The sequence below is a fragment of the Chenopodium album genome, chromosome 25 (assembly GCF_948465745.1).
Source record: "Chenopodium album chromosome 25, dcCheAlbu1.1, whole genome shotgun sequence".
Taxonomy (NCBI): Eukaryota; Viridiplantae; Streptophyta; class Magnoliopsida; order Caryophyllales; family Amaranthaceae; genus Chenopodium; species Chenopodium album.
This window is the reverse complement of record NC_137858.1, coordinates 33,603,910-33,675,407: the sequence shown is the minus strand read 5'-3', so window position 1 is coordinate 33,675,407 and position 71,498 is coordinate 33,603,910. Positions and strand designations below refer to the sequence as shown.

Here is a 71,498-nt window from a genome sequence, read left to right as displayed (position 1 = left end):
TATGAAGAGTAGTATAAATTAGGGTTGCTATGGGGAGTTGTAGAGTTTAGGGTTGCTTTGCCTTGTTCAATGCATTGTACAAATTATATGAGTTGGAATTTTTGCTGATGAAACATAAACGTGTAGTATGGTATTGTAAATATTTTGCTCTTTAATTTATGTCATTATTATGTGTGTTTATGTAATTGTCATACTCTCATATACTTTATTTTTGTCCAATGATTTTATTTTTCTTGTCCAATGGAATTGTACGGGTGGTTGATATGAATAGACATAAACAGTTTAATAATTAGTTGCTAGTGCTTAGCAAAATTAAGTCACTTTTAATGGTATTGGGTCCACAGTAATGGCTAAGCAAGCCAAAGTAGTGGGACCTTTAATGCAATTGTACAAATTTAAACCGTCAAATATTTTTATATATACAAAATTAAAAATAAAAAAAAATAAAAAAATAAAAAAAAAAATTATAAAAGGAACTATTATTTTTTGGGGTTAAGAATATCCTACCTTCCTTTTTTTTTTATTTTTTTGCATAAAGAATATCCTACCTTCCTCTTTTCACTTAAAAGAAAAAAAAATCGATAAACATGAGTACATCATCAATCATCATCCTACTCACTATGTGAACTTATATCCTTTATATTCAAACCTAAATTATACTCTTTTTGATTCATCAAACTAAACTATTTTTATTATAAGTTTTATAGAAATGTCTTTATCATAATCTATAGACCGACTTAAAAGCTCCTTCAAAGATGTATTGTCATGATTGTAGATAAATTAGTATACATTTATACTTTACTAGATGAAACCCGTGCGATGCACTGGTTGATCTATTTTTTTTTAAAAAATATATTTTTCACATTTATGTGATTACATTTGTTATTTTATTAGTTGTACGTAATATATCATTTTCTCCGTATTTGTTTTAAAATATTAGATAAAATTCCTAATCTCAAAAGATAATATTTCGTATATAATTAATGTAACTATTAAAATCTCATTGGTCAATTATGCTTATGTGGCACTTGAATTATTTATTGGATATAGCTATAATTTATAATCCTACGTGGCACGTTAACTTATCTTAGGTGGCATAATCCTATTGTAGTTTTTTAAAAATATTAATCCTATGTGGCGTTCAAATAATTTTTAAAAAATAAAAATCCGCTCTAAAAACTCGGGAAAAAACTCCCCTTTTTATATATATATATATATATATTAGATTGAACTAGATTCATATTTATTTACAATTGTGTCCATCCTTCTAAAAAATTTATTAAAATATTGCAGTCTAAAATAATAAATTTATTTACCTCATTTGCTGCACACACTTTAATTGATATTATTTGACTAGGGTTTGCTAAGATCCAACTATAGTTAATATCTTTTAAAAAAAACTTTATAATTTAATTAGTTTTAGGCAAGTTGCAGCCTGCAATATAAACTCAGGACATGTTTATTTATCCTCTATGCTATACAATAAGCCAAAATACATAGGATCTGTTCTGATTTACTGAATTGAACTGATTGGAGCTGAACTGAATTGAATTGAAACGAGCTGAAATGAATTGTTTATGGGAGAAGGAAATTAAGAGCTGAACTGAAATGAACTGATTGGAGATGAACTGAACTGAATTGAAATTAAGCTGAAGAAAACAGACCCATACTCAATAAATTAAAACAAATTCAGCATCTTCAGTATTAAGCTATATTTCCAATATATTTCTTACAAGTTAATAGTTGTGGAGGCATTTAAGCTATAAAGTTTGCAAAATTGTAAGATCGGATCGATGACCACAAATCCAAAATAGGTCCACATAGTTGTGCTTCTTGTAATAACAATCACACATTCACACTAGAAACTTCTTGCAATATGTTTAGAATCATTTTGGATATTTATAAAGAATCTAAGGTTTGACAATCTCTTGGAGTTTGATGCATGTAGAGAATTCTTTGCACATTATGACAATTTCTTGTATCATTTAGCCTCACCCTTTCATAAGAGATATTGAATTTTCACTCCCTTTAATCATGATTAACAAGGAAGAGCTTGATACCTATCGTAGCTCCCAAGCTACTCACTCATATGTCTCACTCAATTCCCTTATTGCCAAGTCTGTTTCTCAAGTAGCCTCGTCCTCAAACCCTAATCAGAATAACCCGGCTCATGCTTAGCCAAAACTGAAAGGGCCCATAGCAATTACCTCTGACTCGAGCTCCTCAAAATTCTCCATAGATGCTGGAGAAAAACCTGCTTCACCACCTAACTCACCAACTTCGGTGGAATCGTTTAATACTGCCCCATCCTCCATTTCTTCAACCTCGCTCAATCGTACCCTTAACTTGGGAAATTTGGAGTTAGAGAAGAGTGAGGACTCCTCTGATTTTGAGCAGCAATTCTACACTCATGAAGAGAGAAAAATGTTTTATAAAAAAAAGGAAAGGAAGAAGATTCTCAGAAGAGGGGCCTCGAAGGAGAAAAAGGAGTTTGGGGATAAGAAAGGAGCTGCAAGGAAAGAAGGGAGGTAGTAGTGGCTCGTTGAAGAAGAGTATTGAAGGGTTGAAATCTTTCTTGGATGGGAAGATGAAGGAGGAGGGTATTGATGGTCAAGGATAAGGCAAGAAATTCAAGTTTGGGATTAGCAAAGATGATGATTTATGGGAGAAAATGAGAGATGAAGAATCTGAAAGTACGCTGCCAAGAAGGATCCAGGTGCTGGGCATTACAGCGGAGAGGATACCATGGACTCAAAGGACAAAAATTTACCAGCAAGTGGACTCCACCAAAGTCAACCGATGGCGCGGCTGGCCCATAGCCTTCGAAGGGAAAATGAATGTGTTAAGCTGGAATTGCAGGGGAGTCAATGACTTAAACTCCCAATTTTCCCTATGATCAAGTATTTAGCGGCTAGGTTTAATGTTGACTTTATTTTTCTTAGTGAAACTAAGTGTAGTGTTAACTTACTAACCCCATTTTTTAGTAGATTGGGATTTAAGGGGTGTACTTGGCATAATGCCATAGCTAGCAAGGGTGGTCTGTACCTTTGTAGGTCGGATAGGCTTTCGGTTGTTGTGGTGGAAGTACTTCCTTTGTGATCCTTTGTAATATAAATTTAGTAAATGATGTTAGCTGCTATCTTGCGTGCGTGTATGGCAATCCTTATACGAGTGATAGAAATCAAGTATGGTCAACCCTCCAAAGTCTCATGAACTTCTATACAGGAAACTACATCCTTATAGGGGACTTCAATCAACTCGAATCTAATTCTCAGAAAAATGGAGGGAGAAGTTATATCAAGGGATCATCTTCCTTTGTAAATTGGAAAATCTCGAATAGGCTTTCCAGTATCTATAGTACAGGATTGTCGTATACTTGGTGTGATAATCGGTTAGAAGACCCCATTTATGAGCAATTATACAGAGCATATGCTAATGATGGTTGGAAATCAGTTTTCCCAGACGCTCGAATTTGGAACATGCCTATCATGTTTTCGGATCATGCTCCCATAATTTTAGAAGCCAACCCTCTAAAAGACAAGAAAAGAGCCCCATACAGAATGGATGCATGGTGTCTTAAGATGGAGGAGGTAAAGGATGTCATTGCATCTTGCTGGAGCCAAGTCATTATGGGATCACCTTTGTACTCTGCTCAAAAGAAAATAAACCTGTGTTTAAATGAGATCAAAGGTTGGTGCCTTAGAAGAAAAGACCATGGTGATCAATTAAACTGGCAGCATGTTAAGGAAGCGTTTGAGGAGGAACAAGCAAAGGTAACATCTCATAACGGGCCAAATCATCAAGAAATTTCTAAGAGAAGAGAGCTAGAAGATGTTGCAATCTTAAAGTGGTGTACCGGAAACAACGAGCGAAGTCAAGATGGGATGCTTTTGGTGACCAAACTACTAGTTTCTTTTACAAAAGTGTGAAGGAAAGGGCCTCCAAAACTTCTATACACACACTCCAAAATGGAGATGGAATTTGGATCTCAGATAAAGCCCAATTGCAGCCCAATTCCTTCAACACTTTGGTACCTTATTCCAAGTGGGCCGGTCTGTATCCCATATATCGGCCCAGCACTCTCAAATGAGAAGCGAATGGGCTAATTTGTTGCCAAACTCACCTTGGCCCACCAATCCGCTTTATGGACGCCACTTTCAGAAGAAGAGATTCGAATTGCAACTTTTGCTCCTCACCCTCTTAAATCTCCGGGCCCAGATGGCACTCCACCATGATTCTTCCATGAGAATTGGATGTGTATCAAGGAGGACGTTATTAGAGGAGTTCAACACTTCTTCCAATCGGGATTTATGCTAAAGGAAACTAATAGAACTTTTATCACTCTCATCCCAAAGGTGAAGCAACCAAAGCGGGTGGAAGAATTCAGGCCTATCAGTTTATGCAACTCCTATTACAAAATCATCTCGAAATGCATGGTTAATCGCCTCAAAACCATTCTTCCTGATCTGGTTGGGGAATTGCAAAATGCTTTCATTCCTGCAAGACTCATGTCGGATAATTGCTTTGTAGCACATGAAATTCTCAATAGAGTTAGATCTTTAAAGAAAGGAGGACGATTTGAGGGGATCATGAAGATAGATCTTAGCAAAGCATATGATAGAGTAAGTTGGCCATTGATTCAAGTTATCTTAGAAAAAATGGAATTTCCAACTAGGTGGATTCAATGGATCATGCAATGCGTCTCGACAGTTACTTATGCTATTCTGGTAAATGGTGAACCTACTCAATTCTTCTCTCCAACGGTGGGCCTAAGACAGGGAGATCCCCTCTCCCCTTATCTCTTCATTCTAGACATGGAGACCCTATCAAGAAGACTAACTCATCTCTAAGAAAAAGGGGAAATCCAAGGCATAAAGGTTGCAAGAAATGCTCCTGCCATTAACCATTTGTTTTTTTTGCAGATCTGCTTTGCTTCAAAGCTACCCCAAACTCTTGCAGATCGATCAAGGCTATTTTAGATGAATTCTGCATTGTTTCAGGAGAGATGGTCAATTCAGGCAAATCATCAGTTTTATTCAGTCCTAATACACCATCCCGCTTTGTCAAGATCATGCGTAAACCCCTCTAAGTCAAGCGCACCCATGAGTTGGGTAACTACCTGGGCTGTCCAATGGATATAGATGGCAGGTCATGCTCAAAATTCTCAAGTATTGTGGATAAAATCCAAGCAAAGATCTCATCTTGGAAATTCACAAATCTCTCTCAAGCTGGAAAGATCATCCTGATTAATGGAGTGTTGGTAACTCTTGCCTATCATATTCTTTCAGTTTATTGGTGCCTAAGTAAGGTTATAAAGAAAATTAATAGTTTGCTATTAAACTTCTGGCGGGCAAAAAATTCTGAGGAGAAAGGTATTCATTAGAGGAGGAAAGAGATCCTACATCTCCACAAGCTAGATGGTGGTCTCGGTTTGAAAGATGTAAGACTTGTTAATATTAGCCTCCTTATGAAACAAGGTTGGAGATATTACTCCAAACCCTCCATGTTAGCAAGTAAGATTTTCAAAGCTAAGTATGAAACAGGCCCAATCTCGTTCTGCCAATCTGGTAAAAAGTTACAAAAAGGTTCATGGGCAGCTAGGAGAGCGTTTAGAGTTGTGAGCCAGTTCAGAATGGAATTGGGAGAAGGATAGAAAATGGAAAAGACACTTTTATCTTCCAAGACAAATGGACAAGTAGTGATAGCATCAAAGTTTTGCAGGACTCCTCTCTTCACCAACATACAAAGGTATCTGATCTCCTAACCTCAAACAGAAGGTGGAATGCAAACCTGATATGGAAGAATTTCAAAGCAAGTTCTGCCAGAGACATCCTTGTTGTTCACATCCCTCGGAAAGAAACTATAGATGAGCTCAGTTGGACAGAAGAAAGGGCAGGAAGCTTCTCTTTCAAGTCAGGTTACTGGTACCTCATCAAAAAGGATTAAGCTGGACTTGCTCCCTCCATCTCTCAGAAGCTATGGAAAGAGATATGGAAATCAAAATTTATGCCAAGATTGAAGCTGTTTTTATGGAAGATAGCTCAAAATATCCTGCCCGCAAAGGACAACCTGATCAAAAGAGGCATAACTGTAGATGATAACTGTCTATTTTGCAGGAAGGAAAGGGAAGACACCAATCACCTGTTCAGGCTTTGTGAATGTCAGCAAGAATCTGGAAATGCTCAAATCTAGGCATCCAGGCTACTAACCCTTTTCATATTTCTTGTAGGGAATGGGTCTTAAACTTTATAAAATATCTAAGACAGGCTTCAAACTCCTCTCAAGATCTGCTAACATAATTTGTGGCAGTTCTCTAGAGCATCTGGCGTCATAGAAATCAAATCATATTTGAAGGCGTGAGTGTTAATCCATATACTATTATGGAAAGTGCATAGTCACACGCTATGCGGCAAAGAAGAGCAATGAGGCTAATGCAAATACAGCAGCAATGTATCAGCCAAGACATAACCAGAACGATTCTCCCATCAATTTGGTGTGTGGGAAAAGCCTCCTCAGGGGAGTCCATTTCCTTGTGTGTTGATGCAGCTTGGAAGATTGAACAACAGAGGAAGAGCAATCATTGGAAGGCAGCAATAGCATGGATAGCAGAAGATTAGGAAAGAGCGAAGATAAAAGCCTCATCTAGAGTGTTTGCGTCCTCGCCTATTCAAGCTGAAGCTATGGTTGTTCTTTATGCAATACAGAAAGTTCCCAACAATTACAGGAACCTAGTCATCAAAACAGACTCTTTGCAACTTGTTCAGAGCCTTAAGAAACCAGAGAAAGCAGCAAATGAAATAAAGAACATAGTTTCGGACATAAAAGAGCTAGCAGGAGCAAGGAGCTAAGAGAGTGGTGCTCAGCAAGGTGTTTTTGGTGGCGACCTTGCAAGTTCAGGTGGCCTGCTTGGTGCTATGGGAAATAACTACAGTTTTAGTGGGGAGGTAGCAGGTTCAGGTGGTTTCCTTGGTGCTATTGGGAACCATTATTGTTCTGGTGACGTCAATGGTTCTAGTAGCCCGAGGGCTGCTTGAAATGGGTTACATGCTGCTCATTTAGACAACTCTTTTGTTAATAGTGTCCCACTTACACAACTCTTGATGGGAGGTATGGAAAGGCATGGCGTTCAAGGGCATCAAATTAGACATGATTCCCCTGGGAATAAATCTGACGAACAAGCATATATGGAGCAAGGAATTGCGACAAACTCAGAAGGTCAGTACACAAGAAGCCCAATCGTGGTCCATCCTCAAATTCAGAAGTATCAGAACCTCGAGACAGAGGTAGAGGCATACCATGTTCCTTGGCCTGAGGTGAACCATATGAATCAAGTTGAGCATACTCCAATCCCCGCACATGTACATCAAAGTCAAGTTGTGAATACCAACAGCGACAATACATTTCCTGAGGTATTACATACTCTATTATGGGCTGTGTGTTTGCAACTGTCATACAAGTTACATGATATGTGCTCCTAATATTTGTAAAACTTGTGTATATGCCTTTCATGATACACATATATATATGCATATAATTTAGGCTGACTTGTTTGCTAGATATATAGGATAATCTAATGTCAAGCTCATTTGAACTTTATCACTTAACTTTCTCCTTTCTCCTCTCTGCTTTCTGTTTTTGTAATGCCTTTCATGATACACATTTGGTTGAGCCTTTTGTTTCCAGGGATGGAGTGACTACCGCTTGGCAAATAATGGAAGTGACAAACAGCTACAAATTGTTGCTAACGGACAAGTCTACATAAAAAACAGCACGGAAGTACTTGGTAATCATACCATATCGTTGCTCCTTGGTCATCGTCGAGTTACAATTATAGAAGATTTAATGTCGTCTGCTTCCTTGCCATGTCCCAATGATGAATTGACCTTTGTTTGTCAAGCTAAGAAGGCTTTCACAGCTTGGCCAAATCATTTGATACTCCCCAGACAGGTTATATTCTTCTTGAACAGCTAAGTATTTCAGAATAACTTTAAATCTGCTATAGACTTATATCTGCATTCTTTTGCTTAAACACTGTAGAATCTGCAAATATATAGTGTAAGTCAGCGCAAACTGTACACATTGATCTACAAATATATAGTAATCAAATTCTTACCTCATCCCTCATCTTCTTTAGGCACATTAAATCTGCTCAATGAAGTAATCCCATAGGGCACATCATTTAGGCACATAATCTTCTTTAGGGAACATTAAATCTGCTCAATGAAGTAATCTTTGTTGCACTCTGCTCATTTAGACAACAATGCAATTTTTCACAGCCATATGTAATTGCCTGCTTGCATTTGTCTCAGCATGCTTGTGCATTAAGTTTGTCTTTCATTCACATAGATTAAACATACAGCCCTGCAACCAAGGTAAGCAGCCCCGAGGCAGCCATAACTTTAGATTTAGTAATCCCTTTTAGATTCATGTGCAATATTTCTTCTGCCTTACATGCGTGTTCTTTTTGTGTGAAACCATATTATTAAGGCGGACAAGCAACTAGATAAAGAGTTGAATATGACCACATCATCCCCACGATCAACATCATCCCAAGCATCAACAACTCGTAGCTATGTTGTTACCGACAAGGATCGTGAGAAGGTAACGTCGAGTTGGATGCGTGTTATGAGAAAAAAAGCTATGGCAATGCAAAAGATTGGTGATACCATCTCCATAACTATCCCGGAAAGCATGTTTCTTAACGAAAATAGGTTGGATGTTTCACTTGACTTTGAAGACTTGCTTGATTGGTGTTTCCAAAGGGAGGTCGGAGAATCGCAAATGAAAGTCTTCATGAAGTAAGTTTCCATATAATATAGGTTCTAATTTTTATGTTGGTTTTTTTTGGCCTATTAACTAATATTCATATGACTTTTCATGGGACAAGGCACCTAAAAGAACATTGTCAAAAATAAGGTATCTCAGGAATGTATGGGTTCTGTGACTGTAATGTTCTTTCACCATTGACACCGACAACAGATGAGCAAGTTCGATCTGACTACTTAGCCCATGTTTTTGGAACCAATGAGGGGAAAAATGTTAATCAATTATTCTTTGCTCCTTATAATGACAAGTATGTGTAGTTTCTTTTTATTTTTTTTATAGATCTGAGTTATGTTAAATCCACATATTTCAATTGATCCCATTACTAAGTATTTATTTTACAATATGTCTAGTCTGCATTGGATGTTAGCGGTGATTAGTCAATGGAATGGGTTGGCGTATTGGTTAGATCCACTTGGAGCAGAAAACGAAATCAACTCATTTGCACAAAAAATCATCAATAAGTATGTACTACTAAAATATTCACTTGGTTAACTTCTTGTATTTTTCTTATTGTCTAATAAAAATTAATGCAACCGTGCCATCTTGAAATGATTTTGTAGGGGAATAGTTAAATTCAGCATGAAGCATCGAAAAGATATCAAGAAAATAAAAAAGAATCCAAAAATAGGGTGGAAGCAACCACGTGTAAGTCATTATTATTTTTAGCATATTTCATACTTAGTAGTGTAAAATTAGATTCAAAACATTGTTAGTGGTTATTTTTTTGTACCAGTGTCCTCTACAATCTTCATACACAAAGCACCGTGGTTACTTTGTATGTCGCTATATGCTGGACATTATACAGAACAGAGTATTATGGATTTCTGAGCAGGTATATTTAACATACATGTCATTTAACTTGGTATTATTTATGCATGCATATGTTAACCCCTCTGTCTGCCCCCTCTTCTTGCATTTCCTTTGGTAAGTGATGAAGCCTTGGGGATGCACTACTGGATTGGTTTCACCAAATATTGACATTAATTTTTTTTTCTTAGAAGCTTTAATTATAATTCATTTATAAGGATATAAATCCCATAAATCCAGCATTCACTATGGAATATGGAAACTTAACTTATTAGGTTGTTTTCTTGATATGAAAGTTGAAACTGGTCTAAATGGTTGTTATTCTCTTTATCCTTTCCCTGTGCTATTCTTCCTCAAACAAGGTGTTAGGAATCAGTACAAGGCATTGAATTCTAAGCAGAAAAGGGAATAAAATTGTCACCAAAAACTGATAAATTGTATTGAAGATTAGTGTAAACTGACAATATATTACAACTCCCATCTTTCGAATCTGATCTGAAATGCCATATATTCTGTTTCAACTTGCTCAAATGCCAGCCTTCGACCCAGCTCCAAGCCATATCTAGCAGCCCCTGCTTCTGCCATCAAGGGTGTCCAGCTGACAGCCTTGTGCTTCACTCTCAGACCCACGGATAACAACACCAAATTTAACGCCACCAGTCTGCATTATATGGGCATCAATATTGATTTTTACCTTACCATCAGATGGAGGATGCCACGAAGCTCTCAATAATATAGGTCATGTCCCCCTACCAGGAGCACACACCTTAGCATTATAAGTGCAATAGTCAAAGAAAAGCTTCACAAACCCGACCCCCACACGCACAGCATCAACACTATTTTCACCCTTGAAAATATGGCTATTCCTACTATGCCAAATTGCCCAAGTCAGAGAAGCAAACACACCCAATCGATCCTTGTTCACCTTGGATGCCATCCACCGTAGTCTCACATTAAAAGAACCTGAGTGAGCAGCAGCTAAGAGATCCCCAAAATCACTAGTTTCCTGCACTTTTTGTTACTTATGATCTGGCATTTAGCTACCAAATGTTAAAATCTATGCATACCAAAAAGATTAACTCAGCAAACCCTCCTATATCTTTGAAGAAAAAAGAGAATTAAGTGTGCCAAAAGATAACATTGTATTGATGATCCCTGTCTATATAAAAAAATAAAAAAAATAAATAAAAGCTTGATTAAAGGCTCTCATTCATGTTGAAACTACTAACGGTGTTGAAACTAATTTTGTAATCTAATTTGTTGTTATTTCATAACTTTTATGTAATTATCTTTCTTTACTCATTTAGTAATGGCATATGTTGTAGATATTTCCCAAAGATCCTTGCACATATTCTTCAGAAGATATTGACGAGATTAGAGACATATGGATTCAATATGTTCTTGATCATGAGGAGCCGGAAGAACCTTAGTGATTGGTGATTACAACTAGGGATGTCAATGGGGCGGGGCGGGGCGGATGTTGGCCTTCCCATCCCCATGCCCACCTAAAATTTTCATCCCCATCCCCATTTCCATCCCCGCGACGGGTCCAAAGTTCATCCCCATCCCCGCTCCGACGGGTACAACTCCAAAACCATCCCCGCCCCACCCTCCACTTGGATATCCATACCAACCTAATCCCCACCAAAGACCCGCCTAATCCCCACCTAAGACCCACCTAATCTCCGTCTCTCAAATACACATCCCCGTGACGGATCCAATTTTCATCCCCATCCCCGCCCCACCCCCCACTTGGATATCCATCCCCACCTAAGACCTGCCTAATCTCCACCCAAGATCCACCTAATATTCGTATCTCAAATACACAATCCTACATAATTGATACGAATTATAAAATAAAACGTTCTACACACATTTTTGTGTTATAATATAAGTGTCGTACAAACTATTATAATTAATATTGTATTTTACGTAATTAATTTATAAATAGTACAAAAGTATGTAATTTTACATTAAAAGATAGATAGATGTGGGTATGATGTGGGGATAGGGCGGGTGGGGCGGGGCGGGGATGGGGCGGGTATAACTTAAAATCCACCCCGCCCCATCACCCATGGCGGGTATGGTTTTTATCTCCATCCCCGCCCCACCACCCGCCAAACCGAGACCCATCCCCGCCCCACTAACATCCCTATATATAGACGTGGGTATGAGGTGGGGATGGGGCGGGTAGGGCGGGGCGGGGCGGGAATGGGGCGGGTAAAACTTATAATCCACCCCGCCCCACCACCCATGGCGGGTATGGTTTTTATCCCCATTCCCGCCCCACCACCCGCCAAACCGAGACCCATCCCCGCCCCACTGGGGCGGGGATGGGGCGGGTCTCCTACTTGACCCGCCCCACTGACATCCCTAATTACAGCATGATTACTCTTAGTCTTGATACTTGAAATATCTCTACATTTTGTATTGTTGTAAGGTTTTGATGATTGTGAACAAATGATGATTATCTAACTAATATGTGTATTGAGATGTGCATGAACAAGTCATGAAGTATGAAGATGAATGAGTACAGGTTTAAAATGTACGGATCGTGCTTGAGTTCCTTAAGGGAACACAAAGAGAAGAAGTCTAAACGTACAAACATATTGTTAGACTTTACATGCAGTTCTTAAGAAGAATGAGAAGATGTTCTTTGCAAGGAATAAGTAGCAGTTCCTGAGGGGGAACAAGAAATGATAAGTTCCTTGACAGGAACGGAAGCATCGGAGTAGAAGCTTCATCAGAGAAACATGAAGACAGAAAAATAGGAGTATATTTTTCTAGGAATCATGTAAGTATGTTGGACAAGAGAATTTGTTTGGAACATGCCTATGGAACTAAATTGGAACTTTAATCTTGAAGGAACTGACAGTCTGGAAGGAACTGGGTGTTGCTGGCCAGCCAGTTCCTTACGGGTTAGTCTAAAATTCGTGTATAGGAGAAACACGAGTTTGCACAGCTCTAAAAGTCAGTTTTCAACGTTAATAGTCATTGCATTATCTTTGCCTACTTTTTAGGTAGTTAGTTTTGACTAAGTATTATTTATTTTAAATAGATTTTATTTTATAAAAGATAAGTTTTCAAAATAAAATCTGATTTTCTTGTTAGTCAAAAAATATATTTTATTCTCCTTATCTTCTCCTATATTTTAGGGATTTATTATAGGTTGCTTCCTATTTAATCTCTAATTGGTTTAATATTTCAAATTAAATAGGTTAGTTGTTTTATGATAAAATAGTTTTTATAAATTATTTATTTTTAATGAATAAAATCCGAATCAGTTTTTAATTGATAAAAATCTGATTCGGTTAGGATTTAATTGTTTTATATTTTCTATTTTTATTTATTAAGTTTTTGGAAAAATAAAAATTACTTTTCACGTTTAATTTGAAACAACTTTTTATTGGAGAAAAATAAGGAGATCATGGAGAACATGTTTTTAACTCCAATCCATGTCTTCCATTACTTCTTATGTTCATGGAGTTAATGGAGATAATGCCTAGAATTTAGGAAGCACTACTATTATGGTTGAAGATCATGGGGAGAATGGGTTTGTCTTTGAAGCACTATAAAAAGAGAAGTTTTCATTCATTCCAAACTGTCTGGCTTAATTGAGTCATTCCATAATGGAGTTTATCCAAAGTGGTAGAGCAGTAGAAAAGAAATAAATTTTCTCTCCACGTTGGTAAGCTAGTTCCTCCAGGTTCCAAGTTCCTTACAAGTCTCAAAATGTTCAACATATTAGCTTTATACATTATATCTTTTATATGTATTTGAGAGTTGTTTAAGGGTTTGAGTGAACTCTTGTAATGGGGAATTTATAAGGGTTGAGTAAACTCTTGTATTGGGGTGAGAACTTGAGTGAGTTTGTTGTATGTAGAGAAAGCTTGGAGTGAAGCTTGAGAGAAAGAGAAAGAGTAAGGCTTTGAGTGAAATCTTGAGTGAGAAGAGAGGTCTTTGAGGGAAGATTTCGAGCAGCAACTATTAGAGGGAATAGTTGTTGGGGATATGAGTTCGTTGAGGAACTCGGTAGAGGCTCTAGTTCCTCATAGGTTGTAACAGAGTCATTGGCCTATTTTATTGGAATGTTTTGAGTCAAAATCCCTTGGGGTCGAGGTTTTTCACTTCCTATTTGACCTAGGAAGTTTTCCTCGTAAAATCTCTCTTGCACTATTTCTCTATTGCGTTAAGTTTCTTTTAATTTCGCGAAAAGTGACTAGCAAGCTCCATACTACAATTCACCCCCCCCTCTTGTAGTATTTCATCTAAATAACATTTTAACAAAAGGGTTTGAGTTGTTTAAGGGTTTGAGTGAACTCTTGTAATGGGGAATTTATAAGGGTTGAGTAAACTCTTGTATTGGGGTGAGAACTTGAGTGAGTTCGTTGTATGTAGAGAAAGCTTGGAGTGAAGCTTGAGAGAAAGAGAAAGAGTAAGGCTTTGAGTGAAGCCTTGAGTGAGAAAAGAGGTCTTTGAGGGAAGATTTCGAGCAGCAATTATTAGAGGGAATAGTTGTTGGGGATATGAGTTCGTTGAGGAACTCGGTAGAGGCTCTAGTTCCTCATAGGTTGTAACAGAGTCGTTGGCCTATTTTAGTGGAATGTTTTGAGTCAAAATCCCTTGGGGTCGAGGTTTTTCACTTCCTATTTGGCTTAGGAAGTTTTCCTCGTAAAATCTCTCTTGCACTATTTCTCTATTGTGTTAAGTTTCTTTTAATTCCGCGAAAAGTGACTAGCAAGCTCCATACTACAATTCACCCACCCCCCTCTTGTAGTATTTCATCTAAAAGACTATGCAACTAGCTAGCTAGCTAGCTATAATATTGACCTAATACATTTTAACAAAATTATAATAATCATAACTTTTAAAACGTCTACATGCACCAAACCAAATTAGTAAACAAATTAATTTCATATCATAACAAATTTAGTCGCATCAGGAAAATTAAGGTGAACTAAAAACAGAGCCTCAGAAAACGCATCCATTTATAGTATAGACACGCGCATTAAGCACATACCACACACCACATTCGGAGTACCACACACTATAATATGTCCTATTTTATCTTACAAATTGAAGCAACATGATTAATTATGCGGCTATATATGCTAATCGATCACCATATGAAAGGGATATAAATCCTTTTCATGGTAGGGATGCTTCTGAAAATGTAGTTTCAAATACCATACTATCAGTTTGACGTATGAATTACATATGCACATAAATAAAGATGTGTTCTTCGAAGATATAGTACATATATTTTTGGTTATATCGTATCAACATATCACTATCATCTTGTCCTTAATTTCATCCTATCCTCAATGAAAATTACAACTCGTAGCAATTTATATCATGATAATAATAATAGTACTAATTAAAGTTATCATCTTTGGACTTTTTGCCCTTCACTTTCATCAATATATAAATATTCTCCTATTTATGTATTTTAGTATATAGAATAACTAGAATAATACAAGTAGTTATTATTTATTTATTTATATATATATATATATAAATATATATAAATATATATATATATATATATATATATATATATATATATATATATATATATATATATATATATTTATATATATACTAAATTTATTACTTTCTGGTATTTTAATTTTAGTAAAGTTTGTTTGGAGACCACTATATGATAAAGTTTGTTTCACATCACATGTGCTGAAGTTCTTTACAAGACTTTAATATATACGAATATCCTGCTACTTGCTAGATAATATAGCATAAGTTTGGCTATGTTTTTGGAGATAACCTGGCTCAAATGACACCAATATATCGTCATTGGAGGAGGTTAACTTTTGAGTTATTTGGCGATCAATGAAACGATTCGGTACAAAAATCAACGTCTCTTTATTATAGTGGTATAAAAGTTATCAATTGTAACAAATAAGTACTCGTATATAATTAACTTAGATCTGTATAACAAATGCGTATAAAACTTAGCTTTGTGCGAAGCTCTACGTGTAATTAGTTGGTAGAAGGTAAAATTATGATACCATTTATTAGAAGTGTCAATCGGGTATACGGTTCGGTTTTGGGTTCTGTTTTTTAGTTTTCGGTTTATAACGGGTCGATTTATAATAGTTTGAAATAATAAGTGGGTCGGTTCCACATTGAAGAAACAATAAGGAGTATAAATATATAGAGGTTATAAAAAGAAAAACTTGAGTCATAATTTACTCAAGTCCCACATTGAAAAAAAGCAAGAAGTATCAACATACTCCCTCCGTTTTTAAACACTTGCTCCATTTCTCCATGTGCGGAGTTTTAGGAGAAATTGGAGAAAGTAATAAAATATGGAGATAATGGGGTTGGTGGAAGAATAAAAAATTATAAAAAGCTAAAAGTAGTGGAGAGAAATTAATATTGTTGGGTCCATTTGATGAGAAAAATTAATTAAATATTGAAAAGCTTTCCAAATGAGGAAATGGTGCAAGTATTTAAAAATAGCCGAAAAAGGAAAGTGGAGCAAGGATTTAAAAACGGAGAGAGTAGAAAGGTTATAAAAAGAAAAACTTAAGTTCCTTTAATTTTGTAAAAGTAATAATAAAATATGAATAAGGTCATGTTCTCTTCAACTTATTTTAGATACTTATTTCAGATTTGTGTTCAGATCATAATTATTAAGATTAGATCAGGATAATTCAGACCGGATCAGATTAATTCAAAATAGACTGGAAAAGTTTAGACCAGAATACATACTTTATTATTATTATTATTATTATTATTATTATTATTATTATTATTATTATTATTATTATTATTATTATTATTATTATTATTATTATTATTATTATTATTAACCTACAAATTCAATCAATATACAAGAAATTGGTAGGGAGCCGAGATACAATCTGGGCCCCCACCCCTCTAGGCATAGCGAATCCGATCCTACTGAAGATGTAAGAAGCTACACGAGCACCAATATCCTAAGTCTTAGCGAACGCCTGAACCCGCTTCAGCAACGCAATAGCATCCTTCTCTAATTACCCTAAGGAAGAAAAGGAGAAAGGAAGAAAACCATAGCCAATAGCCCTGCAACGTGCCCCATATTTGTCCCGCTTCCGCTGAGCCGCCGCCGACACAACACGACCAGGAACGAAGTCAGACAACCCCGATTGTGTCAAAGGTGAAAACATCGTCGTTCCCTCAAGTCAACCCAACGTTATCCTCCTTTCGAGCAGAATTCCTAGACCGAAAACAAATATCAACTAGGGTGCCACGAATAACGTTGTGCCGATTATTATTATTATTATTATTGTTATTATTATTATTAGTTGAGACGAACACTACAAGAGGGGGGGTGAATTGTATGTGAGTTCCTAGTGACTACTTTTGTGGAATATAAAACAAAATATAAAGGAACTTGCAATGCACACAGGATTTTACGAGGAAACCTTCCAGTGCCCAACTGGAAGTAAAACATCGATCCTTCTAAGGGATTTCCAACACCAAAACCCACTTCACTATAATAGGGCAAACACCAAGTTACAACCTATTATAAACAAACCTTTACTCACAAGTTCCAGATCGAACTTGCTACATAGTAGAACCCTATCCTACCCAATCTAAGTCCCACACTTAGATTCTCTTGTACTCCCAAAGTACTACAATACATAGCTTCACACTAGAAGCCCTCACCACTGTATGCAATGTTAAATTCACACTCTCACCCAAATAACCCATCGAATACAAATTATATGACACCTAGTATATGTTAGGTAAGCAATGCACGAAATCTGAAACCAACATGACAAGGTTATAAGCTTGGCAAACTTACACAAATTATACTCTGAGATTTCTTCACGCATAACTCACAAAACTTATGAAATGAGATCCCTACTATTTATACAAGATGAACTCGTATAGCAAGTAGGGTTTTACAAAACATAAATAAGTTTATTTAACTAAATCTCAAAACACGGTTTTATGTAAATCATTTGAAAGAAAGTCTTTACAGAAAAATAAGATAAAGAAAGATTTAACAAAAGGAATAATATCTTTTTGTTAAACATATTTTAAGAAATAAAAACAATTAGAAAATCTTTTCTTAAAATTTATTATTTATCTTTTCCTATTTTAATTAAATTTGCCAAGCAACTTGTCATGCTTCTAATAGGTTTCATGTGTATATCTACTTAACATATTTAACAATAAATTTAGAAGATAAAATCTTAACTAAATAAATATTGATGTGCCACGATTCTGTAAATGTGGACTACTTGGGCTTCACGCAGGCGAAGTTCTTTCTGTCTTCGATCGTAAACAAAGTTGACACCTCAGCTAGCTGTCTTCAAGTTCCTGTTAGGGAACTTAGCTCTTGTTAGAGAACTCTTCTTCTCTTTTGTTTGACTTTTCTCCAAAGGCATATTCATGTCTTCTTAGCTTGGGTTAGGCCCTGTTCTCTTCACCTTAAAAAAATAATATTAAGTAAAAATAATTTCAGTTCAGTAAAAATAAGTTCAATTCAGTAAAAATAATTTCAGGTCAGTAAAAATAAGTTCAGTTCAGTAAAATTCAGTTTTCTTAAAGAAGAATTATAATAGAAAATCAGTAAAAATAATTTCAGTTCAGTAAAAATAATTTCAGTTCAGTAAAATTAAGTTCAGTTCAGTAAAAATACTTGTGTTTTTGGCTGTGAGAATCGATTCCAAAATCTTCTGAAATCGATCGAAAAGCTCTAACCACTTGAGGTATCCCTCATTCTCAAAATCAAGCTTGTTAGATTACTTACATTTCACACGCACATTTTAACTTTCTCTAATGAAATCAAATAGAATCAAAGGATGTGTAAAATAAATAAATAAAATCAAAGGAGTCCATCAAATGTTATTGGGCTTAATTAACCTATTGGGCTGATTGCAACTATTTCGTTCCCTATAATACAAGCTTTTAGCTTTATAAAACCATTTTCTAGACAATAGCCTAGCTATGGGCTAGCCATTTTTTTTTTCATTTATTGCCTTATAGTTCCTTATAGATATTACAATCTAGCCTTTTACTCCAAAACTCCATAATTGTATAATGATTATATGATACCTTTTTTGTTTCATTTTATATTACTTGATTAAATAGGTTTTTTAATTTTTATTTTATTTAATGTGAATGAGTCATAAGTACAAATAAGTTACAAATATGGGTGGAAGATTTGAAATCATACATAGGACATCACCCACATCAGTATTAACCATTAGGCCAAGACATCATTGATAGATAGAGGGTGTACTTGAATTGGATCGATTCCCTAAAAATCTAACAATAAAATGAATTTTCACATTAATTATGGTTTATAGAAATATATATTATTTATATATATTACAAAAAAAAAAAAAAAAAAAAAAAAAAAAAAAAAAAAAAAAACAAGATGGCATGACATCAAAATTAGTAGCTAACCCAGTCTAGCAATAATTGAATATTGAGACTTATCATATATATAATGTGAATAAATAACCTGTCTTGTGTGCGGCCGGTAACTTAAAGTAACCCCTATAACATGGACTAAGGCCAGTTCTCTTCAGCTTAAGTTCAATTCAGTTTAGTTCAGCTCCAATCAGTTCAGTTCAGTTCAGTTCATTTCAACTTTAATAAGTTACTTCAGTTTATCTTTATGTCTAATAATATTGCTAATGATAATTTAAGCCAAATTTCATACTTTTTAGCATTTATTACAAAAACGATAATAATAATAATAATAATAATAATAACAATAATAATAACAATAATAATAATAATAATAATAATAATAATAATAATAATAATAGTAATATTATTATTATTATTATTATTATTATTATTTTTCATAAATATTTTAATATGCATTTTTGTATACACACTTATAAATATAATAATACATAATCAAAAATCAATTATCCGTAGTTAAAAATCACTAATTAATAGTCAAACAGTTCAATTCAGTTCAGTTTAGTTTAGTTCAGTTCAGCTCTAATAAGTTCAGTTCAGTAAATCAGAATAGGCTCTAAGTAACCCCAGTAATACCAATCGAGTAACCCTAAAATGCTGACCGAGTAAGGCCATGTTCTTTTGAGCTTCTGGGCAGAGCAGAGCAGATTAAATTTCAGCAGAGCAGATTAAATTTCAGCAGAGCAGAGCAAAGCAGATTTCAGAATAGCAGAGCAGAGTATAGCCGAGCAGAGCAGAACAGATTTCAACATTATTATTAATACTATTATCAATGTTATTATTATTAATGTTATTATTATTATTATTATTATTATTATTATTATTATTATTATTATTATTATTATTATGTGCATATAGATTTAGGTGAGTGAAAGCATAAATATATGTGTACCATATTCAACATATGTTAATAGTAGAAAGATAAAAGACAACGGTTTTCTTATATTTATTTCACAAAAATTTTAAAATATAATGATTTAATGAGTGATAATGATTTTACTAATAAATTTGTCTTAATCATATATTTTTAACCCTAAAATAACAATAATATACAAAGTACTACTTGAAAACAACCTCTTTTTTTTTTAATTCTTAAATTATATGGAAAGATTTAAAAATTAAATTTAACTCTATGAACTATCAATCAATACCCACATAAAATATTTTTTCATATTGTGATTCTAATATCAAATGTTTATAAAAGAAATTGTTATTAATTTTTATTATATATTATTAATACTATTTATTTTTTTGAAAGAATTGGTTTAATTATTAGAAATTATTAATTAATAATATTATTAAATATTAATTCTTAATAGTTTGAAATATTAAATATTATTATTGATAATTATTATTATTAATTATTATTATGATTAATAAACATTAATTATTATTAATATTAGTAATTATTAAAATTATTTTTAATGTTAATAATTATTATAATTATTCAAATTAATAAATTATTATCATCAATATAATATTAATTATTATTATTGAATATTAATTATTAGTGTTGTTATTATTAATTATTATTTCAAAATAGAGCATAGCAGAGCAGATCATATTTCTTTTGAGCAGAGCAGAGCAGATTTAATTTGAGCAGAGCAGAGCTTAGCAGAGCAGAGCAGCTCTAAAGAACGGGGCCTAACTCTATAACAATGACGAAATGACCCCTTTATCACTGACCAAGTAACCCCCATTACACTAGCAAAATATAGTCACACACATCAGACTTTGTGTAAAATAAAAGGAGGTTTTGGGTGATAAATTTCACTTTTCCAAAATCCCTCTCTCTCTCTCTCTCTCTCTCTCTCTCTCTCTCTCTCTCTCTCTCTCTCTCTCTCTCTCTCTCTCTCTCTCTCTCTCTCTCTCTCTCTCTCTCTCTCTCTCTCTCTCTCTCTCTCTCTCTCTCTCTCTCTCTCTCTCTCTCTCTCTCTCTCTAACCCTACCTTCTTGCTTTAAAAAAATGCCAACTTTTCTTTTTAATTTTTTTTTTTAAAAAATCAAATTTATTATTGGGCCTACATGACATCATCATTCATCAACACATTTTTTTAGTAATATATATATATTTTTTTTATTTTATTTTATCAACAATTCTAAAACCCACTAATATTACCCTCTAATTTTTTTTAGGAGATAAAATTATGAAAAAAATAGAGAATCAAGCTTGATAGATTACTTATATTATTATTGCGTGCGTCCTTTAACTTGTCTCTAATAAAATCAAATAGAATCAAAGGAGACCATTAAATGCTATTGGGCTAATTAACCTATTGGACGGGAAAATACAAGTTAATCTGCCAGATAAACGAATTTTTGTTAATCTGATGGCATTTTTGTAAATATATTGAAAAAGCAGGGTCATTTATTCATTACTTTTGGTGAGCTGTCCAATTACTGTTTGCTTTTTGCTTTTACTGTTTGGTGAGAAAATTACACATGTACCCCTCAACTAGTACATGAAAAACGCATATACTCCTCCATTGCTACTTGAAAAGACAATTATACCCCTAGATAAACAAATTTTGTTTATCTGGGGAATTGACTGGGTATCCCTCCTATTGGACTGCTGTGTAACGATTACATTTCCAAGCTTTTAGCTTGATAAAACCATTTTCTAAATAATGGCCTATGGGCTAGTCAGTTGGGTTTTATTTTTAATAATTTTTAAATGCCATATAGTCCCTTATAGATATTACAATCTAGCCTTATACTCCATAATTGTATAATGATTATATGATACTCTTTTCGTTTCATTTTACTTGATTATATAATTTTTTTATAAACAAATTAAATTAATGCAAATGAGGACCTGTTCATATTACTTAATTTCAGTTCAGTTCAACTCAGCTCCTAATTTCCTTCTATTATTCATTTCAGCTCAGTTCAGTTCAGCTCCATTCAGTTCAGTTCAGGTCCAATGAGTTCAGTTCAGTTTAGTTCAGTAAATATGAATAAACCCTGAGTCATAACAAGGGCCAATAAGTTACAAATGAGGGTGGATGATTTGATCGAACCTGAGACCTATCATACATAAGACATCACTCATATCAATCTTAACCAATAAGTCAAGACATCATTGATAGATGTACTTGAATTGGCTCAATTCCCACGAAGTCCTTGCCATTGGATGAAAGTGGAGCACTAAATCCAAGGTTGCTAAAGAAAGGTGTATATTGGATGACTATAGGGAGTATAATTAGCACAAAAACTTGCAAATCCAGCCTCTGTGTTTTGCCCATAAATTTGTAGCACGACGCAAATTGTACATTTTTGACAAAAACATAACTTACTATTCAATTTAATGTTCTTCGGATATTCTTTAATAGATGATAACTAGGTTAGGTCCCGTGCCATGCACGATTATTTTTATTATCCATATTTTTTTGACAAATTAATCTATTTATAGCATGAATAATATAAAAGTTGTTCAATATCTTGAACAAAATTGAAGTAACATGAATATTTGATCAAAATGATATTCTTAAAAAATATTCCAACAAAATAACATCTTAAAAAAAATTATATATTTCCTTATTATTCCATAATTAATTTTGTATCAACATAAAAATGATACATATTATTGCTCATTTATATAGTTGACAAAAAACAAATTATTTTTTTTTTAAAAAAAAAATTAACTTCCTTCAAAAACTATTAATTAATTATTAAAAAAATATACTAATGATACACCAGAAATTAACACGTATCATTGCTGGTATGTCTTTTAGTATAAATATAGTTCTTGATGGGAGTTACATAGATAATGGGTTTGCTCCTCTAATTTACATGTTTTTTTATAGTGAGAATATTGTCATACTCCACTTCTCATTCTATTTCTCTTATAAGAAGTGCATGAGTTTAAAGTAACATACCAACTGAGTCACACTTAGATAGGGAGTGTATTTTTTTAAATTAATCAATTAATACTTTTTCTTCTTCCTTCCTTTTTTTTTTTTTATTTATTTTTTATTTTTTTTAAGTCACAGCACTTTTTATTTAATGTTTACTGATTTAATATATCTAATTACCAACATGTAAAATTGGAAAAAAACTGATACTCCCTCCATTTTTAATAAGTATATTAACGATCAAAATCTTATCTTAACAAGTGTGCCCTTTATAAATATAAAGTAATAAAAAAAAAATAAAAATAAAATAGGAGTACATCGAATCATTGTACCAAATTTTCTTAGATATGTTAGACAAACATGTATAACGAAAAAATTACATTGTTAGTGAAACTACGTATAGGAGTATATTGTCCAAAATACTTAATCCTTGATTTTTCTCCCTGATGAATTCAAAATAATTAAGTACGGAGTAATAGTTTCTAGCTAGATTTACCAATGTATATTCTTAATCCATTAAAACCTCATATCTCATTTATATCACTCTCTACACTCTACTATGGATATTTCAAGTCAACTTTACTTTTTTTAAATATAATATTTTGAGTTGCTTTGATTTCTTTTTTTTTTTTTTTTGATTTCTTCTGTTTCTTCTTCTTCTTCTTTGCGTCCAACTAATTTGCTTCTTTGCTTTGGTAGAATCAAATGTGTTTCGTTCTTGCAAATACAATGTTACATGTACTATTCTTTTTTGACAGGCTACATGCCTACATGTACTATTCTACTTTTGGATACTTAAAAAAAAAAATTAAATAATTACATTAACAAAATAAAATAAAAACTATATCCATGATCTCAACCTACTTAAATATCCCGTCAAAAAAAAAAAAAAAACCCTACTTAAATAGAGTGGAGAGATCTAGATGAGAAAGGAGCTGAGGCACATTGATAAAATTTTGTTTATTTTGATCATCTGACACGGTATGAAGAGCCAGAATGACAAGAAATATACTACCTCCGGTTCTTATTACTCGCAACAAAGGAATATTTTATTTCTCATAAATAATAGCTCTTTGTTGCGAGTAATAAGAACCGGAGGTAGTATGTGAATCAATTTGAATTTATGCTAGTAGGCCCTTCAAATCATACATAAAATTTCTTCTTCCCACTGAAATACCACTTACAACAACTACATAAGAAAGTTCCCATCCACAAATTTATAGCACATTGGTGCCTTTGTTCATCACCTTGCATTGATTTGTGCACACAAATTTACTTGTATATTTTATATAATATGCTTTGCCTTAAATACTATAGCAGCAATATAAGTAAAGATTTAGTGTATATCTAATTACTCAATTTACTTGAATCCTATCTTAATCTTAATGAATAATCTTATCTTCATTCAACCATTTCCTCCCACCATGTATATACAGCACCATGATAAATATATAATGGCGCACTTTATGTTAATACTTGTATTGGTGCTGTTTACGCATGCGCACTTTTTGTATATGGCATGATCAGATCATCATGAATTCTTTCACTGCATCAGTGCAACTCTAGACTATATATATATATGATGCATTAGCTGCATGAGATGAGTGCAAACATATATATTACCTTAAGAAATTAAACGTTGTTTGTAAGAAAATGATCACGAATATATCTCTTTCCTTTCTGTTTTTCTACTTTGTGTTCTTCTTCTCCCTACATTACAAAGAAAGTGATGCTACTACGGCGCCTCAGAATGGCAACGTTTATATTGTGTACATGGGGGCTTACAAGAATAGCCATGATATGCTTCTTAGCTCTTTGTTAAGAAGGTATGCTACATTAATCATGTATATGTTGTTTTAATCTACTCCATTTGGTTCGTAATAATTGCAATACTTTGACTTTTTTTTACTACTATTTATAATTTTATATGCTTATTTTGACTATAACTTTTACCAATATATAAAAAACATATGTTGTCATAAAAAATAATTTTGGATTAGTCTTTATATATTTTCATTATATTAAACTTTTATACTTCTTTATAATACATAATTACAAATATTAATGGTAAAAGTTGTGCATTGACTTATATATCAGTCAAAGTGTTGCAATTATTATGAACAATATTAGATCATTTACGTACTGTCGTACTTTACATAGCCATATAGTTATTCATAAGTTCAATTTTACTGCACTTAAAATTGATTTATTTATGTATGTGAAACTCTTGTTGTAGGAATAAGAAAGCATTAGTACACAGCTACAAGAATGGGTTTTCAGGATTTGCTGCACGGTTATCAGACTCAGAGGCTAGTCAAATGAGGAAACAACCTGGAGTTGTTTCAGTGTTTCCAGATCCTCTGCTTCAACTTCATACAACGCGTTCATGGGATTTCTTAGAGTACGAAACTTCTGTGTTAATTGACTCCCAACCACGCGTTAATGCAGTTCCAGTGTCAGCCTCTAAAGGATCAGATACCATTATTGGGATTTTAGATACAGGTATATTTCTTTAATTACTAAGCTAAGTTAGCTGTATGTACTATTGTACTGCATTCTCTATTGAAATTCTTCTAGTTAATTTTAGTTTTCTAGATTCTGACCATTTTTTTTTTAAGTATAGGTATCTGGCCAGAGTCTGAGAGCTTTGGCGACGAAGGAATGGATCCGATTCCTTCAAGATGGAAAGGGAAGTGTATGGTGGGACAAAACTTCACTACTTCAGATTGTAACAAGTATGTATGGAACTATACATGATATATATTTTCTAGTATATTATATGTCAGATTTGTTAAAAGTTTTTTCAAGAACATTATTACAGCATGTATTTGTAATCTTAAGTAATCAAAAGGTGTATATATTTGTAGAAAATTGATAGGAGCAAGATACTATAAAGATGAAGACAGTGAATCACAAACGCAGTCGCCTAGAGATGAAATAGGCCACGGCACACATGTAGCATCAACAGCAGCAGGTGTCTCAGTAGCAAACGCTTCATACTATGGCTTAGCTAACGGTGCAGCAAAGGGTGGATCTCCAACATCACACATAGCTATGTATCGTGTTTGCTTCCCTGATGGATGCCCTGGATCTGCTATCTTGGCTGCTTTTGATGACGCGATTGCAGATGGTGTTGATATGCTGTCCTTATCACTTGGAGCATCATCATCATTTGCACCTGATTTCTCCACTGATCCTATTGCTATAGGTGCATTCCATGCAGCACAAAAGGGGATCACCGTTCTCTGCTCTGCAGGAAATGACGGCCCTTCTCCTCAATCCGTTGTCAACGTGGCTCCTTGGATCATAACTGTTGCTGCTACTACTATAGATCGTGACCTCGAGTCTGATATCGTCTTAGGCAACAACAAAGTGATCAAGGTATTATCATTAGCTTAGTTTGTAGTATAATCTTTTCCTCTTATAACACATAAACTGTGCAAAAATAACTCCTTGCTTATTCAAATTTCAGGGTGAATCTATTAACTTCTCTGAGCTTGAAGAGTCTCCAAAATACCCACTGATATCTGGCAGTGCGGCGAAGACTAAGTCTGCAACTGAAGTTGATGCAAAGTAGAGTTTCCTTATTTTATTTTTTACTTTTCGGACGTATGTGTTTTGATGTCATTCAGCATATTTATGTATTATTCCCAGGAATTGCTACCCAAACTCAATTGATGCAGAGATGATAAAAGGAAAAATAGTGCTTTGTCAGCATGCAGACAACAGTATATATAGCCCCGGAATGAAACTAACAGCAGTCAAGAAGAGTGGCGGTGTAGGAATTATAATAGTTAATGATAAAACGCGGTTGGTTGCCAGTAATTCAGGAACCTTCCCAATGACTGTCATTACCTCAAAGGATAGTGCAGAGATCCTTGCATACATCAACTCGACTGAGTAAGATACTAAGATGTACAAGTATATTTCTTTCTTTCATACGTTGTATTATATGAGCTAATTGTACAAATACTTTGTTAAAGAAATTCGGTTGCAACAATCTTAGCTACAAAAACAATCCCAGCATTTAAGCCAGCACCAACAGTTGCCTATTTCTCAGCAAGAGGTCCTGCAGCAGGCCTTAAAAACCTTCTCAAGGTAAGACCGGCCATCTTTTGTTTGGTTGAAGAACGAACATTTTTTGTTTTACTTGTAACTAACTAAAATTTTATCCCAAACATTATGCAGCCTGATATTGCAGCACCAGGAGTAAATATCCTAGCAGCATGGTTAGGTAATGACAAATCAAAAGAAACCACGCCTGAGGGAAGAGAGCCTCCTCGATTCAACTTGCTATCTGGAACTTCTATGGCTTGCCCTCATGTTGCAGGCATTGCTGCCAACATTAAATCCCAGAATCCTTCCTGGAGTCCTGCTGCTGTAAAGTCTGCTATAATCACGACTGGTAAGTGATCAAAGCATCAAAATTTTATACTTACTGCAAATGATCTGAAGTTCGTGACCATAAATAGTCTTGCATATATCCTAATTGCTAATACTTGATAAAAAATAACTTATTTTTTTCAATTTTCAAACTAAATGCGGACTAATCTGAAAAACTCATTCTGAAATCTGATTATGGGAACTTAAAATGAGAAGAAGCGATTAAAAATGTTTTTGTGAATACTTACTGAAGGATTTACCTTATTGACAGCAATTCAAATCAACAATTTAAAAGAGCCAATAACAACACAAACAGGAGAGGATGCCACACCATATGATTATGGGGCAGGGGAGGTAAGCCCGACAGGAGGAATACAACCAGGATTGGTGTATGACACCGACCCAGCAGACTACTTGCAATTTCTGTGCTATTATGGATATGATATCTCTGCTATAAAGCTTATTGCAACTGAACTTCCTAGTGGATTTGCTTGTCCTAAAAATTCAAGCAAGGACATGATATCGAACATGAACTATCCATCAATAGCTATATCCATGAACGCTACGACAGAACCTGTTACAGTTAAGAGGACTGTCACTAATGTTGATACTGATGAAGCCACAACCTATACTGTAACTATAGATAAACCTGCAGGGCTGGAGGTAAATGTCAGTCCAAATGAACTAAAATTTACAGCAGATGCCAAGAAATTGAATTACGAGGTTACATTCTCTCCCTCTTCTTCTGCTAAAGGAGATCTGTTTGGAGCAATCACATGGACAAACAAGAAGTACAAAGTGAGAAGTCCATTTGTTGTAAACCGAGGTGGAGTTTGATATCGGTTTTAGTACATAGATATCTCATGGTATGATAGAATATCATGCCTGATAACCCTAGTGTTACATTATCCTTCTACATAACAAGAAAGCTTTACCCTGGAGTACCAGAGAGAAATTGTATCAAAGTGATTAGGACATCAAGAATTTGAAACATTCTAGATGAACAGCTACTTTCTGTATCAACAAAATGTAGTCTTGTAAAGTTTCTTTGACAATGTATAATGTCAGTAATAAGTCCAACTAATACTTCGAAAATTACAAGATTCACAACCTGATAGTACTTCTGTAGTGTGAATGATATACAATAAAATACTAAACCAAATTTATTGATCAACCTTCAACAAATCAAATTAGACTACAATACTTTAGAAGTGGCCTATAATTAGGGACGGAGGGAGTAACTCTTTCATTGCCAAATTGAGGGCTATGTTATTAACCTGATAGTACTTCTGTAGTGTGAATGATATACAATAAAATGGACTGCTCTTATATGTAGCAAACTCATACCTATTCTATGAAAAGCATGCAATTAAAATAAGATTTAATTGCGTGAAAATGCAGAATAAATAGCAATAATTTAGGGCTGCTCATGTAGTCATGTGTAAGAATAATAGAGGTTTAAAATCACTAATTTGAGTGACCAACAAAGTAGTACTTTCCTTAAACAATGAAATGAAAGTTACTAATGAAAAGCACATCAATTTTTTCATGTTGTGGGTTGTGGCAGGTTGTGCAATTATAATATCTGAAACACTGATTAACATCATTTAAGAACAACTTCATCTGTTTAATTATGATTAATAAAAAGAGCTGTTAATTTGTAATAAATACAAGCATACAAATAATAATTTGAATCTATTAATAGCATATTTCATCTAGTCATCTAGTAACATTATAATCTATGATACCTAGCAAGTTTTTCCTATCAACATTGTAACCCAAGCTCATGAGCAGGCCTAACCATATAAGCTACAAAATTGACATTTTTGAGATAGAATAACAAGTTAAAAATCAAGTAATCATTGTAAGCTTCATGTTGAGTTACAAACTGAGCTAAGCTTTGAAACAGTTGAGTTTGAGTTGGTACAAGTCAAGCCAAGCTGGGTTAGATTGGTTCAGCCAGTCACCGTACCCTAGCATCTTATTTATCATCTAAATATCTCTAAAATGAAATTCATGCCAGCATCTTCTGTTACATTCCAGAAATTATCGGTAAGCAAAAGACATACCATGTATACACACCCTTCAAATCATAAATAGTATCACCCTTCCTACAGCAATACTAATTTCAAACAAGGTCTCCATCCACTTAGCATGTTGCTTTTGTCTGTTACTTTCATTTATGTACGCATACTTACAATTTTCTTATACAAAATTACTTCTATAAATTATATATTATAGCAGAAATATACGATAAAAATTAATATATAATCAAATTTTGCCTTATCCTCCCACCAGTCCACCAACACTACCCATGTTTCACCATGTATATATAGCATGAAGAAAGTATAATGTCACAATCGAGGTTTATACAGAGAGCACATAGTTCTCATACGTTATTCCTTGTATAATTTATCATAGCAGAAATATACAATACGATTTACTATATCTTCAAATTTTACCTTAATGAATTTCTTATCACCACCACAACCCATGTTCACCGTTTTTATATGGCATGAAGGCAAGTATAATGTCACAATCTAGATTCATACTGAGAGCCAGGTTTTATTATACTGTTTACGCGTCTGCCCTTCTTACATATGGTATATTACGTGCATTACCTTACTGCCACTAAACACTATAAATAAGCTGCTTTACCTGCATTGAAGGAGTGCAAATATAATCTACTAAAAAACAAAGTCAATCATGAAAACCTCTTATTCCATCCTGTTTTACTACTTTGTTCTCTTCATTTTGTCACATTACGTAACCAGTGAGGCTAACTCGGCATTATCTAATGACAATGTTTATATCGTGTACATGGGAACTAACAAGAATAGCTATGATACGCTTCTTAGCTCTTTGATAAGCAGGTGTGCAATCTACTGTTAATTTTATTCATTTATGTGTTTAATTATTACTGTTAAATTGTTCTTTTTGTGTTGCAGGAACAAGAGTTCATTAATACATACCTACAAGCACGGGTTCTCAGGATTTGCTGCACGATTATCAGAGTCAGAAGCCCTTCAACTGTCCAAACAACCTGGAGTAGTGTCAGTGTTTCCAGATCCCCTGCTACAACTTCACACAACGCGTTCATGGGATTTCTTACAGTACGGAACTCTCCCATGGACTGCTTCCCAATCAGACTCTATTTCTGCAGTGTCACCCACTAAAGGATCAGATACTATTATTGGTTTTTTAGATTCAGGTAAATTTTCAATTAAAAGTCTAAGATTAATTCGTCAAATTATACATGATAGAGTACATAATCCAATTAAATTACTCTGTAGGTATCTGGCCAGAATCTGAGAGCTTTAGTGACAAAGGCTTGGGTCCAATACCGCGGAGATGGAGAGGGATTTGTATGGAGGGAAAAAACTTCAATTCATCAAATTGTAACAAGTATGTTTGATACTAAAATAAATATATACCTTATTTGTCTCTTTTTCCTTAGCTTGCTTTATGTAATGACACATTTTCAATGTACTTCTCATTAATCTATTCATTATTTTTGCAGAAAAATTATTGGAGCAAGACACTACAGCAAATCGAAAATGGCCTCACCTAGAGATGATTTTGGCCATGGTACACATGTAGCATCAACTGCAGCAGGTGCTCCTGTAGCCAATGCTTCATATTATGGATTAGCTAATGGGACAGCAAGGGGAGGATCCCCTACATCACGCATAGCTTCGTATCGTGTGTGCTCCGATGAGGAGGGATGCCCTGGATCTGCTATCTTGGCTGCGTTTGATGATGCTATAGCAGATGGTGTTGATCTGCTGTCCTTATCCCTTGGAAGTGGATCTTCATTTGAAAATGATTTCGCCACTGATGTTATAGCTATTGGTGCATTCCATGCTGTACAAAAAGGGATCACTGTGGTTTGCTCTGCAGGGAATGGCGGCCCTTCTCCTCAATCTGTTGTAAATGTAGCTCCTTGGATCTTTACTGTCGCTGCTACTACCATTGACCGTGACTTTGAGTCTGATATCATCTTAGGCAACAACATAAGGATTAAGGTAACACATTAACTAGTGACTTAAACTACATAAAATCAAGATATATAAAATGAACCTTTCTATTATGTGATTTTCTGAAACCAAGTTTTTGATTTCATATTTTGGATGGATGCCAATTCATTATTTAATCGTCACAAGATTTTCCAAAAAATTCATACCATAAGGTCAAACAAAGTTACACAGATTTCTGTATTCTTTGAATTTTCAGGGTGGATCCATTAACTTTTCAAAGCTTATAAAGTCTCCAGTGTACCCACTAATTACTGGAGAATCTGCCAAGAATAAGTCTGCAAGTGAATATGACGCAAGGTGAATTTCTGTTGTTGTTGTACCTTCCAACAATATTGTTCTATATTTCTTATTTAATAGTTGCTATTCATCGTATTATTTGTACTGATAGATTTTTTATTTTCCAGGAATTGCTACCCAGACTCAATTGATGCAGAGAAGATCAGAGGAAAAATTGTCCTTTGTCAGCAAGCAGAGAACAGTGATTATGATATGTACTGGAAGCAAATAAAAGTTAACGAAAGTGGTGCAGTAGGGTTGATAATTGTCAGTGATCTAGAGCGATTTATTGCCATTAATACGGGTGACTTTCCAATGACTCTGATCACTTCAAAGGATAGCAACCAAATTTTTGCATACATAAATGCGACTAAGTAAGATAACTAATTAACTTTCTTCCAACTCAAATGTGTTTAAGAGTGATCATATTCAGTACTGTTTATTACATTACATGCTAATTTGATGACATTTTTGTTCAAGAAATCCGGTTGCAACAATCTTACCGACAAAAACTGTCCAAGGATTTAAGCCAGCACCAACAGTTGCCTTTTTCTCATCCAGAGGTCCTTCATCAACCACATTAAACATTCTCAAGGTAAGGTCCCTTTTGCTGTTTCTGCATAAAAAAACATGCTAACAGATTAGTAAGATATATTCACCTTTTCATTTGGCAGCCCGATATTGCAGCACCAGGAGTAAATATCCTTGCAGCGTGGATAGCTAATGACACATTTGGTGAAAGACCTGAAGGAAGAGAACCTTCTCTGTTCAACGTGATTTCTGGAACCTCTATGGCATGTCCACACGTTACAGGCATTGCAGCCAATATAAAATCTGAGAATCCTGCTTGGACTCCTGCTGCTATAAGATCTGCTATCATGACCACTGGTAAGTGAACTAAGCATGAATCAATTGAACAAAGATTATTTCAACTTCTTTAAAATATAGGCAGCGAATATATAAAAGTTAATTAACAAACCACGGTCTAAATTGAAGTTCAGAGCAGACAGAAAGGTTTATCTGAATCATAAATTTGTAAGCAGTATTATGTGCACAATCAGGCATCTATCATTTTATTTTGACCATGTAAACAAGCTGTTCATTTCTTCTTTCTTGTTAGTTCATCAGACATTATTTTGTCTAGGGAACAAAGTGGCAACTATAGTCTATATATACTTACAAAGTGATTGCTTCGTTGGCAGCAACTCAAACAAACAATATAAATAGGCCAATTACCACACAATCGTTTGATGAGGCAGCCACACCATACGATGTTGGAGCAGGGGAGGTGAGCCTGGTTGGGGGATTAGATCCAGGATTAATTTATGACATCGAGCCAGCTGAATACCTGAATTTTTTGTGCTATTATGGATACAATATGTCAACCATAAAGCTTATCGCAGGAGACCTTCCAAGTGGATTTTCTTGTCCCGTCTCTTCAAACACTGACATGATATCAAACATCAACTACCCATCGATAGCTATATCCATGATTGATACAATAGGTCCTATTACGGTGAATAGGACTGTCACTAATGTCGATACTGATGATGAGCCAGTCTATACTGTAACAGTTGAAGCACCTACAGGACTTGAGGTAGATGTGAGTCCTACTGAACTAAGATTTACAGCAGCTACCAAGAAGTTGGAATACATGGTTACATATTCCACTTCTGATTCTTCTGTTAAGGGAGATTTGTTTGGGGCAATCACATGGAAAAGCAACAAATTCATAGTGAGAAGTCCATTTGTTGTAAGCCGGAGTGGAGCTTAATTTAGGCTATATTAGATTATTAGTATTAATCTCTCACAGTTGGCGTAATAACTCTATTGTAATGTTGAAATAACTATCTTGTATGAAAATTTGCAGTATAGTAAACTTCTGTTATACAAACAAAAAGGTAATATAAAATAAACGATCTATACTCTCAGTCGTCTCAGGCTACAATGGTGATCTATACTCTTTTCTGAATGTCATGCAGAGTATAGGCTTATAGTCCCCACTTTCAGGTGTTATAACAAGCATAACAACCAGCCTACTCGTAATCCACGTAAACTATCCTCCTCCCAAGCTTCTCCCCTAATGCAGTTCAAAAAATCAAATCCCATATCAGCTACCAACTCAACTACCTAGCCCTTCCATCAACACAGACCCCTTATACGTTAACATTTATGCAGACCTAACATAAAAACAGGGCATACAATCCTCAAGAGAGAAATTAGCTATGAAAACTGCTTCATTTCACTACTTGAAGGTCCACAATATATACCTTTTTAATTTCTTCTACATCCTCAGGCGTATTAGTCATTATCTAAATAGATGTACTACTTATCACGTCTACTGTCTTTCCTTTATCATATCCGCAACAATTTTGATTTGCAGGTTATACACATTCGAGCTATTGAACAGAGCTAGCTTTACTAAGCATGGTTATCAATTAGAAATAGAGTAGATTGCACACACAAGATTAATAAACTTCAAATGCTTGAAACTAAGTACGATAAACTGATAAAGCAGTAAACATAGTTTGTGCTACAGCACTACAACACTACAGCAGTAAGCAGGGAAATTAAACTATTCAGAAACACAGGTTTGGGACTGGTAAATGAAGTTGTTCTAACAGTTTCATCCATTGCAGATTCAGATTACTCGAAAGCCCACTGGTACTCCTTGCGAACTTCTTCCTCTTGTTCGGGTGTGTAATCATTCTTGATGTTGAATTCCTTCCTTAAATCCTCAGGTGTCTTATCCTTGATCATATCAGCAACACGGTGAGTAGTTAAATCCAGCAAACACTTGATTTCCATGTAATTAGCAGCCTGCATTCACCACGTACACATAATTAATTTATAAATTGATCATGAAAATGTATATAAATCAAGAACACATTACCTAAATGTATATAATTAGCAGTCAGCATTCACCACACAAAATTAATTTATAAATCGATCATGAAAATGTATATCAATCGATCACGTATACGTATATGATGTTAACTAACACATTACATTATTCACAAACAACTCAGACATCTCTAAGCACAAAATTTGGACTCAATATTATATGTCGATCATCATAAAAATTAATCTAACATCATAAAATCATATTTCCACATATATTTGATTCTACGATAAAATAATCTCTATATTCTGAACACCTTGATATTAATTATAAAGATCGCTAACAAGATAAACTCTAATAATGCACTCAAATTTGCTTTTGTCATCATGCAAAACACCTATTCTTACTTAAATATCAGATTTAATCATAAAATTTAGCCGAACATTTCTTTTAACTTGAATACTAATTTAGGCCCAAAATTTTTTATTTTTTTTTTTTTTAAAAAAAAAAAAAAAAAAAGTTACCAAATAAACAAAAAATTTACAACGAAACAAGGAATTATAATATACTTCAGAAATCTCACTAAATAATTTAATCCAAGTTAACAATAAATTAAACTCTAAAACAATTAGAATAATTAATCATAATATTAGACTAAACAGCCATAAATCAGAAGTTCAGAACCCTAAATCTTACACAATCAAAACACACATAAACCCTAACCCCTAAACAATAAAATAATTAATCATGAAATTAGCCCTAAACAAAATCAAACGAAAGAAATTGAAATAATACACGAAAATGACGAAAATAACAATTAAACCAAAATCAAGAAAATAGATGAAATTAAAGAAAATTAATACTCACAAAAATGAGATCATAGAGAATATCCTGGTTCTTTTTGAGGAAGTCAGCATCCCATTGCTTGAGTACATCAGTATTCTCTTCTTCAACATGTTTGTTGCAGTAGTCGATGATCTTCAACAGGATTGTTGAGCTCACATTTAGCAGCGGAATTGGATCGTTGCTTTCGCCGATGGCTTCAATCATGTTCTTGACGGTTTCAGACAGCATTGCTGCGTTTTCGGCGATCTCGAAAAGCTTTCCATCAGCACTCGTGAGGATTATCTTCCTAGAGGAAGCCATTGCAGTTTGCAGTTGAAGAAGGAGGTGGTTGATTGAAATGTAGAGAAGAAATGAGTATGAGAGAATATGATACGACTAGGAAAGACTAGAGCAGTATTTATAGAAATTTAGGAAGAATTGCTGCACAAGCAACCATGTACTTCCACATTTTTACAAGTGTGGTAAATCGTGTAATAATTCCATTTCTACCCATCGTAATTAATTAAAAAATTTTAACTGTCTAAACGAATCTGAACTTATTGGGATAACCACCATTTATTAACCATTAGAGCAAGATTGGCCCTGAGTCTTAAGACTTAGGATGACATCATCATTTTTTGATTTTGTGATCTTAAGACAACTCTCTTTAAAAAAAAAAAAAAAAAAACCTATTGACAACTTATTTTCGATTATTTGGGCTTATTTTATCTGGATTATCATAACACAAGCGAAAAATCTATTGAATCAAACATGACTTTAAATGAGCGGTTTCTGTAACTAATGTAAAAAAGTGCTCGTTTGGTTCACATGGGAAGTAAGCAGGTAACTCCTAATGGGAAATTTTTATCCTTATGAATTTTCTAGGAATTAAACAAAATTGTTTGGAAGACAATATAGGAAATTGCATTTTTTAGGAAATTCAACTCACCAAAGGGGATGTTGGTGAGTAATGGATCTCCCATGATTTGTGGGAATTTCTATATCACATATTTACACCTTAAATCTCTCCAACCAAACACACCTTTATTTTAATACATACGAGTACATTTCCAAGTAAATTATCTTCCAACCAAAGAACACTACCTAATTTCTTAGAGTTAAGCATACATGTAGGGCCTGTTCATATTTACTGAACTGAGCTGAACTGAACTGAACTGAACTGATTGGAGCTGAACTGAACTGAACTGAACTGAACTGAACTGAATTGAGCTGAAATGAATATTTTATGTGAGAGGAAAATTAAGAGCTGAACTGAACTGAACTGATTGGAGCTGAAGTGAACTGAACTGAAATTAAGTAAATGTGAACAGGCCCTAAGTTTTTGCATTTTTTACCATTTAGGAACTCACTTTTTTTTTTCTCCACCATTTGGGGACTCAACTTATTTTTCCGACAAAGATTAAAAAAAATTCCATTCAAAATGTTAGTCTCTTGGTTTAAGAAAAGTGAATCCCTTTACCTCATTTATTTTACAAAAAACCTAAATAAAAAAAAAAAAAAAAAAAAAAAAAAAAACTAGTTTTCAAAATTCCATTTTAAAATCTTATAATCCCTCCATCCCTTTTTGTTAGTCTCTTATGGACAAATTTTAGTCCCAAAATGTTCACCCCATTTGCTTTTTCCAACAACTATTAATATTAATTTTTTACCAAAATTCTCTCCAACTTGAAACAATATTTGTGCAAATTTAGATTTCCCATGTAAATTTTGTTTCCCCGTGTACTTTTATTACTTTCTCTATCTGTTTTTTTGCCACTTTTTTGTATACCCAATGTCAATTTACTTTTTCGAAGTACATTTATTATTCTTATTTTTGTTTATTAATACGTGAAAAATGCTCATAAGGGACTATCAAAAGGGGACGGAGGGAGTATATTTGTTCATTAATTGTAAGCTACAATCAATTTTTTGGAGCATTTATTTGAGGATTCAAGTAGGGAAATTGATACACATACAACCATTGTATGTGGTCCCAACATACAATATCAATGAAATTGTGCCACATCTTAATGGCGCCAAATTGCATTGTGGGTGGGTACGGGGAAAATTTCTGGCGCCAACTTGCACCAATAACCAATTACACAATTTCATTTGTTTATAGTTTTCAGAAGTTTTTATACTGAAAAAATGGCAAGGGAGGTTCTTTTCTTTGTATTTGAAATCAACTGACTTTTGTGAAAGATTAACATATACTACTACGAGTCTACGAGTATTATTAAAGATACAAAAAGAGACAGAATGTACTACGCTACTACCCACTATTCTTTCTTCTTCTAGCAAATGTATTATACTTCAAGTTTCCAACAACAAAAAATAGTTCTACTTAAAATTTATTTTAAAGAGAGTTGGGCTGAGTAAAATTAGATCAACTTCAATTAAATTGTTGATTGGAAAATATCCTATATGGCTGTATGAACACCATATTACCATACAATCGTTTGATGAGGCAGCCACACCATACGATCTTGGAGCAGGGGAGGTGAACCCGATTGGGGGACTACATCCAGGATTAATTTATGACATCAAGTCAGCTGAATACCTGAATTTTTTGTGTTATTATGGATACAATATGTCAACCATAAAGCTTATCGCTGGTGAGCTTCATTACAAGTGGATTTTCTTGTCCCATATCTTGAAACACTGACTGATACAATAGCGATATCCATGATTGATACAATAGGTCCAATTACAGTGAATAGGACTTGTCACTAATGTTGCTACCAAGAAGTTGGAATAAATGATTACATATTTCACTTCTGATTCTTCTGTTAAAAGAGATTTGTTCGGGGCAATCACATGAAGCAACAACAAATTCTTAGTGAGAAGTCTATTTGTTGTAAGCCGGAATGGAGCTTAATTTAGGCTATGTTAGTATTTATCTCTCACAGTTGGCATAATATATCTTTTGTAATGATGAAATAACTATCTTCTATGAAGAAATTGCAGTATATCAATCTTCTATAAAACAAGAAAAATTGACATAGCACCTTTTCTCCTTTTATCTCAGTAATGAAGAAGGTAAGACCTGCCTACTCGTAACCCAAGTAAACCCTCCTCATCCCGAATGCAGTTCAATACACACATCCCAAATCACAGCTACCAACTCAACTACACTTCAATCTCATGCAATCATCCATCATGACAAAAGCATACTATTAGCTAGTCCTTCCATCAACACAGACCTGGCATGAAATCAGTAAACAGGGCATACAGTCCTCAAGAAAGAAATTAGCCATGAAAACTACTTCATTTCACTACTTGAAGGCCCACAAATAAATCCTTCTCAATTTCATATCCGCAAGACCGCAACATATACACATTCGAGCTATCGAACAAAGCTAGCTTTCCTAAGCATGGCTATCAATTAGAAATAAAATGAATAGCACACACAAAAACATACGGAGTTCGATAAACTGATAAAGCAGTAAACATAGTTTGTGCTACAGCACTGCAGCATTAAGCAAACTGCAAACACATGCAGCAGGTAATTAAAACTACTCAGAAACACAGTTAGGGTAAATGAAGTTGTTCTAAACAGTTTAGTCCATTGCTATTTCAGATTACTGGAAAGCCCACTGGTACTCCTTGCGAATTCTTTCCTCTTCTTCGGATGAGAAATCATTCTTGATGTTGAACAGCTCCCTTATCTCCTCGGGTGTCTTATCCTTGATCATATCAGCAACACGTTGACTTGTTAAATCCAGCAAACTCTTGATATCCATGTAATTAGCAGCCTGCATTCACACATATACTTCATTTAGTTATACTTGATAAATCGATCATGAAAATGTATGTAAACATAGGGAAAATTCAAGTTTATCAATTTGATAAACAAAATTTGTTTATCAAATGGCACAATTGTAAATAAATCAACAACTTTTTATTAAATATGGGTCCCACTGTTGTTGATATATTTACGAAAATGTCATGATGACTGTGCATTTATGTTGTTTTATTTACCATTTTTTGCCATTTGTTAAACAAATTTTGTTTATTAAATTGATTAACTGGAACTTCCTCGTAAACATAGTCACATACACTAAATGTACATAATTAACAGTCACCACACAAAATTACTTTAGTTTTACTCGATCATCAATCGATCTTGAACACGTTACATCATTCACTACCTATACTATGTACAAGTATTAACAAACAGTTTAGCCATAGTTTAGCCCGTTTTTTACCTCATGATAATGAGCAAATATGGGAGAACCATTGCCCTTGTGAGGTTTCTCCGTATGTACTTACGGACAAATTATCAATATAAGTCGCCTCTAACGGGTTTTCAAAAAAAAAAAAAAAAAAAATTAACAAACAGTTAACTCATACATCTCTAAGCACAAAAGTTGGACTCAGTATTGTATATCGATCATCGTTGAAATTAAACTAATATAATATCATCAAAAATTAAAATACAATACATGATAAAATCATACATCCACAAATATCATACATCCACAAATATTTGATAACTTAGCAAGGAACTCCTGTATCATTATTCATTAATATACATCAGAACCCCAAACACAAAACAAAAATTATATTCACGATATTAGACTATACAATCAATCACCCGAACCCAAAATCTTGAACAATTAAAACACATATAAATCCTAAACCATAACAAATAAACTAATTATATATGAAATTACCCCTAAACAATATCAAACGAATGAAGCAAAAAGAAATTGAAAAAATAAACTAAAAATTGTACTCGTACAAAATTAACGTGAATAACAACAAATTAACCAAAATAAAGAAAAAAAACCAAAGTTAACACTAAATTAAACGCAAAAACAATTAGCCCGTCAAAAAAAAAAAAAAAAAAAAAAACGCAAAAGCAATTAGAATAATTAATCATAATATTAGATAAAACATAAACAATCATACATCAGAACCCAAAATCTTGAACAATTAATCATGAAATTAGCCCTAAACAAAATGAAACGAAAGAAAGAAAAAGAAATTGATCAAAGTAAATAAAAACTCACAATCATGAGATCAAAGAGGATGTCCTGGTCAACTTTGAGGAAGTCAGCATCCCATCGATTGAGTTCATCATTTTTCTGGGTTTCGGATTCAGCCTTATTCTCAACCTCGACATGTTTGTTGCAGTACTCGATGACCTTAGGTAGTATAGTTGAGCTCACATTGTGGACCGTAATCGGTTCGTTGCTTTCGCCGATGTCTTCGATCAAGTTCTTGATGGTTTGAGAAAGCTTTGCTGCGTTTTCACCGATCTCGAAAAGCTTTTTATCGGCACTCCTGAGGATTATCTTCCTGGAAGAAGCCATTGCAATTGAAGAAGAAGGTGTTTGAAAAGTAGAGAAAATTGCAGAAAAATGGAAGAAGAATTGTGTGTTTGAGTATTTGAGTACGAGAGAAAATGATGTGACTAAGAAATACTAGAGCTCAGATAAAAACAAAAAAAAAAAAGAAAGACTATAGCAGTATTTATTGACATTTTTGGATGGATTGCTGCACAAGCAAAACTATATGGTACAGGGTAATAGACATTAGGCAACGTTTTCTTTCTTCTTTTTAATTTATTTATTTATTATTATTGTCATAATTTGATTTCAACAGTACGATTATAATTGTCTTAAAAAAATTTATGACAGCTCATTTTTCGGTTGGACTTATCTAGTTATCTTATGTGGATTATTGTTCTCAAAAAAAAAAAAAAAAAAAATAGGATTATCAATTTATCGTAACTCAAGTGAAATATCTTGTGAATTAAAACTTAACTAGTTTTTGGGTTGGACAATGTCCCGGGTCATTATATGTATATTACGAGCCCAAAAACTTGTTGGTTTTAAGCAGGCGCATATAAGCTTGGAATTACTTGTCACATTTTTACGTTCTACCTCATATACAAGATCCACTTTAACTATCTTTTGTGAGTTATAAGATAAAAAGAACGTATTATCATGGGACTTGTTAGATTTCTCTTAATGCATATCTTGAAAATAAGTACGCTTCTTTTAAATTTATCGGCTATTGATAATTTAGAGATATTTATAGCTAAATTTATCCATTGAATGATAAACGTAGTATATGTATATATATATTAACGAACACATTAAATTATTCAATGGCAAATTTTAATGCATGAAGCTTTGATCCTCTCGATCCCTTTATCACACCGTTGTCTAAGGTATGATGAAAGTTTGTGAAGGAAATCAGAGAGGAAAACCAAAAATCTAATTAGAAATTTTTATTATGAATGAATAATCAAATATTGAAGCAGAGGATAGCTTATATATGACTTCATTACATGGGAAGATTCTAGAATAAGCTTATAACAAACTAATGCAAGTTGTTGTAACAACTTTAGCTGAGCTGGCAGAGTTGTAACAAACTCTGATGACCTGGCAAGGTCTTCTAACTACCTTGCTGAGCTGCGGCTATACTCTCAGTCTCAATAGATTATATGGAGTTTGAATGGCCCCCCAATACTAATCCACTTCCTTTGTAAAGGCTTTTCGGCTGTGAGGGAAAGATTACAGTATTGTGAATTGAATTGAATGGGGTGAAGTTGAAGTTGTCAGGGGCTGCTCCTTTATACTTGCTGCTTCAAGATATGTGTTCTCTTGCTATGTGTTGCAATGCATTTTTAATTTCTCATGTCACGGCGAGGGAGGGAAATACTCGCGAGGTGTGATACTAATGGTTGTAACGAATACGTTTATCTAGGTACTTTGGGATATATCCATAATTGATACAATAAGTCCTATTACAATGAATAAGACTGTCACTAATGTTGATACTGATGAGCCAGTCTATACTGTAACTGTTGATACACCTACAGGACTCAAGGTAGACAGTCTTAACGAATTAAGATTTACAACAGCTACCAAGAAGTTGGAATACATGGTTAGTTACATTTTCCACTTCTGATTCTTCTGTTAATCTCTCACAGTTGGCGTAATATTTCTGTTGTAATGATGAAATAACTATCTTGTATGAAAATTTGCAGTAACACTATGAAACAAGAAATTTTGACATAGCACCTTTTCTCCTTTTATCTCAGTAATGAAGAAGGTAAGATAAAATATAACAATCTGTACTCTCAGTCTCAGCTTACAATGACTATCGAAGTAGAATACAAGTCTAGAGCACAAAGCCCACAAAGGTACAGTCATAGTATGTTGAAAACCAAATAGCTCAGACATTTTTCTGAATGACATGCAGAATACAGGCTTATAGCCTTCACTTTCAAGTGATTTAACAAGCATAACAGCCAGCCTACTCGTAATCCGATTAAACTCTCCTACTCTCAAGCTCCTCCCCTAATAAAGTTCAAAAGACAAATCGATTCCAAAACAGCTACCAATTCAACTACGCCTCAATCTCATGCAATCATCTATGATGACAAAAGCACAACATTAGCTATTCCTTTCATCAAAACACATAAAAACAGGGCATACAGTCCTGGAGAAAGAAATTAGCCATTAAAACTGCTTCATTTCACTACTTGAAGGCCCACAACATATACCTTCTTAATTTCTGCTACATACTCAGGCATTTTAACTTGCAGGTTATACACATTCGAGCTATTGAACAGAGCTAGCTAGCTTTACTAAGCATGGTTGAAACTTCAAATGCTTGAAACTAAGTACAATAAACTGATAAAGCAGTAAACATAGTTTGTGCTACAGCACTACCGCACCACATCACTAAGTAAACAAATGCAGCAGGGAAATTAAACTATTCAGAAACACAGTTTTGGGAATGAAATTGTTCTAATAGTCTCATCCATTGCAAATTCAGATTACTCGAAAGCCCACTGGTTCTCCTTGCGAACTTCTTCCTCTTGTTCAGGTGTGTAATCATTCCTGATGTTGAAGTGCTCCCTTATCTCCTCGGCTGTCTTTCCCTTCATCATATCAGCCACACATTGACAAGTTGAATCTAACAAACTCTTGATATCCAGGTAATTAGCAGCCTGCATTCACACACATAATTAGTATAATTATACTTGATATATCGATCATGAAAATGTATATAAAAAATTAAAACAGGAACACCTTCACTAAATTTATATAATTAGCAGTCTGCATTCACCACACAAAATTAATTAAGTTATACTTATCATCAATCAATCACGGTACGTATATGTATATATATTAACGAACACATTACATAATTCAATAACAACAATTTAACAGTCTGCATTCACCACACAATTAATTTAGTTATACTCGATCATCAATCGATCTTGTATATGTATATATACGTAGTATTATCGAACACGTTACATCATCACTTCATCACTAGTTCACTACCTATACTATATACAAGTATTGACAAACATTTAACTCATACATCTCTAAGCACAAAAGTTGGACTCAATATATGAATTATGATGTATTGAATTTTTCATATTAGATTGGACTCAATATTATATGTCGATCATCTTAGAAATTAATCTAATATGAAAAATTCAATACATTATAATTCATATATCCACATTTTTTTAATTTTATGATATAGCACCTTGATATTAATTATAAAGATCGCTAACAAGATTACCTCTAATGCACTCAAATTTGTTTTGTCATCATGTAAAACAACTAATCTTACATAAATTTCAGATTTAATAAATAATATTTTGCCGAATACTTTTTTAGCTCGAATACTAATTTAAGCCCAGAAATAAGTAAATAAATTACAACGAAACAAAGAATTATTTATATACTTCAGAGCTCTAGTCACAAAATAATTAAAACACAAGTTAACACTAAATTAAACGCAAAAACAATTAGAATAATTAATCATTATATTAGACAAAACAATCATACATCTGAACCCAAAATGTTGAACAATTAAAAGCACATAAACAAATAAAATAATTAATCATGAAATTAGCCTAAACAAAATCAAACGAAAGAAATAAAAACAAATTGAAAAATCAAACTAAAAATAAAGAAAATCAAGAAAACAGATCAAAGTAAATAGATACTCAGAAGAATTAGCCCTAAACAAAATGAAACGAAAGAAGGAAAAATAAATTGATCAAAGTAAATAAAACTCACAAGCATGAGATCAAAGAGAGTGTCCTGGTCAACATTGAGGAAGTCAGCATCCCAGTCTTTGAGAAAATCATCAACATCATCATCATCAGTATTCTCTTTCTCAGCATGTTTGTTGCAGTACTCAATGACCTTAGGCAGAACTTTTGAGGTCACATTTTGCAGCAGAATTGGTTTGTCGCTATCTCCGATGTCTTCGATCAAGTTCTTGATGGTTTGAGACAGCATTGCTGCTTTTTCGCCGATCTCGTAAAGCTCATTATCTGCACTCTTGAGGATTATCTTCCTGGAACTGGAAGAAGCCATTGCAATTGAAGAAGGAGGTGTTTCAAAAGTAGAGAAAATTGCAGAAAAATGGAAGAATTGAAGACGACGAAGAAGAATTGAGTATTTGAGAAAATTGGAGAAAATGAGAGAATATATGATAAGACTAAAAGACTAGAGCAGTATTTATAGAAGTTTTGGACACGTTGGTTCTTGCTGCACAAGCAAGACTATGGTAATAGACCCAGATACTTCCACATTTTTACGAGTGTGGTAAATCTTGTAATTAATCGATTTCTACTAATTAATTATAATTGTCTAAACATATATGAACTTGTTGGATAAAGAATTACAGACTTATAGAGTATCGAATTGGGATAACCATTTATTGACCATTAACACGCATAAGAACTTATGACAACTCATTTTCGGTTGGGCTTATCTTATCTGGATTATCATAACTCAAGTTAAATATCTCGTGAATTAAAACATAATTGAGTAGTTTTCGTAACTAATGTTAAAAACGTAAACTAATCTATTAACTATTACTAAAACAGAAAATTGCTGACATCATCCTCTCCCCAAACTGTATATATGTCGTTCTCTCATAAAAAAAAATTCCCCTCATATTTAATTAAGATGTCATATACATCTTGGTAAAGTATTATGTAAAACGGACTCACGTGAGTCCGATCATACAAACAGGAAAAAAAAATTTAATTATCAGAAATTAGATAATAATGGTCAGATATTAGATTATAAGTGTCAGAAAATAAATAAAAATGGTCAGATATTAGATTTCTTTTGTTTGATAACATATTATATTGGTCAGATATTAGATTTCTTTTGTTGATAATAGGTTATATTGGTCAGGTATTAGTTTTATTTTGTTTGATACTCCCTCCGTTCTATGCGAAATCATCTCATATATTTTTGGTTTTTTTTTTTAATCTATTTATTTTTTTTATATGTAAGAGTTAGTTTTTTTTTTTTTTTTTTTTTTGAAGGGGGGAGATTAAATTCATTAATAATAAGCCATACGACACTTACATAAGAGATCGTAATCGAACAATACAAAGACAGCCAAACCAATTACAAGTTCGAAATAAAAGAAACTACAATTGTACGCGCAAAATGACTTTCTTAAGTACCCTTGGCTCATAAAACGCTGTCCTATGCAGCCTCTTGCAAGGGGGTCTGGCAATATGTTGTAATTTCTGACGTGAACCTTCATTAGCTCAGATTCCCGTACTTCTCGACCTGAAATCAAAATTAGTGTCGTACACTTCACCATAGACAAGACAAACTCCGATTCAAACACGGATATCGGCATGGAAGCATAACCCTTTAGCCCAAACCAACAGAAGATCAAACCGAAGCCCCATAGCCAAAAAACCCGGCTTAAATCCTACACCAGAAGATCGGTACACCGATCTGCATGCCCCATATCACCCCAACACACCACACAAACAGAAAAAATAATAAAACTAAATAGCACACAAAGACTCCTAAAAGAAAAAACAGCAAGAAAACTAAAAACTAAAACAACAAATGAAACCCTAACATCCCACCCCGCCGCCAAACCGAGTCCCACCACCAACGCTCCGGGGTTCCCCGACCCAGCCCACAAACCGCCGGAAGGAAACGCACGGACCGCCGAGACCCGCCCGAGAAGCCCGAACCCCACACGCCCCTGAGCCGCGGCAACGACAGCCCTACACGAGGGACTCAGAACGGCCCTACACGAGGGCCTCAGAGGGAGAAAACTCACCCTCCCCGTTCTCGTACTCAGCGTCGCGACAACGGACAAGGAGGTGGAGCATAGGCGCGGCGGGGAAGCGGGAAATAAAAACGGCGGCTGGCCGGCCGCACGGTCAGAGATGAACAGCGGCGGCGGACGAAGCGGTGCGGCGCAAGATGAAAGGCTGAAAAAACAAAAAACCAAAACGGAAAAGGGAAAAAACAAACTAAGGGGGTAGATCGGAGGCTCGCCGACGCTGAGGCATGGGCGGTGAGCCACACGCCCGCCGACAAGCCTCATAGCCGGAGAAAAAAGGGGGGGAGAGCGGCGGTTTTTGGGAGAGAGAGGTTTCTAGAGATGAGAAAGTGAAAGATGCGAATCTGATATAATAAATTTTAAAAATTAGTTAATTTTTTTTTATTCCTTTTCATTTCAATCTTTTGACTGTGTCAATAAATAAATAAATATATATTTAACTTAAACTTTTTAGGCACCTGTTAACTACAAAGTTTTTTTTTTTTTTTTAAAAAAAAGTAAAATAAAAAAGCTTTTAATGCTATTTGTGTGTGTTTTTGTTTTTTTTTTTTTTACTAATTGTGCAAGCAACCTAGCTACGAAGTCATGTACAAATAATATGGATGTTTGTTTTTCAAAAATGAACTAATGTTGTGGGTAAGTGTTATCATTGTTTCGTATTTCCAAGATGCTTCATTGCTTCTAATTATTTAAATTATAATTGATAGAGTATAAAAACATAATCCTGGGATGCAACCATTAGCTTAAGCTTTTGGTTGACTTGGTCATATAACAAGGATTTTTAGATTACAATTATTTTTATTTTGTATTTCGAACTCTTAGATGGAGTGTATAATAAATTCGTATGCATATAGTTTGATTAGATCAGATTGGCATTCAATTTTATATTTTGTTACAGCTCATGTAATTTATGATGATTGATATGTTTTTATGATCTACTCCGTAGTTTATAAGTATTTACAGGAAATAATAATAATAGAAACAAGCTATTACATTTCAATAATTTTTGCAATCCGTGCATCGCACGGGCCTATTCTAGTTCCCAATATGCATTGATTTTAAAAATAGTTAGTGGGCCATACATGACATCACACTTCAGTTCAGAGCCAAGTCGGTGGGAAGTTTTGATGTATTAAAAGATAGTAGATAATAAATTTAAAAAAAAAATAAATAAAAAAAAAATTGTAGGTGGTAATTGTTAAAACAACCAACAATTGTAGGTGGTTATTGTCAAATTTTCTTTTTTTTTTTTTTTCTTTTTTTGCAAAATGATTGTTTGTTCTTAGTACATTTTCTTTATCTTCACAATCTTGGTGTTCATATATGAAAGCGTAATAGAAAGGATTTCGTAAGCTTTTATAGAACAGTTATTTTCTCGCTTTACGTATCTACACGAGATAAATATTTCAAGTGAAACAACACTACATATCTAATTCTAATAAACCATTGGTAGTTTTTGTGTGCAACTGCTTTGTTTTTTAGTTCTCACACAATTGCTGTGAAAGTTGCAAGTAATTCTATATAAAACGTTAAAGGTGAAAATCTGAAGCCCGAAATAAGAAAAAGCGAAGACAAACTTCTGCCTCTTCTGAAAACAATTTAAAGAGGCAAAAGTATCATACTTAGTGGCCTAAGGTGAAAAGCTTGATTACTATAAAAGATTTAAGCGTGAGCAAATCTTATTACTTTTGTGTTTATTGCAACCCAATTTTATAACAAAAGTGAAAAGTTTGTTCGAAATTCAAGATTAGGGAATGCAATACTTGTGAAATCAAATCCTTAGGAACCCATGGTCCGCCAAGAGATAAGGATGATATTGTTGATGAGTATTCTGCCCAAGTAGTGAACCTTTGTGGAGGTAAATGCTCTAACAAGTGTAAATGATAAGCTATTCATTTATAAGTAGTGTGTCTAAATTTGTTGCATTTAGAATCTAATATTAAACACACAAAACATCTAACTATTATTGGTGTTAATCATACAGATGCCCACCATTGACTGTCAGTTCTACATTCAATTGAGCAAGCAAGGCGCCAGAATGAGGATCTTGGATGCTATATAGGTTCCTATTGCCCTTTAAAGATCGTTGATTTCTTAAAAATTGATTTAATTAAACTGAAAAGATTTAAAATAGGAAAAGGGGGTGGGTTGTTGGCAACACATGGTAGTTCGTTGAGGAGGGGCATTCGGGATATCCTTAGGGAAATTCCCGGGTCGGTTGAGGAGATGGAGCAAAAGTACTACAGAACAAACAATCAATTGGCAAAATAAAATTGAAAATTAATCAACACCTATATGAAATAGTAATTACACTTGTACTCATGAATTCAACCAAAAAAGAAATTTTTGAAGCAACACTTCTAATTTCAATCAATTTTACAAAACAAAAAGAATATAAAACTTCACATTTAACCTACCAATGATTCAACATTGCAACACAAAAATTTGACAATTTCTAATCAACAACAATTCGACATTGCAAAGCCCAGTATTTGACAGCAACAACCCAAAAATTGACAACCAAAATATAAGAATTCTACAACAAAATCCATAATTCAAAAAAAATTTGCCAAAAAAGATAAATTGCGAAAATTACCTTGCAATGTGAAGTTGTAAAATAAGGTGTTTTTAAGACTATGAGAAAGAAATAGACAATAAAAAAAGTCCTCCCTTGATTTTCTCTCTCCTACTTTATTTTTCTCTCTAAGCGACGAAAAAAAAGCTCTCTCGATGGAAAACTCTCCCCTCGATAACGAACCCCTTGAGATCGGAAATTGCTGGCTCCTCCCTTGAGGAAAGAGATCAATTAAATCGATCGAATAAGAAACCTAAGAGAAAGATTAACCATCTCATAATCAACTCATCTAATAACAATGATGAGAAAATGTTGGATGCTGGAATGGAAAAACAAGGTGCGATTACTGGAGAAACAACCCTTGGATAATCAGAAAAGGGGCACTATCTCGTTTAGGGATATGATTAGAGGAGAAGCCTCGAAATCTAAAGATAACAATTTGCTGCCTTTGTGGATCTTGATGATGAAGTAGAGGAGGAATCAGATAATGAATTAATCCCTGAGGAAATCCTAAATGATGAGAGATGCCCTGTTATTAGTTTATCGAAGGAAGAGAAGGCTAGGCTGAGACAACCATGGAGGACATCGTTGATTATAAAGCTCTTCAGTGGTAAGATAGGGTACATGGGACTCATGAGAAGACTGAAGAAGAAATGGAATATCAAAGGTGAATTGGCTTTAACAGACATAGGTTGTAATTACTATATAGCAAGGTTCAGAAATAAAGCGGATTACAACAATGTTTTGACATAGAAGCCATGGTTACTTTATGATAACTATCTTACTATAAGGAAATGGGTACCGAATTTTATCCCTGATGAAGCTCCGATCAAAGTTCTTACTCCTTGGGTTCTCATCCCGAATTTGCCAGTTGAATACTTTGATATAAACTTTCTTAACAAGATTGGGTCAAAAACAGGCAAAGTGTTGAGAGTAGATAAAACCACTGCTCAAGTAGAACGTGGTCAGTTCACAAGGATTAGTGTGGAAATAGATCTTTCGAAGCCATTGTTATCCAAGTTTTGGCTAGAAGGAAGAATATAGAGAGTCCTATACGAAGGAACTCGTATGATTTGCTTCAACAATGTGGCAAGCTTGGCCAGGCAGAAGATGATTGTCCTTCAATCCAAGGGGAAATTCAATCCAATGCCATGACAATTCATGAAAATCCATTGCACAATCATATCCCAAAACCGGAAGAGTCTGAAGATTTTGGGTCATGGGTGATGGTAAAGAAGTCGGGTCGAAAGAGGAACCCTAAAGTTGACAAAATCCTGCTATGGGAGTCAAAGTCAATCCGGGAGGAGCACAAAATCTAGTGAAAAATCATGAAAATAATTTGGAAAAAATAAAATTAGTTTGGGTGCAACTGCCAATAAGGGCTCCGGTTTAATATTTTCTTTACTGGAAGATCAAATTGAAGATGTAGGTGAGGGTATTCAGGAGACAAAAATATGGGAGGAGAAGATAGTGTAGAAGATACTTGTGATTAAAATGGAAATATTTTGAGACTATCAATTTGAATGAAAATTCTCAAAATATTCTGCCTAAGGATGGATTTATTCCTATTTTTAAGGTAAATAATATATCTTCTTCCCAAATCCAATCAAAAGCCAAAAAAATACCTACCACAATATACCAAGAGAAAAAACATAATTTATCTTTCAAAAACAATAATGTCCCACTCAAGGAAATTAATGATAATAATATTATTATTAACAAAAATAAGCCCGTGTCAGATGAAGGAAAAAAGAACTCTCCATTATCCCTAGAAGCTATCTCAGTAGCCAATACCCAAGCCAACTATCAAGCAAAAACAAGCAATCAGAAAGCTAGTGCAGTGCAACCTCAGGTAGTGTTCGAACAAAATCAATCCCTCACTCATGTCTCAAACTCCGTCCCCGATCACTCTAGTCCCTTGATAAGTGCATAATATACCATATTTTTAGTCCCTAATATTAGTCTTATAATCGTGTTCTATTATTTATTTTATGAATTTAGTCCATTTAATATTTATAGTTCTTATTTTATGTTAGTATTTTATTTTATAACTATTTTATAATAAGTGATACTTAATATTATGTTGTGTATTTTTGGTAGGAAGTCAAAGGGAAATAATAAGTTGGACTTGAAATGGAGAATGCAAAGTAGCTTCAAGAAGCCCACTTGTGTCACCACTGAAGATCACGTGCAACCAAATGAAAAGAAAGCAAGAAGAAAAGAAAAATAAAATAAAATAAAAAAATAAAAGATAAGAAGAAGAGGAAAAGGGGCGTAAATATCAACCAGAATAAGACCCCAAACTACCATCATCTTCCTTAATCAAAGAAGATCAATACTACCTCCGAAATTCAAGCAAAGATGAATCTTTATCTTTGTTCTCAATTCTATCTCTTTGATCCGGGAAAACCTAGGTTGTTTTTACTTATAAAAACCCCCCAATTATTCCTTCTAAAAAACACACAACTTAACCAGAAAATATTATCCGAGTGAGATAGTTCGATTGACTCATAATTGGGCAATTGGAGTATGGAAGATAGCCATTGGAGGAGGGCTTAGTCTCGAGTCCAAGGTAGAACGAGAACGACGACAATTCGCGGGGTGGAATTCGGGTCTTGTACGATTGTTCTTGGGAGTATAGTTCATAAGTCTTCTTACTCAATTGTTCCATTTACTGTTATTTTGGATTGTTTTTGCTAAGATTGATTAATTACTTTTATTGGATTATTGGTGTGATGATTTGATTATTAATTTTATAATCTATTTGCATGGTTTATTTCAATTTACGGCTATTTGAATTTGCTAGGTATTAATTATTAATTTTGCAGTTCAGCTATGATTGTTATCTTTCTATTGTTGGATTGTAAAGTATTGCTATCTATATGGTTTAGCTTAGTTTAAATTGTATAGAAGAGTAGTCCCTAATTTTAAATCGAGTCTGCGATTATGGTTTGGTTTAAGTTAGAGAGCAATTTCAATCTAAATAATCTGACATTTATGTGATCGGATTAGTTAGGACTAATGAGGTCTCCTAGTTATTAAGGCTGCCAAGACTAATTCATGCAAGTTGCGACCATATTTGTGTTAATTAGATTGGTTTAGAGTCAATTTCGGCTTAGTTCAAAATTGGTTTAAACTAAGGAAAGACAGAGAGTCTTTGTTACTAAAGTCTCTACAGTTAGTCTAGTAATTAAATTGATTAATTATGCAAGGCTGGTTAATTATAGTCACCAATAGTTTAATTTGAGTAAAGGTTATTAATGGAGTTGGTTAAGTGTGTCGTCTATTGTAAATAGTAGATTAGTATTTTTAGTCTTGTTTAGTTTGGTTACTAGATTCATTTTAAACCCCCCATCATATGTAAATAGTGTAAATAGTTATTGTATTTTATGAGTTATTTGAGTATAGAAGATTAACAATCTCTCCGTGGGATCGACCCTTGCTTGCCCTTTTTACTACTTCTAAATATTTTTGAAGGTCTAAGTTAGGTAATTAAATTATTAATTTAATACGGTAAAACGACACGTATCATCCCTACAGACAAAATTTTGTGTGTGGGGCATCCAATGGATCGGAGGAGCCATATGGTAATCATAAACCCCCAGATTCATGTAATAGAGATGGACTTAGACTCGATGTTACCCCCATCTACGACTCTCATCGAGTTGGTGGCAACAATGAAGATTCCCAATGAGTTTAAGCGTTTGTTTAGACAATTATGCGAAGCATATATGACTTCTTTACCCTCTATACCAGTTTCTATGGAAGACACAATCTCGAATTTGTCTCCGGACTCACTACAAATTACTTGTATGGTATGGAACGTACAAGGTGCGGGTAGTAGAAACTTCATATCCTCTATTAAGGATGTGGTTCGAATTAACAAACCAAATGTTCTTGCTTTGGTTGAAATAGGAGGTGAACAAGCTAAAAAAATTGCTTCGATTTTAGGTTTTGATGGCCATGTTTGAACTGATGCAGTTGGATTTAGTGGAGGTATTTGGGTGTATTGGAAGACGGATTTAGTCACGGTTAGTCCAATTATCGAACACACTCAATACATAACTATGGAGATTTCTCGAGTAGGAGCGATACCATGGTATTTCTCGGCAATCTATGCAAGCTCGGATCCTGCAAAAAGGAAGGAGTTATGGATTGAATTAGAAAATTTTGCGCACTCTCATGGTAAACCATGGCTTTTGGCAAGGGACTTCAATGAAACTAGATTTCCCTCATAGTGAAATTCTTCTTGCAATGAGACTAATAAACGTTCAACCATATTCAATAATTCGATTGAAAATATGGATTTACTGGAGGTCGAATTTTCTGGAGCAGCTCATACGTGGGCTAGGGGCAAAACGCCCGAGACTAGACAGAGTGGAAGACTAGATAGAGCTCTTTGTAGCGATCAATGGGCAATGAGGTTTGAGCAAGCATCGATGAAACACTTAACAGCAGCTACGTCAGATCATTGTCCAATCTTCGTATCTCCTAATGGGTTTGTGCCTTTTGATGCAATTCACAGACCTTTTAGATTTCAGGCTGCTTGGATGCAACACGAAAACTTCAGTGATTTTGTGGAGAAAAATTAGAATAAAAATAACCCTTTGGTACCTGCCCTTGCTAAACTCTCTTCTGATTTAAAGAATTGGAATAGAGATACTTTAATTTCGGCAATATATTCAAATAGAAAAGAACTCTCCTTGCTCGTGTTGATGGAATTCAAAAGGCACTCTCGAAAAAGGTGGATCGAGGTCTATTAAAGCTTGAGGCCAAGCTTCGAAAGGAACTTGATGAAATCTTGGATAGGGAAGAGACTCTTTGGTACCAAAAATCACGAGTAACTTGGCTTCAAGATGGAGATATAAATACGACTTTCTTCCACCTAAGCACGATTGTTTGAAGGTGGAAAAACAAAGTTGTCGCTTTGAAAAAGAATGAAGGGCCATGGATTCAAGACAAAGGTGAAGTGCAAAATCTCATTGTGGATTATTTCTCAAAACTATTTACTGAAGAAGGCGGTCGAGATCAAGGGCGGTGGGACGGTCCTCAAGATATATTCCCTGACTTTAAAACACTAATTGGAGTATGCTTACCAAGTACTACTCAAAACTGGAAGTGGATAAAGTGATTAAAGAGATGGAAGCACTCAAGGCGCCTGGACCCGATGGCTTCCAGGTTATTTTTTATCAAAAAAACTGGGAGTTGGTGGCCAAGAACGTGTATGATACAATTCTGCCAATCCTTGAGGGCAAGTCTTCTTCGGAGAATTTAAACAACACTTTCCTTGCATTGATCTCGAAAGTGGATCAACCTGAGCAAGCTTCCCAGTTTCGACCTATAGGGCTATGTAATGTTACATACAAGATAATTACAAAGGTCCTCATAAATCGTATCAAGCCGATTCCCCTTCATCTTATCTCCAACACCCAAGCAAGCTTTGTTGGGCCTTCATTCGAGACACTTTGGTTCAAATGAATATTCCAATAACCATGATTGAGGATATTATGGATTGCTTACTACTGCTTCTCTTCAAGTTCTATGGAATGGGGAGCCTTCAAAGAGTTTCAAACCGAGTCATGGCATTCGACAAGGGGATCCTTTATCACCCTATTTATTTGTGATGTGTATGGAGCGCTTCTATCAAGTCATTGAAGAAGCCATTATACTTGGCAATTGGAAACCAATTCGAGCAAGTAGAGATGGGCCAACGCTGTTGAATCTATTTTTTGCAGATGATATTGTGTTGTTTGCGGAAGCAAGTATAGAGCAAGCCTCTCTTATTCGATCCTGCCTTGATAGATTTTGTAATGCCGCTGGACAAAAAGTGAGTCTTCCAAAATCTAGAGTTTATTTTTCTAAGAATGTGGAGATGGAAATGCAAGAAGAAATTGGGGAAAGCTTGGGTATGGAGATCACTTCGGACTTGGGAATGTACTTGGGTATGCCTACTCTTACAAGTAGTGTCACAAAAGAAACTTTTGGGCATCTAAGTGAAAAGATAGATCGACGACTATCAAGCTGGAAGTCAAAATACCTCTCCTTAGCAGGGCGTATCACTCTAGCAAAATCAACTCTATCCACTATGTCTTACCATTCGATTCAAACGACAAAAATTCCAAGCTCAATTTGTGATAGTATAAGCAAAAAAACAAGGCGATTTGTGTTGGGTGGCAATGTAGACAAGAGAAGGGTTCATCTCCTTTCTTGGGAGTGCCTACAATGGCCGAAAGAATTTGGGGGAGTTGGTATCTATTCGGCCAGACAAGCAAATTCTGCTTTTCTGACCAAACTTTGATGGAGGATGCTAAGTGAATTGAACTCTCTTTGGGCAAGAGTATTATGAGTGAAATATTGTAAGGGTCTTTGTGACTTAAACATGTTCGTGCCTAAAGCTGGAAGCTTGAATGTTTGGAGCATAATAACAGAGAATAATAAGGTCCTTGGTGAAGAGGTTTGAGTGGGAATTGGTGATGGGAGTCGTACTCTCTTTTGGGATCACAAGTGGGCAATGGATAAACCACTAAGCGATGTGAGTATTCAACCATTGCCAATGGAGCTTACAGGTGCTACGGTTCAAGAGATGTGGGAGGAAGGACAAGGGTGGAGATGGAATATTTTTGCCCTTTTCTTGCCGCAAGAAGCTATTAAATTCATCCAAAATCACGAAGTGAGGGTTGACCCTAATGTGGGTGACTTAGTGTATTGGAAGGATAATTCAAAAGGGAAGTTCACAATCAAATCGGTTTTGAGCATCATGAGGCATGAGACTGATGTTTTAAATGAAGAGTGTTGGGACTTAATATGGAAGTCCCCTGCTCAACAGTGAGTAAGAGCATTCCTTTGGCTCGCGTGCCATGATAGACTCCTTGGAAATTTGATCATGTACAAGAGGCAAATAACTGACGATCCAGCTTGCTTTATTTGTGGGAATGACGATGAGAACACTTTTCACATACTAACGGACTGCCCGAGTGCTAAGATTTCTTGGAATAAAATTCTGCATCCTCGATTCCATGGTAATTTTCTTTAGTCTCCCTCTCAAGAAATGGCTTTATTATAATCTGGAAAATTCAAGTGATATCAATGTCGATGGTTGGGATATTATGTTTTGTATTGCAACATGGTGGATTTGGAGATGGAGAAACTGTAGAGTTATCAATCGAAGGGATGAAATCCCTATAGACCTTGGGGCTTTCTTGAGGGTTAGATACAATGAGATGAAAAGAAGCCTAAATTCAGATAATGGGAAGATGCAAGCTCAGAAGCAGAAAGTGGAAATTAATGTGTCTTGGCATTCTCCTTCCCCGGGCTGGTTTGTTTAGAATTGCGATGGGGCTCCTAAAGGGTGTCTAGGTCCAACAGGGGGTGGAGCGACTATCAAGGATTGTGAGGGGCAATTTATCTAAGGTTTCTCAGCAAGCTTTGGGCATTATTGCACAACTTTTCGTGTGGAGGTGATGGCTCTTACTAAGGGCCTTGAATTAGCTCAGATTCTGCAAATCAAATAGCTCGAAATTCATCTAGACAATCAAGCTTGTGTGAAGTTGCTACAACAGGGAGCTCAAGGAATTGGTGAATGTGTCCACGACATAATAAATTATTGTCAGAAGCTACTTAGAGACTCAAGATGGGAAGTTCGAGTGATTTATATTTATAGGGAAGGAAGCCGAGCGGCGGATTGGTTGGCCAACTGTGGCATCTCTCAAGACTCTCAATTGATTATCATAAACTCTGTTCCGGATGAGCGGAAGATTCTTCAAGAGGATGCTAGAGGGGTGGCAATGCCCCGTTTAGTTCCTGCTTAGTGTTTGGTTTTTTGTTTTGTTCTTTTATTTTCTTTTTCTGCTTTGCTTCTTTTCTCTTTGGATGTATTATCCTCATTTGGATATAAAAAAAAAAAAATAAAAAAAAAAAAAAAAAGAAGAAAGACATAGACAATAAGATAGAAAAGTTAATCTTATAAACAATGGAACAAATTCGGTGTGTGTTGTGATGCAAATCACTAACCTAAAAACAAAATTCCAACTAAATCATGGTGCTCAATTGTATCTACCGGCATGTTCCCTAAGGCCAGATTTACACACCACTCTCACACAATTAAGACAATTTTGGGTCAGAGGTTGGAGTTAGCCACAACTCATTTGTATCTTCCGGGATGTTCCCTAAGGTTTACACACCATTCTCACACAAAGACAATTTTGGGTCAGAGGTTGGAGCTAGCCACAAAAACTTGTGCCCAAAGAAGATGAAATGTGTTTAGCTTTTTTTTTTTTTTTTTGAAACAATGTTTAGCTATTTTGTATATGTCATCTATGTATTTCTGACTTTCCAATCAAGAATATACAATTAATGAAATATGGGGATCTGATAAAAGGTTGAAGAATCCAAAAAGACAAAGCTTTAATCACAAATCAAGAAGATATAACACCCTTTAAAACATCCCATTAATTATGGGTGTTAAGAGGAGGCAAAGAAGATCAAGAGAAGAAAGCCCATAGACATGTTGATTGAATCTTGACATGAAAATCTCTACTCTACAACCCACGTGCACCCGTGGGCAAACATAATAGGCCACAACCTACCCGTAGATTAAACTAATCAAGCTTTAGAAAATCAATAATCCAACTCTAAAACATGTCTTTTACTCTCTTTACTCCAACTGGGTCCTAGTTGGTGGAGATCGATTCCGGAATCTGGTGAAATCTCCGACACCGAAATTCATTTATGTCAGTTACCGCACCCAAACCCCAAAGTTCGTGTGGTTAAAAACGTAAACTATGTCCTTATATACATTGATTAAAAAATTATATATCCCGTTGTACCATCCATGTAGGATTGGTGAAAGTATCTATGTTTTAATTTTCTAAGGCTAAATCTAGCTAAAAATAAAAACGATTTATTTCACAAAATCATTATTCATTCATCAATCAATGCTTTCACATATAACAACTCAAACATTATTACTCAAATTCAAAGTTACATTAATCCTTATTACCCTTCATAATTTGATCTGCTACATTCTCAGGCAAAGTCATTATCTAAATGAATGTACTTCTAGCTAGTCTCGTCTATTTTCTTTCCTTCTTTAATTTCATATCCACAACACATTTAATTTGCAGGCCAGGTTATACACATTTGAGTTATTGAACAAAGCTAGCTTTACTTAAACATGGTTATCAATTAGAAAAATAATAAATTGAATGCACAAAAACTATAATAAACTTCAAACACTTGAAATTAAATTAGATAGATTAATAAAGCAGTAAACATAGTTTTTGCTACAACACTAAGGAAACAAATGTAGCAGGGTAATTCAACTATTTAGAACCACAATTTAAATGAAGGTTGATCTAAACAGTCTAGTCCATTGCTATTTCAGATTACTCGAAACCCCACTGGTTCTCCCTACGAACTTCTTCCTCTTCCTCGGGTGTAAAATCATTCTTGATATTGAAGTTCTTCCTTATCTGCTCTGGTGATTTGCCCTTGATCATATCCGCCACACACTGACACGTTAAATCCAGCAGACCCTTAATATCCATGTAATTTGCAGCCTGCATTCACCACACATTATTAAATTAGGAGAAAATCGTGAAAAAAGACCTTTTAAATGGTCGACATTTTTTAAAAATGACCTTTTAAGTGAAAAACTTGTGAAAAAGGACCTTTTAAGTTGTATTGTTTGTCTGGAATACTTGAGTGAGCTTGCGAGGTGGTCAACGCTGGAGCTCCGGCGTTGACTATCACATGTTAGTCACGTGACTTTTGTTTTTAAAAAAGTCTTTTTTCATAATTTTCTCTTAAATTAGTTACACTCGGTCATCAATCTACCATATGTATATGTATATATACTATATATAACTCACAAGAATGAGATCAAAGAGGATGTTCTGGTCGACTTTGAGGAAGTCAGCATCCCATTGCTTGAGATCATCATTATTCCGGGTTTCGGATTCAGCCTTATTCTCTTCCTCGACATGTTTGTTGCAGTACTCGATGATCTTTGACAAAATTGTTGAGCTCACATTTGGCAGCGGAATTGGATCGCTGCTTTCGCCGATTTCTTCGATCAGGTTCTTGATGGTTTGAGATAGCATTGCTGCTTTTTCGTCGACCTCGAAGCACTCATTATCGGCACTCTTGAGGATTATCTTCCTGGATGAAGCCATTGCAATTGAAGAAGGAGTGTTTGAAAAGTTGAGAAAATTGGAGAAAAAGAGCAGAATTGAAGAAGTATTGGAGAATGAGAGAATATGATGAGACTAAGGAAGACTGGAGCAGTATTTATAGAACTTTTGGAACAAGGGGCTTCACGTTTATTTTAAACCCATGTACTTCCACAGTTTTTAATTTAAAGAGTGTTGTAATTAATTAATTTTTATTTATTATTTTTTAAAAAAATAGAGTGTTGTAATTAACTTGATTTCTACTATTTAAGCATAATTATCTAAATATATATGAACTTATTAATTACGAAGTATCGAATCAGGATAAACATGTATAAACATAATGTATAAAAACACATGACACCTTATTTTCTTGTCGGTCTTGTCTTATATGGATCAGCATAACTCAAGTGAAAAATCTCGTGAATCAAACAAGACTTAATTGAGTGATTTTCGTAATTAATGTTAACCGTAAACTAATTCCTTATATGTGTTGATTTACAAACTGTTTCCCATTGTACCATCCAAATAGTATTTGCAAAAGTTTCTATTTTTAAATTAACCGAGCTTTAACCTTGCTAATAATAATAACAGTTTTTTTTTTATTAAAAAAAATCCGCTAAATTCATTAGCGATTTTTAAAATAAAATTTGCTAGTGGCATAGTGATATATTTCATAAAATCATTATTGTAATTAGCAGTTTTCATTAATTATATTTTTACATATAATTGCTCAAATTAGTAATCAAAATAGATGTATCATGTATTTGAACTTCCCAATAATCCATTTGTAATTATGATAGTGGTTTTATGTATAGAACCACTAATACCATTATTGGTTTATATATTTAACTGATTTTACCTTTATTTAGAGGTTCTGCATTTAGTAAAACCACCATCACCATTAATGGTTTTACACTGGCAATAAATAAATCAAAAAAAAAAAAAAAAAAGTGAAGCTTGAAACTGAACTTATATGGGCGTTAAACCTGGAATTTGGATAACCATTTATGAACAAGCATAAAAACTTAGCTCACTTTTTTGTAGTCTTGTCTTATAATCTGGATCATCATAACTGAAGTAAGAAATATTGTGAATCAAACAAGACTTAATTGAGGGGGCATGTTCATATTTATTGAACTGAGCTAAACTAAACTGATTGAAGCTGAATTGAACTGAACTGATTGGAGCTGAACTAAACTGAACTGAACTGAGCTGAAATAAATATTTTATGAGAGAGGGAAATTTGGAGCTGAACTAAACTGAGCTGAACTGAAGAACTGAACTGAATTGATTGGAGCTTAACTGAATTGAACTACACTGAAATTAAGCAAATGTGAATAGGCCCTGATTGGTTTCGTAATTTATGTTAAAAACGTAAACTAATTCCTTATATAGGTTGATTAAAAAAAAATATTTTCCATATGAATTACCATCCACATAGGATTGATGGAATTGAAATTTCTATTTTTAAAATTTTCTGAGGCTAAAACCTGATAAGTGATATTTATGTCACTCGTAGGGGTAGTATTTAGGTTATTTTCGTGTTTATTTTTCCCTTATTTTTCCTTTTATTCTCTTGTTTTCTCTTTAATAAAGTCTCTAGTTTATTTTGGTAATTTTGGTGTGTTTTAGTTTATTTTCTTTATTTTATTAGTTTTAGTCTTTTTTCCTATTTTATTTTATTTATTTCTATTTTATTTATTTTATTTTATTTGTCTTGGTTTTTTCTTATTTCGTCCTTTATTTATTTTCATTGTATTTATTTATTTCTATTTTATTTCATGTCCCGATCCTCTCCTCGGTTTTCTTTGTGTGTAGGTTTGCAATCGTATTAAGGTTCAAAGCTCAAGTGTGTTCCGAGTTTCAAAGTCATATTCGTGTTCGAGTTCCAAGCACGATTTACAAGCTTCTAAGCCCCAAAGCTGCTGCCCCTTATCCATCACCACACCCTACCTTATCCTCCACCACAAGCCACGCACACACACACCACTCACTGTCCCCTGCTCCTCAAACCACCACACCAACAGCAGCCCTCACTCACTCACCATCAGCCAACGCCAATAACACCAACACCCACGCAATCCCAACAACACCACGCAACACCACCAGCTCCACCACACTGCCCTGCTCCCTGCTTTCCACTCACAAATCACCAGCAACACCCCGCAACACCACACGCACTCCAACCGTCATCCACCATCTTTAATCTCCACCATCAACAACACCAACAGCAGTGAACACAACTCACTCGCACCACGCACCACCTCCAACCAAACCGCCAACAATAACCACCTCCAATCAGCAGCGCAACTCCGCAACCACCACCAATTCGCATCTCCCACTGCACCAACAACAATCAGCGCATCAATCAAACCCAAATCCGCAACAATTGCATTCCCCAAGCTACCCAGACCTCCGCGGTCGCGCAGCTCTGTCAGAAGGCGCACAAATTGGAGTTTAAAACCAGAGTCGAGGCAGAAGCTATCGCGCGACCTCTGTGCGACGTCTGTGCGGGCGCGCAATTATGGGTTAATCACGAGCTTCTCACGCGAGTTTTAATGAAAATTTAACGGCCTTGATTGATTGAAGCTGATCGACGGTGATGATTGATGATGGTGAATGGCGGTTGAATGGTGGTGATGGTGATGAATGGAAATCAGGGAGCCACGAAGAGAAGGAATTGGGGTCTGATAGTTCATGATTTTTGAGGGAATTTGTGGGTTTTATTTTTATTTCTTTTTCTTTTATTTTTATTTGTTTTCCTTTTCCTTTTTTGATTTTCTTTTCTCTTTTATTTCTTTTCTCTTTTATTTTCTTTTTATTTCCTTTTCTTTCTTTATTTATTTTCTTCTTTTATTTTTCTATTTTTCCTAGTTTTATGAAGTTAGTATAAATACCCATTTTTGGGGTAATTAGAAGAACAATTATTATCCATTATTCTACTCTCTAATTTAGTTTTAGGAGAGCTTCTCTCTCTAGGTTTAGATTAGAATTAGAGTAGTTTAGAGAGAGAAAGTAAGGGTTTTTCCATTGATGAACTTGGATATTGAAGAAGGAGCTTGATTGAATCTTTGCAAATATTCATCTTCAATTAATGAGCAATCTCTTACTCTCTTTCTTTGTTTTTGTATTTAGTTTTATTTGCTTATTTTGATTTTCCTTCATTGCTTGTTGATCATGTTGATCATGTTGATTCTTGATTATTTGTTGATTAATCTTGTTATTATCATGATTAGTGAGTAATTTCCCCATTGAGGGGATGGTTGTGGTGTAGTTGGATCTTGAGCATGTTCTAGGTTTAGAGTTGATTTATTTGTGATTAAAGTCTTTATATGCTTGATATTCTTTAATCTACTTGCAAAATGCATGTTGTTAGTTGATTAAAGGTGAATCTTTGCTAACAAGGAACGGAAGTTGACTTAGTTAAGGTTCATTGTTATCGATTGTTATTTGATAGTACCTCCTAGTATATGGTTCTAATGTGGAAGCATAGAGGCTATGTTAGGAGAAGCCAATTGACCCCGGAAGGCGGCTAGATTGGACCCTTTATTTCGATATTTGAGCATGTTTAGTTCATAATTAATTCAACTTCTATGCTTTTGTTTATGTTCAAGTGAATGCTATACCTAAACCATTTCCCTTAATGTTTTATTTCTTGTTTTAGCATTTTTAGACTTTAGTTTATTTATCTCCTATTCCGGACTAGCTTAATTGTTGATAACATTTGGTGGTGTTTAACCGTTCTCTGTGGTTCGACCCCTATGCTTGCCTTATACTCGTATTAGGTTTGTTTAGGTTGTATAAATTGTATTTGATCTAGGTGTAGTCGTTTGACGACGCGATTATTCCCTTGTCAAATTGGCGCCGTTGCCGGGGAACGGCTTCCATTACCATTGTGTTATCTTATTGAGACTAGTCCATTGTGTATATTTATCTTTCTATTTGTTGGTTTTTATTTGTGTTGCTTTATTTGAAAAATGGCTTGTATTTCTATTCCTCAATTTGATAATGAACCGTTTTGGGTGTATTTTAATAGACTTGAGGATTTCTTGGATGGTGTTAAGGGTTTTACCAAGGGTGATTATTGTGAAATCATTAATTTGGGATTAAATGAGCATTTTAGAGGAGTGGTTGATAATATGTTAAATATTGATCTTGAAACTATGTCTTCGGATGAAGCTTGGGATTTCTATTCATGGTTAGCTAGGGATAATTATGATTGGGAGAGGGCTAATCATGAGACTTATGTTCGGGATTCTCATGCTTTTAATGTTGATGCTAATTGTCATGATTTGTCTAATATGAATTCCCATGATGTGCTTGATGCTCCCCATAGTGACCATGTAATGCATGATTTCAACTCCCCTCCCTCTATAGCTCAATGTAATGAGGTACATTCTAATGATGATGAAGTGCATGTTCTTTCTCATATTGCATCCGATTTTTGCATGAATTCTAAAGGTGTGCCCCATAGTTCCCTAGATGATTCCAATGAGCAAGCTTTTGACTCGTCTATCCATGATGATTTGGACTCAATTGAGATTATGGCACAAATATTTCTTGAGTTTCAAACGGTAGCCCATAACCTTATGAGTGAGTTCATTGATAAGGCTTCATTAGAAAGAGATGAGTTTGAGAGAAATTTGCCCCCATTCACTCCTGATTTTGAGATGGTAGCCCTTGAGAAAGGTATGGGAGATGTTGTTCAAGATGGTGAAGAGGAGGTTGAGGTTGAATCATTTGGAGTTTTTGAGCTTGAGGGAGATGTAGATCGTGAGAGTTCTTCATTTGAGGATTCCATGATTGATTTCCATGCCCTCATTAGTGATGTGAGACCTTGTGGTGAGGGAGTAGCTACCCCTTTTCCCCTTTCTCATACACCTTTCTCCCAAAGGTTTAACCATATCCCCTACTATCCTATGTTCCTCCCTTCTTTTCTCAAAGAACCGCTTAGGAATCCTTTTCCTATTCATGCTTCCGAAGCCCCCAACTCTTTCATTGTTGATGAGGAAAAGAGTTACAATGCCAACCAAAAAGATTTTTGTGAGGAGTGTTTGCCTCCCTATCTTTCTTTTTCTTCTTATTTTATTGATTTTTCTTTTGATTCTTTTACTTTTTCTTTTCCCCCTTCTCTCAAACATAAAGTCTCCTTGTACTTTATGTTTGCTTGTCATATGAGCATCGCGTATGCTCTATTTCTTGATATGTTTGCCGGTGCATATGACAAGCTTTTGCGTTCTTTGTCGGGTTATTTACTAGATTGGTCTCGCTTGGACGTTAAACAACCCGTGTTTTATTGCTTTCATTTTCTTTTGTTTTTAGATTAGATTTTGTCTCATGGACGTGTTTGTGTTCCTTGCTAGGTACACAACTTGATATACTCTTGCGCATTGGTGATGATCAAGAATCAAGGAAATGTGCCTCAACTTACCTATCATGTGGAATTCAAGCCTTATTTGTAGAGAGTGTGGCTCATATGAGGTTATTTCGGTTTTTTTGTGTGATTTTGCATTTATCCCATATCCGGTAATATCCTTCTTTTCCCTCTCTCTCTTACTTATTGTGACTTGAAGATCATGTGTTGGTAATGTTGGATTAATTTTTCCTTGTTTTCCCCTCCTTGGTTTCATCGTTTATGATTTGAGAGCTTGGTTTCATTCAAGCTTGGGGGAGGGTATTCTATCATGTTTGGTGGGATGTTGATTCATACATGTCATGCACTTGAGTATATGCATTTCCGTGTTTTTCATGCTTTTGGAAAATCCAAAAATATTTTTGTTTACTTCAAGGCAAGTTTAGCAAAATGTGTTTTGTTTGTACTTATTTTGGACATTATATCTTTTGGATTTGTTTACTCTTGAATGCCTTTCTTCCTAAGTGGTTAATGTGTGCACGGTTTGAGAGTGTCATTGGTTGACTCTAGGATATTACATGCTAAGGTAGCCGGGTTAAGAACTTTTAGGGCGCCATGAAGCCCTAGTTCACGGGTATGTGGTAAGATGGTGTTGCTCTCTATAGTGGATTTGGCACCCTTGGTTGGTATTTGCTTAGTTATAATCCCGTGTGAGGTAACATTGTTCTAGCCTTCATCACTTTGTTGTGTGACACATTTGGATCCTTAGCTATGCATGTCTTGATCCTTGTTTTGACTTATAGCTCCCAAGATCGTGACCGAAGCACTCTAGGGGAGGAAAAGGGCATTTCTTTCTCATTTTTCTTTATCTTCTTTTTATTTTGTTACAAATTTGATTTTCTACTTTGCATAAACCTACTTGCTAACCAATTTGAGCCTTATGTTTCCCGCTCTTGTTTAAACCACATTACAAACCTAATGGCCTATGTTTACCAACCTTTTAGTTAGTGAAGCATTGGCATGTGAGGTTTGAGTTTTGAGTTGTTGATCATAGACAAGATGCATTTTGAGATTTGGTTAGAGTTGAGCTTGTAACGAAATATGCAAATTTATGAAAATCAAATGAAGTTTCAAGAAAAAGCCGTCCAAAGTTAAAAAGGCAAGGACAATGAATAAAGTGAAAAAAAAAATTGAAAAAAAAAAAAAACAAAAACAACAAAAATATTTTAGTTGGTTTCATTTTCTTCCTTAGTTTAAGCATTGAGGACAATGCTTTGTTCAAGCTTGGGGGGAATATTGTGTGTTTGTTTTGAATAAACTTGGGGAATGGCATTATTGGTATTTTTGTTTGATATTTAGTGGATTCTTGAGTTATTTTTGAGTGTCGGTCGCACTTTTTGCTTCACCTAGGAAATTTCACCAAATTTCAAATTTTTACCCCGCCTTAACCCTTAGCCTTACGTTACAACCAATAAAAAGACCCTTAGACTCTAGTGGGTTAGGTTAAAAGAACGATGGAGGGTGATAGACTTCAAACCTATGGAAAGAGTATGCATAGTTGAGACGTCGGGATTATCTTCTCAAATTTCTCATTTCTTTATATTTTTCCGATTCCTTCGTGGAATCTTGAGAAGCTAGCTTAAGGGTTGATTTGAAGCTAGTGGAGAGAACGTGGCCCGATTGGTTGGGGCTAGGGTGGATTGAGTCCTAAGTAGTTCTCTATGCTTAGCATGTGTTATGTTTCAATCAACCATTGACATCTTGGAACGTGCATACATTTGTCCATTTAGAAAGGTTTGCATTCATTAGTGCTTGTCCTCATCTCTTGTCCATATATGAGCTTGTGTTTTGCTTTTTTCTCTTCGTGTTTCTTTTCCTTTTCCTTTTGTTGTCTTGCCTTGGCTTTTGTCGAGAGTTGTGGGGTAAGCTCTTAGGAAACCCTCACGAGACCTCACTCGTCCTCATAGGCGACTTTGAGGTTTTAAGGGCTTGTTGTAGCTAAAAACAACCGTGATTCCTACGACAGTGAGTTAGTGTACATTCTTTCTCTTTGTTTCTAGTTTTGTTTCTTTTGGTTTCAATAATTCCATCCTGTTCTCTTTTGCCTTAGCTTTGCTCGAGGACGAGCAAAGGTTTAGCTTGGGGGAATTTGATAAGTGATATTTATGTCACTCGTAGGGGTAGTATTTAGGTTATTTTCGTGTTTATTTTTCCCTTATTTTTCCTTTTATTCTCTTGTTTTCTCTTTAATAAAGTGTCTAGTTTATTTTGGTAATTTACCCGAATTGACATTAACCCATTTACCCGACCCATACAAACCCGACTTCATTGAAGCCCAAGACCGGTTAGAAGAAGCAAATCGGTGATTAAGGGCTCGGTAATGGAAATCCCGAGGCATTTGGACCGAGTTCAAGGACCCAAGGAGAAAATCCGATTAGGCCAAGGACTAGGGGCCCAATCGAAGTCCAATCATAGCCCAAGGAAAGCCTCGCCCGGGGTCACAAGGCTCCGCCCGGAGCACGCGCCCGGCCGGGCGGGGCGAGCAAAGGAAGAAGACCTCGCGCCCGGAGCACGCGCCCGACCGGGCGCGATAAGAGCTGATCAGAGCAAATGGCGGGCCCGGCCGGGCGGTACGGCGCCCGACCGGGCGCTTGTGTTTTGAGGGGTTACTTAATCCCGATTAGTTTCGTTAATGCATAAAACTTCTTGTGGAGTATTTATGTAATTTAATTAAGCAAGTTTAGGACCTTCTTTTTTTACATACTCTTACTACTTTTCTCTCTCTACATAGATTTTCTCTCTCTAAACTTTTACTTTTTTTCTCTTGTTCCTAAACTCCGTTTGTAATTCCGTCGATTCGGTACGATTTCTATTTTATAATTTCAGTATTTTCATTCTTTCAATTCCTTAATTATGTCTTGTTTAATTGCTTTGATGTGTTTAGCTTTAATCATGTATGAGTAGTTTCCTTTCTAGGGTTTGTGGGGATTTAATAAATAATATGAAAGGGTAATTTATGGTTGTTTATTGTCAATACTTAATTAATTTCCTATTGATTGATTTAATGCTATGCAATTAGATTAGGCCTGGTTTAATTGTATGAGTTTGGCAATATTGATTCGAGATTCGAGAGATGAGAATTGATGTTTAGGCTTAGTTTCATGATAACACGATATTATACATGATTTATATGTGATATTTGGTCATATTTTATTGTGTTTTCTTCATTTTCCTAATCTTTTAGAGTTATTATTCTTCCTATTTCTATATTGCTCTTCTCGTTTTGTTTGTTTTTGTTTTTATAGGAATAGGGCTCGATTTGTGTGGAATTCAACTTGGACGCGAGATAATCTTCATATGGAGTGTTTCTAGCATCCACGAAGCTTCACGACAGTCTAATCCGCAGCTTGATTGCGGCTCATCACGATTTACCGCAGCTTGCCTGTGGCGCACTTCAAGGGAGCAAGAAACACAAGGCTGGCAGCCTCTCCGCAGCCTTACTGCGGCTCGCAACCTCGTACCGCAGCTCAGTTGCGGCCACTTATTTACCCACGAGTTTAGCCCAATTTTTGGGATATTAGGAGTCCTAATCTTATGTAAAGACTACTACTTTCCTAGCATATAAATAGGTTTTAGATAGTCTTTTATAGAACACTTTTACATACATTATTTTAGAGCTTTTTAGTATTACGTTCTTGAGGATTATTTTCTAGGGTTCTACTTTCAAGATTCAAGATTTCATAATTAATTCCAAGTATTGATTTCTTTTCTCAATTCTCTTATTTTATTATTGTTATTATGTTTTCTTTAATTATTTGTCTTGTTATTTCTATTATCATGTGTGAGTAGTTTCATAATCTAGGGTTAGGTTGAACCCTAATATGGATTAATGTGTTATTTAATTTCCCAATTCCCAATTTAATTAATTTATAATTCCTCTTTGTTAGGGTTGGATTTATTATCAATGATTAACTAGAAATAGTATTATTGAATGTGATTAGGTTTACAACGAAAGTTGATTCTTAATTGATATTAGAACCCTAATTAAAAGTTGGAGCTTTTATGCATGAAAATAGCTAATTGTTCTTGCTAGGACTTATAGGATGTCATTCTCAATGTCTTTAATATGTATGATTCCATGAAAATAGGTATGATTGCATGTTAGGGAAGCTATTAGTTGATCGAAAGAAACTCTTAGTATTGTTTTAGGGAGCATCTGTCCTGTGGAATATTTATTGATTTAATTGAGGGAAAGGGATTGTTCTATTGCATTGATTCATATTAGTGGGGATACTTAATCTTAGATGTTTTTAGTTCTTGATTAATTTCATATTATTATCATTTATTGCTTATTAGTTAATATTGTTCTAGTTTTGATCTATCGATATTGATTGGTTACTCGCTTAGTATTTATTTGAGTCTATTTAATTAGTTGAACCATAGTCTCTTGGGATCCGACCCTTACTTGCCCGTCTACATAGTAGTGGTCTTGTTAGGTTATTTTTGTTAGGTACGCGACACACCTACCATTTCAATAGACAGACTAATTTATAAATGGTTAGATCGAGATTCGAGAGATGAGATTTAATACCGGTAAATTAACTCTGTGATTGTAATACGTAGAAAAAGCCCTTTATGATCTGATTTATTAATGTATTGATGATTGATTATTATGTTTTACCCTGGAAAATTGTTTATTAGTGAACTTATGCCCTAGGCTTTTTTTAATATTTGATTTCTCCCTGATTTCACTACTAAAATTCGGCCAAATTGCGACCGTCTCTGACGGTCGCAGATTATAATAAAAACGGTCGCAATTAGTAATTGCGACCGTCAACGGTCATAAGGTGGTGGTCGTTATTCACGTGGTCGCAAAAAATATTATTGCGACCGTTTGGCGGTCGCAGATTTTTTGCGACCGTTTTTATTAATTTCAACGACCGGTTAGACAACGGTCGCAAATTTTACAAATTGCGACCGGTTACAAAAGCAGTCGCAAATATGGATTTAGCGACGGTCCTAGGCGGTCGCAAAAAAAATTAAAAAAACAAAAAAAAAAAACAAAGCGCAGCCACCTCCTGAACTTCGCAGCCTACCCCACCACCACTTCCCACCCAAACCCTCTTTACCCACCACCACTGGCCACCCTAAAACACCACCGCCCAGCCTCAACCACCTTTAACCACCACCCATATTCAACCCAAAAATTGTATAAATTTATCAAAAAAATTCAACCCCAAAAAAAAACCCACAAAATTTCGAACAAAATTACACAAATCAAACCGAAAATGTAACAAAAATTGAATCAAAATTCGAACAAAATATAACCCACAAAAACTAATTAAAATTTGAACAAAAATAAAAAAAAATTAAACCCAGCAAAATTGAAACCCACAACGAACAAAAATCACAAAAAATTACGAACAAAACTTGAAAAACAAATCAACAAAATTTGAAAAAAATTCGAACCAACATTCAAACAAAAATTCGAACAAAAACTGAAATAAAACAACAAAAATTGAAAATAAAACAAAATTATTTAAAAAAAATCAGAAAATCAACACACCTTTCCTAATATTTCTTCCTCATGGGGTTTATATGGTCAAATTCGACCATGAAAACTCCAGATCTGGAGTTTTCATGGTCGAATTTGACCATGAAAACCGAAATTCTTGAAAAGGATGGTGACGGCGCGTCTCGTTCATTCGTTGCTTGCTTGTGACTGTGGGGCTTGATCTGATGTGATTTAATGAAGAAAGGAGATGAAGAGAAAGAAAGAAAGAGGAGATGAGAAAGAAAGAAAGAGGAGAAGAGAAAGAGGAGATGAAGAGAAAGGAGGGCGTGAGAAGGGAGAAGGAAGGAGAAGATGGAGAAAATGAGGAGAGAGAAAATGATGAGAAGAAATGGCTGCTTCAACAAAAATTAGGGTTAGGGTGGGTTGGCAGCACTTTTGTACTCCATTTTATTAAAAAAAATCATTGTTTTATTACGACCGCTATTGGTCGCAAATTGCGACCGTTTCTATAACGGTCGTAATGGTTGCAATTTGCGACTGGTTTTGGCGGTCACAAATGGTCGCAAATTGTGACCGTTTATGTAACGGTCGTAAATGTCGCAATTTGCGACCGTTTTTGACAGTCGCAATAAAATTGTTTAAATTTAGAATTATTTTTTACGTGTATATTATTTTAAAGAAATACTTTTGCGACCGTTAAATAGCCTAAAAACGGTCGCAAATCTGCGACCGCCTTAAAAACGGTCGCAAATCTGCGACCGCCTTAAAAACGGTCGCAAATATTATATTTTGCGACCGTTTTAATGACGGTCGTAAAAAAACGGTCGTAATTTGACCGAATTTTAGTAGTGTTTATTCCTTTTACTCATATTCTTCGTAGTATAGACTTTAATCACAAAATTATTGGTTACTTTGATAATTTAATTATAATAATTAATTAGGAGTAGAAAGACTAGTTTCCCTGTGGATTCGACCCTACTTCCCTTTCTGCATAAGTTAGAAGACTTAGGTAATTACTTTTGATTAGGTGATACGACTTTAGCCTGTCATTAGCTCCCCTAGTAATAATATAAATATAAATATTATTGGGTTACATGGCATAATGATTTAGGTTGATTGAGTAGTTATGATGTGACATAATGAGAGATGGAGTAGGTAACGTGGTGTGGTTTACCTGACACATAGACGTTCTTAGTAACGTCTTTTAATCGATTAGTATATATTGCTCAAACATTTTACACGTATTCGAAATCTCATTTGTCCCAACTTCCCAATAATCCATTCCTAAATGTGATAGCGACTTTAATTTAAGTATACAACCGCTAGTCCACTACTATCATTAGAGGTTCTTTATACTAGAAAACTAATCACATCTTTAAAGGTATTATATGCTAAAACTATATAATTGATTCATTTACTTTAGTTTTATAGTCCGTCTTGTGTGCGGCTGGCCACATCATGTTCCCGCTTGTAAAGAAAAAAGTAG

The 71,498-nt window shown here is 34.7% G+C and overlaps 8 protein-coding genes across 8 annotated transcripts in view; 4 read left to right on the top strand and 4 right to left on the bottom strand.

Annotated features, from left to right (window-relative positions):
* LOC145615461 (bZIP transcription factor 27-like) overlaps positions 1-185 on the top strand; it is a 3,825-nt gene extending 3,640 nt beyond the window's left edge. The window contains exon 3 of the mRNA XM_081670535.1: positions 1-185. This exon is cut by the window's left edge and continues 112 nt beyond it. The gene's annotated coding sequence lies outside the window, so the exon portion shown is untranslated.
* Positions 186-24,558: 24,373 nt separating this feature from the next.
* On the top strand, positions 24,559-28,395 carry LOC145614615 (CO(2)-response secreted protease-like). Its single transcript, XM_081669678.1, has 9 exons — positions 24,559-24,760; positions 25,171-25,436; positions 25,558-25,669; positions 25,802-26,315; positions 26,407-26,507; positions 26,589-26,834; positions 26,918-27,032; positions 27,123-27,339; positions 27,589-28,395. The coding sequence occupies exons 1-9, from the start codon at positions 24,588-24,590 to the stop codon at positions 28,152-28,154; spliced, it is 2,310 nt and encodes a 769-aa protein (XP_081525804.1). The 5' UTR covers positions 24,559-24,587; the 3' UTR covers positions 28,155-28,395.
* A 1,628-nt stretch (positions 28,396-30,023) lies between these two features.
* On the top strand, positions 30,024-33,404 carry LOC145614009 (CO(2)-response secreted protease-like). Its single transcript, XM_081669021.1, has 9 exons — positions 30,024-30,190; positions 30,266-30,528; positions 30,611-30,722; positions 30,838-31,342; positions 31,551-31,651; positions 31,759-32,004; positions 32,111-32,225; positions 32,305-32,518; positions 32,833-33,404. The coding sequence occupies exons 1-9, from the start codon at positions 30,024-30,026 to the stop codon at positions 33,402-33,404; spliced, it is 2,295 nt and encodes a 764-aa protein (XP_081525147.1).
* Positions 33,405-34,276: 872 nt separating this feature from the next.
* Positions 34,277-35,618, bottom strand: LOC145615683 (SKP1-like protein 1A). Its single transcript, XM_081670741.1, has 2 exons — positions 35,340-35,618; positions 34,277-34,450 (listed from the first exon to the last, which is right to left on the bottom strand). Exons 1-2 carry the CDS (start codon positions 35,616-35,618, stop codon positions 34,277-34,279), a joined length of 453 nt encoding a protein of 150 aa, XP_081526867.1.
* A 3,098-nt stretch (positions 35,619-38,716) lies between these two features.
* Positions 38,717-40,672, bottom strand: LOC145615532 (SKP1-like protein 1B). The gene is made up of 2 exons (XM_081670605.1): positions 40,313-40,672; positions 38,717-39,052 (listed from the first exon to the last, which is right to left on the bottom strand). Exons 1-2 carry the CDS (start codon positions 40,613-40,615, stop codon positions 38,879-38,881), a joined length of 477 nt encoding a protein of 158 aa, XP_081526731.1. The 5' UTR covers positions 40,616-40,672; the 3' UTR covers positions 38,717-38,878.
* A 2,420-nt stretch (positions 40,673-43,092) lies between these two features.
* LOC145614729 (SKP1-like protein 1A) lies at positions 43,093-44,668 on the bottom strand. The gene is made up of 2 exons (XM_081669799.1): positions 44,360-44,668; positions 43,093-43,269 (listed from the first exon to the last, which is right to left on the bottom strand). Exons 1-2 carry the CDS (start codon positions 44,660-44,662, stop codon positions 43,096-43,098), a joined length of 477 nt encoding a protein of 158 aa, XP_081525925.1. The 5' UTR covers positions 44,663-44,668; the 3' UTR covers positions 43,093-43,095.
* An 8,605-nt stretch (positions 44,669-53,273) lies between these two features.
* Positions 53,274-54,103, top strand: LOC145614008 (uncharacterized). The gene is made up of 3 exons (XM_081669020.1): positions 53,274-53,549; positions 53,663-53,796; positions 53,878-54,103. The coding sequence occupies exons 1-3, from the start codon at positions 53,274-53,276 to the stop codon at positions 54,101-54,103; spliced, it is 636 nt and encodes a 211-aa protein (XP_081525146.1).
* A 4,252-nt stretch (positions 54,104-58,355) lies between these two features.
* On the bottom strand, positions 58,356-59,147 carry LOC145614412 (SKP1-like protein 1B). Its single transcript, XM_081669465.1, has 2 exons — positions 58,842-59,147; positions 58,356-58,529 (listed from the first exon to the last, which is right to left on the bottom strand). The coding sequence occupies exons 1-2, from the start codon at positions 59,142-59,144 to the stop codon at positions 58,356-58,358; spliced, it is 477 nt and encodes a 158-aa protein (XP_081525591.1). The 5' UTR covers positions 59,145-59,147.
* Between the last annotated feature and the right edge of the window lie 12,351 nt (positions 59,148-71,498).

Excerpts from the sequence above, each read along its gene's own strand:
- LOC145614615 (XM_081669678.1), top strand. The coding sequence starts at position 24,588 with ATGATCACGAATATATCTCTTTCCTTTCTGTTTTTCTACTTTGTGTTC. Across the intron at positions 26,508-26,588 it reads GCAACTGAAGTTGATGCAAA|GAATTGCTACCCAAACTCAA; the intron begins GTAGAGTTTCCT and ends TATTATTCCCAG. Across the intron at positions 27,033-27,122 it reads GCCTTAAAAACCTTCTCAAG|CCTGATATTGCAGCACCAGG; the intron begins GTAAGACCGGCC and ends AACATTATGCAG.
- LOC145614009 (XM_081669021.1), top strand. The coding sequence starts at position 30,024 with ATGAAAACCTCTTATTCCATCCTGTTTTACTACTTTGTTCTCTTCATT. Across the intron at positions 30,529-30,610 it reads TATTGGTTTTTTAGATTCAG|GTATCTGGCCAGAATCTGAG; the intron begins GTAAATTTTCAA and ends ATTACTCTGTAG. Across the intron at positions 32,226-32,304 it reads CCACATTAAACATTCTCAAG|CCCGATATTGCAGCACCAGG; the intron begins GTAAGGTCCCTT and ends TTCATTTGGCAG.
- LOC145615683 (XM_081670741.1), bottom strand. The coding sequence starts at position 35,618 with ATGGCTTCCTCTAGGAAGATAATCCTCACGAGTGCTGATGGAAAGCTT. Across the intron at positions 34,451-35,339 it reads TTCTCTATGATCTCATTTTT|GCTGCTAATTACATGGAAAT; the intron begins GTGAGTATTAAT and ends TGGTGAATGCAG.
- LOC145615532 (XM_081670605.1), bottom strand. The coding sequence starts at position 40,615 with ATGGCTTCTTCCAGGAAGATAATCCTCAGGAGTGCCGATAAAAAGCTT. Across the intron at positions 39,053-40,312 it reads TCCTCTTTGATCTCATGATT|GCTGCTAATTACATGGATAT; the intron begins GTGAGTTTTTAT and ends GTGTGAATGCAG.
- LOC145614729 (XM_081669799.1), bottom strand. The coding sequence starts at position 44,662 with ATGGCTTCTTCCAGTTCCAGGAAGATAATCCTCAAGAGTGCAGATAAT. Across the intron at positions 43,270-44,359 it reads CTCTCTTTGATCTCATGCTT|GCTGCTAATTACCTGGATAT; the intron begins GTGAGTTTTATT and ends GTGTGAATGCAG.
- LOC145614008 (XM_081669020.1), top strand. The coding sequence starts at position 53,274 with ATGGATTTACTGGAGGTCGAATTTTCTGGAGCAGCTCATACGTGGGCT. Across the intron at positions 53,550-53,662 it reads ACGAAAACTTCAGTGATTTT|AAAAGAACTCTCCTTGCTCG; the intron begins GTGGAGAAAAAT and ends ATATTCAAATAG. Across the intron at positions 53,797-53,877 it reads GATAGGGAAGAGACTCTTTG|GTGGAAAAACAAAGTTGTCG; the intron begins GTACCAAAAATC and ends GATTGTTTGAAG.
- LOC145614412 (XM_081669465.1), bottom strand. The coding sequence starts at position 59,144 with ATGGCTTCATCCAGGAAGATAATCCTCAAGAGTGCCGATAATGAGTGC. Across the intron at positions 58,530-58,841 it reads TCCTCTTTGATCTCATTCTT|GCTGCAAATTACATGGATAT; the intron begins GTGAGTTATATA and ends TGGTGAATGCAG.